Consider the following 72,089-nt stretch of genomic DNA (forward strand, 5'->3'; position numbering starts at 1 on the left):
ATGAAGATGAAGAAGATGCGGATCTCTCAAAATATAATCTTGATGCTAGCGAGGAAGAAGATTCCACCAAGAAGAAATCTACAACTAGGAGCAGCCGTTCCAAGTCTCGATCTTCTCATTCACGATCTTCATCTCGCTCATCCTCCCACTCAAGCTCAAGGTCTAGGTCCAGGTAAACGGGTACAGGTCAAGGGTAACGCCAGACAAAATGTCAGTATCTAACTTTCTTTATTTACATCTCTTTTGTGATTGATTTTTTTACTTTTTATTTTTCACGGTTTGAGTTAAGCTAATAAATCTTACATATCTAGCCTGCACAGGTAGTCTGTGCTTAAACTGAAAAAATTGCAGTTGCTCACTATAAATGTTAGGGTACATGTTAGTGTGATAGACAGTGTAAGTGAACATTTTCTTATTGACCAAGATAATTTTAATTTTATATCTCTAAACAAACAGGGTTTCTCTATCACTCTTGCTGGTTAGGTTTGTGATGGCACCGAATATTTGATACCAGTTTTTTGCTTCATCAGAAGTACTCTTATATTCTCCATTTTCATGGTGTGTCAGTTGCAGGAAATGCTGTATGGACCCTGGCAAATACAACCATTCTTTGGTGACTTACAGCCTTGATAATCCAGTTAACAATGGTTATTTCCCCCCAGTATTCTGTATTCTCTGTATTAGAGATCACCTTATGTAGCCACTGTCCTGTATATAGAATAATACTATTGAGATAAGATGATTCTACATAATTATTGCAGAACATTGAATAAATAAAGATATTTAATTTGTCAGTTTGCTGGTTGAAACTTTGGATAAATGTAGTTTGGTAAATAATTTTTGATGTTATTGACACTCAATATGACTTTTGGGTGCTAGTTAAGCCACAAATACAATTTTAATGTCAAATGTGTTTCCTAGTGGTTATGTTATTTGAGAATAAACTCCTGGCAGGCAATTTTGAGAAAAACCTCTTCATTAATATAGAACAGTGCTACGGGAAAAATTCTTAATTTGGGAATTGTGGAATCCACTGTGACTCCATGTTTGGCTTTTACATACATGGCAGGCTTCTTGAACTGCCCCTTCCTGAAAACAGTTGTTTGAAAAATAATTGTAGAATGTTCACTGGTCTATTAGAATAAATCTTTAACTCTTGCCTTCAGAGCATCCTAGCGTTTATTTTTTGACACAAATATAACATTGGAATTGGCTTCTTTACATTATTTACAATATCTGGTTTTCAATTTTGAGCCAAATATTTCTTACTAACTTTTAATGTTTCAAAGTAAACTTTTGGAATTTTTTGTATATGCAGCTTATACACTGAGGTTAATAACTGATGATATTCTTAACATTTTAAGGTAGCTTTATATTTTATCTTTTATTGAACAGGATCCAAAGAACCCTGAAAGCCCACGGGGGCCTTAGGCTTGTGTTTCTTTAATGACACCCCCTTTTTACTAAGTGGCAAACTGTAGAATGTTTAAAAACCAGCTTGTGACATTGTATGGAAGTTAGGTATTCAAAGCAAAAATCTGTTCAACCAGCTTAGCACATTCTGCTTCTGTTAGCTCAAAGCAGCTTTTTGGATCCTGACCAACCACTTATTAAATGCTGTGAAGGAAATAAAAATTATTTTCACTTCCAATACAAATTACACGAAAGAGTAGATTTCCATTTTATCTTTATATTTTTATTCACAAAAAATTAAAATCCTTCATGTTGTTTCAGGTCAAGAAGCTCTTCCAGCTCAAGGTCAAGATCTCATTCCACTTCCAGAGAACGTTCTAGATCTCGTGGGTCGAAATCAAGGTGAATGAGGTAGCAACCTCTCTGCTTGTCAGAGAGAGACACAGGCGAAAAGATCACCAGAAATTACTGTTTTATTTTGAATATTTTGTTCTCACATATAATCTTTGTTCAATGCAATAACAATAGTAATGAACTTGTTATAAAAATTGTTGTATCATACATCTACTTCATTGATGTAAAAGGCTTTAAAAACGTACCCGTCCTCTTTTCTGATAAATCTCAATCAACAGAGCCCAATTTCTCTCTTTCATAGACAGACCAAAGGGAGAGAGGTCTATGTAGTTCTGAACCTCACAAAACTTGCCCAAAGCAGAGTGGGAAATCCAGTTGGGAATATTGAATATGTGCACCGGTCTCCCTCAGACTGCCCTGATATGCACTAGGGGGAAAGCTAAAGGGTTGTACCCTATGACACAGGAATAGCATTGGCTTATGCTATAATGTAGCAGCCAAATTGTTCACAGGAGCAAATGTTAGTTTTTTTACTGTGAGAGCTGCACCGGTTGGCTATTTACTACAAGACAGGTTTAAGGTTTTTGTGTTAATTCAAAACTTGAGTTCAAAGTACCTTAAAGACCACTTAATTCCTTCTGCTCCACCTTGATCACTGAAATAGTCTGATGGGGCACTTTTGGTGGTTCCCCACGCCCCCGAGGTTCAATTGACCTTTACCAGGAACTGAACCTTGAATGTGATAGGCAGTGTATCCTGTGGAGTTCCCTCCAAATAAAAGTCCATCAGGAGTCATCCCTGCTGTCTTTCCGACCCTTGTAACAGCCTTCTACCAATCCTTAATGATATTTTTGCCGTGGAGTACTGTGCTTTATGTTTTATACTACCTTGTTATATTTTCTGTGAAGCTACGGATTATAAAGTAAATGAAATACAATGCGTGAGAGCCAATGCAGTGTGCAGTCACATGTGCCTACGCAATGCGACTTCTGTATGTGTATAAGATTATTGTGTCCGTACAGTCTTCCTAATGACTATACTTATTTTCAAAGGTCTGTAAAATGCATACAGTATGTAACATGTCTAAACTAATGCCTCAGCCTCTTTCTGTGAATATGTTCATCTCTCACTTTAGACTTAAATTGTTTGCTGTTGCTGAGAAGCAACAATTGCATAAAGCTGAATAATTGCTTCTGCATTGGTCTTGATCATTATATGATCAGTTCTGGTCAGTCTGTGAGTAATTTGCCCACAATCTCATATTGAGAAGCTCTTAAGGGAGAATTCTTATTGGCACAGCAGTAAGTATTTATGTCCTGATATAATTTCATTTCACATTTGCAGCGTGTGTTCTAGATTGGATATATATGTAGTAGATTGTTGCAACCTTGTTATTTATGCTAGGATTAAGTCTGATTTATTTCTTAATAAAGATCCAGCTCCAGATCCGTCAGGGGTTCTTCAACCCCAAGAAAAAGATCTTACTCAAGCTCTCGCTCATCATCTTCTCCTGAGAGAAGCAGAAAGAGAAGCCGATCTAGATCTTCATCTGGTGATCGCAAAAAAAGGCGAACGAAATCACTGTCACCTGAAAGGTTTGGGTTTCTGTAGAATAAGAACGGTTCTTTAAATGTTAACTGTGGAAGGGCTAGAAAATGAACAGTATGTTTGAGTATTGTGTGTTTGAAGATAGCTGTTTTCATTTTTGTAGATTCCATTTATCCCAGCTGATGCAATTTCTTTTAAAAGATAGTCAAACTTTTTCAGTTAAAATTTTACATATATCTACTTCTCACAAATAAATCAGAAAAAAATGTTTTTAAAGTTCTGAAGCACTTAGTTTTTTTCTAGAAGATTACAAATGAAGATATTATTACCTAAAAGTTCTATATTGATGCGAACTGTGGAATGCAGTTATGATACAGAGATGAAGTCCAAATAATTGCATTCCCAGTTCATATATTCCCCATTTTCTTTCTCCCTCCCAATTCCCCCTCCCCAATGAAAATCACTGCAATTCAAACTTAATTGTTTGCATGCTTTCTTCCATCTTTTATCTTGCAGACACCGACGGTCATCATCTGGATCTTCTCATTCTGGATCCCGTACAAGTTCTAAAAAGAAATAATATATTAAAACTCAAACACACACGAAAATTAGTCCACTGCATGAGACATTTTTAAGAAGTTGGTGTCTTACTTGGTCAGAAGTGCTAAATCCTGCTAGTAGAGATGCATGTTTAATGGAAAACTGCAGCTATTTTAATTCATGAAACAAAATGTAATGAAATATTTTAAGCCATAAATTGCCTCCAGAAAGGTGAGTAGCATGACTTTTTTTCTAAGTGCCTGCTCCTTCTTGATTTGACTGGTTTGTTACTTCCCAGTTCTAAGACACTAATTTTGTTGAATAACTTTTTATGTTATGCTGCCATCCTGATTTGTCATTTAGCCTTCATGTTTGCTAGTCACAAAACTACCAAGGGTATGTTCATATGCACTCTGGTTTCTAAACCGGTCCAGGCCACTCCTTCCCCACCACCAACCATTCCTGCAAGGATCACAAAAGCTACTGTAGTATATCTTCAGATGTAAAGCAAGAGATACTTCAGAGAGATAAACAAGTGTTGGCTTTCTAAGTGAAAATAAATCAAACTAGAAAAGAATTATTCTTTCAGTAGACATGTAAGCTACCTTGTGTTGTTCTTGGATAGTCATCCAGAAGCAGAACTTGGTTACAGTGTTTTTTCTTGATGCTGCATCTGTGAGTACTTTCTGGTGGCATGCAACTTCCTAAGTTTTGGGCAGCCACAGCCTGGCTAATCAATAGCTCTGTTTTTGCTGCAGCACAAAATATATGCACAGCATCTAAAGGAATGTTTAATTTTCCTTCCTACTGGAGCTTTTCAGGCATCTCTCTCTGTGCCCCTTCCCCCAAAAGCTGTTCCTGAACTGGACCAGAACTGGTCCAGTTAGTACCAGAACTGGACACTGGTGTGCCATCTCCCCCTCCACCCTCAATCTCATGCATGGAATCTTTGGTTCATGCTAAAAATTAAGCCGCTAGTGTATACTAAAATACAATTAAATACAGACAACGGCCTTTTTGCACACATTCAAAGTACAAATGAGTAGGTGTACATCGCTGCGACCAGGAAGTGGCCAGAAAAGGATGTGGGGCGGGGACATAATGGGCTTACACACACTCCGCTGATGCAAGCAGGGGTCAGGAACTCAGTCCCCATACGAAACAGTTGTGCCCTGTACTAAGATCCAAAACACTCAGATTTTGTGAAACATTTTCCAAATGTGTAGAAATGTAATAACAAAATCAGTTTCTTCTAAGTCAGTAAAATTCAATTTACACTAGAAAACTATATATTTATAACTCTCCCAGAAAACACTGCGACTCTTTTAAAGTATAAATGCTTAGTTAAACAGATCACAAATCATCTCATATCTTTTTGGATGACTGTAAATTTATGGCTTAAAATGCTTCATTAAATTTGTTTTACTAGCAAATATTTGTTAAATACTGACCATTCTTAAAGCTTCGTTTGCTTGGGAGAAATGTGTCTTCAGTGAGATCCCAAGGTAAGTATGTTAAGGAAGCTTAGTGGTTCTAGGAAAGAAGCTGTATATCTTACTTGTATATTGGATCATCTGCATTTTAAAGCAAACTATACAACAACAAATGGAGCAGAACTTGTCTTTATTTTATTTTTATTTTATGAACATCTTAATTTTTTTGGACTGATCAAAGACAAAGTAAAATGGTTTTGCTGTAGAAATATTTTGGATAAATTTTGCAGGAAAAAAATGCCCTGTAATCCTGTAATCTTTTTCTTTTCTCTTTCTTTTTGCTAAGCATAGCTTAGGTTGCACAAGAACAAATAGTCTTTGTAACTGTGCCTCTGACTTCTTGAAAGTCTGTCTAAAAGTGTGAAAATCAGATTTGCTAGATGCTACATGTTAATTTAGTTATTCTTGTGCTTTGTATTCTGAAGTATTGTACCTAACAAGTTCTTAAACTCAACAAATTATAGGTTAGAGATGACTGGGAAAATTATGGGTTTCATTTGGCTTGGATTAAGATATACTGGTTTGTTCTATGATGATATAATTCTGTAGACATATGTAAATAAAGCATGTCAATCAAAGATGAAGTGTGCATACACTTGAATTTTAAGTAACACCTGTCTGAATAATTTCAAAAATATTGAATATTCTGCAAGTTAGTTCCATTTTGCATTCATATGGGTCTTCTGAGTATTAAGTTAGTTGGTTAAGATCAGAGAGAAGTGTTATTTGCACTCCTTGGCTTGGCTCCTGTAGAGGTACTGTGGATTAACTAGCTAACTTTCAGTTTATGTACAGAAAGCAAAGCTCATCCTCCAAAACTGAAAGAGGTCTGTAAGAGATTGCATCATAGTAACTACCAGCAATAGCAGAGTTCTTAACCTATGCTGCATGATGTTATCATTTAGAATTGCTTGCCTTCTAGTCTTAAGACTTAGAAAAAGCATGCTTTCTTAAAACAAAAATAAAAATTACTTAATGGTTTTTGGAAAGTGTAGTTTCTTACATGCTGCCATATCACTATAATTCCCCCCTGTGCTATAAGCAAATTCCCAGCATACCCTTCTCAAGAACTGAAAATAAAACTATCGTATTGTAGAAAAGGTTGGGTGCTAAAATAGTTAATGAGTAATTGAACAGGTCACATTAGCCAGAGACCAGGGCAGTTAAACACACAAGATACAAGAAATAAGTACAACATATTAAGTAAACCTAGTATTAAAAAATCTGATCTAGAACAAATTAATGCAGCATTGAAATCAGTAGCCAGCTTTCATAACTTCACTGTTCTTATTTGGGGATTGTTGCTAGGTATAGGCTCTAAGGCTGTAAAAATGTTTTCCAAAATACATTTCTGATGGATATTCATTTTCAGAGCTGCATCAAGAGTGTTGTAGAAGTGATCTGGAGTTTATGGGGAGAGGGAGGGAAAAATTAAAACTGCACACAAGCTCAGTTGCTCATTCACACATAATTTTTCCTTTGTTTTGCTATATAGCACAAAAGGGCTAAACCAGAAAGCTTTATTCCTAGGTATTTTATTTGAATAAGCAGTATATGCATTTTGTTACTTAGATATCGGGATGAGATTTCTGAGGAATGGGGAAGGGAAAATGTTTCACACAGCAAAGGGAGGAGTTCCAACCCCATAGTATGTATTCCTTTAAAGCTTAGTCCCTATTGCTGAGATACTTACTAGATTGCAGCAAGCTTGATCAGACCAATTTATTCTCACACATACCCCATCCTCATAACATAAACATTCTATGAAATTGTACACTTCAGGGGGGATCTATTATCATGTGGGTGAGAGACTAGTTGTGTCCAGACCTGTTGTGGATGTAGGTGTGTAAATAGATACTGTGGTGTGTGTATGAGAGTGGCTAGGGGTGTGTGTGTGTGTGTAAGAACAGCTTTCACATTTCCGGGGGGGGGGGAGAGGTTTAAAGAACCCATGGTGTATAATCTAAAAAGGGCACAAGTATTGCATAAATATATAGGTAAAAAAGGTAAAGGGGCGCCTGACCGTTAAGTCCATTCGTGAACAACTGGGGTTGCGGTGCTCATCTCACTTTACTGGCCGAGGGAGCCGGCGTTTGTCTGCAGACAGTTTTTCTGGGTCATGTGGCCAGCATGACTAAGCCGCTTCTGGCGAAACCAGAGCAGCACATGGAAACACCATTTACCTTCCCACCGGAGCGGTACCTATTTATCTACTTGCACTTTGACGTGCTTTTGAACTGCTAGGTTGGCAGGAGCTGGGACCGAGCAACGGGAGCTCAACCCGTTGCAGGGATTCGAACTGCTGACCTTCCGATCAGCAAGCCCTAGGCTCAATGGTTTAGACCACAGCGCCACCCCCATCCCTGCATAAATATATACCTTAATATTGCATAAATATACATGCTTCAACACTTTGGATGTCCTAGAACAGGGTTTCCCAAATTTGGGTCTAAAGCCGTTTTTGGACTACAATTCCCATCATCCCTGGCCACTGGGCCTGCTTGCTAGGGATGCTGGGAGTTTTAATCCAACAACACCTGGAGACCCAAGTTTGTTGCTGCTCTCTGTGTTTTCCCCATACAGGGTTCAATAAGGTGGAAGAGGCACCAACAGCAGTCTATGCTAGGGAAATTTACTAACCCTCCCTGTTAGTAAAAGCAGAACAGCAAAAGATGAGGTAGCTCTTTTATTCCTGCTTACAAAGATGAAATTCTGCTGAAGTTGTAATTTTTTTTTATCTGAAAAGGGTGACAAGTAAGTTGGGAGAGTTTAAAAAGCTTGCAAAATCTTGTTTGGTTTAATTGTTCTTTATGAATATGCATTCATATTTATATTTAAACTTAAGAGTAACTTGTCTCTTAAATGCCTAGTTCAGTACTGCGTGCATAAAGTTTATGTACTGACTTTTGGCATTTACTTGCTACTTGCTACGTATAAAATGTTGCAAACACAATTTGATGGACTAATTAGTCAAGAAATAGAATGGAAGATAAACATCTTAAAACAGAAGAGTTTCGAATTTGGCAATAAGACCGGGAAGTGGCTCGCTTGGCAGTTGAAAAAAAGGTCTGAAAATATCATAAATAAAATTACCCAAAATGACATAACAATAGACAATCAGAAGGAGATAAAAAAGACATTTCTCAAATTTTACAAGGATTTATATAAAGCACCGAGACCAGACAAGGGAAAGATCTTATCATATCTAGAAGTCCATAAATTGAATATGATCCCACAAGACCTGGCAGCTCAACTAGAAAGACCGATAAAAGAAGAGGAAATCTTAGATGCTATAAAAAAAGGTAAGGATGGGAAGGCCCCAGGGCCAGATGGCTTCACAATAAAATATAAAAAAACTACAACAGATTTTATCTCCCATGAAAGAAGTGATGAATAATATAATGAAAGAGGGTCAACTACCCAAGACATGGGAAGATGCCTACATTACACTGATCCATAAAGAAGGGACGGATCCAACCAACGTAAAAAATTACAGGCCAATATCACTGTTAAATACAGACTATAAATTATTTGCGAACATATTGGCACAAAGACATAAGGGGATATTGGCAGTACAAATTCATTTAGACCAACAAGGCTTTATACCAGGACGACAACTTAGAGAAAATATGAGAAACATCTTAAACGTAATTGACTATCTAGACATTAAAATTAATAAACAAACAGCCCTAATTTTCATCGACGCCGAGAAGGCCTTTGACAAGGTCTCATGGTGTTTTATGAAAAAGAATTTGGAGTTAATGGGGATGGGGAAGACCTTTATGAATTGTGCAGATGCAATATACAGAGAACAGCAGGCAAAAATCATTATAAACAACGATTTGACAGAATCCTTCCGAATCTCGAAAGGTACGAGACAGGGCTGCCCGCTCTCGCCCCTTTTATTTATACTCACATTAGAAGTTCTACTACAGAAAATAAGAAAAACCGAAAATATAACAGGAATAAGATATGGAACAAGAGAATACAAACTAAAGGCCTTCGCGGACGATATAGTTCTAACGCTACAAGATCCGCAAACTTCATTAAAGGAGGCCTTGAGAATAATAGAGGAATATGGAACATTAGCGGGGTTAAAAGTGAATAAAAACAAGACAAAAATGATGGTGAAAAATCTGAGTATAGCACAAGCAGACCAGTTACAATTAGAAACAGGAATAACTGCATTCGTATTTATATTTAAACTTAAGAGTAACTTGTCTCTTAAATGCCTAGTTCAGTACTGCGTGCATAAAGTTTATGTACTGACTTTTGGCATTTACTTGCTACTCAGAATTATTTTATTGCTATTTGGGAGAGAATGTTGACAGTATGTAGATACCATTGATAAGTATCTATAAATTATTGTGTCTTTTTAAAGCACAATCATAAAATGAAACGGGATGTTTCCAGTAACAGAAAAGCAGCTGAGCAATTGAAATGTATAACTTAATTTCCCTGCGGGGACAGATGCCCTCCAGGGCAGCGTTGGTGTTACTGGAATAAGGAAGATTCCTCAGACAGTTTTTGCAGCTTATCGTTATAGAGCTACAGAATGTTTCCTCTTAGGTAGCTTTTTAACCCTTCTATAAATTTAAGCTGCCAATTGGATTTTATGGATAGTATACTGTATGTTAAAAGTGATACAGTAGGTGGTTTCTGCTGTAATTTTATCTTTTCCTCTCATTTACAGCTATAAAATCTTGTTTTTTAAAAAATCATGGCAGATGTTAAGTCTTACACGGATATGACTTCACTGATAAATATCACTATTACATACCAATTATATCGGTATGTAATAACGGCAGCTTTGGACATTGTAAAAAAGTACCAGTATCTAGAGATTCAGTCGCTCATGACTTCAGCTTGTGAGAACTTCTTTTGTAAGGTCCAGAGCCACTTTAAAAGTAGTTTTAGCCCACTACTTGTCACCAGGCAGGGAATGGAAAAGCAAAATAGTTCCTGAAGTTTGGCTGCAACAAGATTAACCAAGGCTGACTAGAACACAGCCTAAATTAAATCTTGATACTTGTGTTTTATAGCACTCGCCCTATTCTGGAAAGCAAAATCCTTAGAAATTTCCAGTTTTTTTCACTGGAGAGAAGCAGTCATGTTTGTATTTTCTCTTGTATTGATGTGGATGCTAACATTTTTTCCAACCTTTTCTTTGAACTGGTAGGATCTATTTAAAGCATCATTCAGTGAAGCCATGAGAACAGTATTTTACATATACCTCTGAAGCTGGTGTAAAGTTAAGCTGAGATAAAATATTTTAAAAATAATATTACTGGTATTGTTTGCTCATTTAAATTTGATAGCTGTCTTGGGACCCTGGCATTTGAATTGCTTAAAACAGTTTCAGTTTTAACAAGATAATGCAGCTTCTCATGTATGAGTTTACTATCTGTCAAGTGGGTTCAAAAAAGTTAATTAACCACAGTCCTATCCAACAGATCACTGGATGGTGCAGTTGTTTTACTGATAGCATATACTGTGTCAATGGTGTAATGGTGTACATTAAAATTTATGATTTTTCCCCTCAATACAAAGACCAGGGTGTTAGTAAAGGCAAAACAGCAAAAGGTTGAGGTAGCTCTTTTATTCCTGCTCAAAACCATTTGCTCTTTTCAATAAGCAGAATGTTAGCATTTGGGCAATGCTTTTTATTTTACTTGCCATTCGTATCCTGTGTGGCTCAGGTGTTGTGAAGCTTACAAAACTGCTCACACATAAAGAAAATGTAAAACAAAAAAACAGAAACCATAAATCCAGAACAACAGCAAGTCCAATTATACATACTCAAATGCTCAGAAGAATAAAATAAACATTTAAAAAGTATAATATAATATAATCTAGTTATATAATACAGGGTGAGTCCCACACATGTTCCACGGGGCCTCTCTTAAAAGACTCATCCTGTATAAGCCTTCCAGATATTCAACCATGTATCCTTATGAAACTGATGTCTATATGAAATATGTTCAAATATAGCCAGAGCAGTGAGGTCTTCAGACCATTGCGTGGGTATTTATCCATCAGGTCTCAAAGTACCTTAGCAACCATAAGGACTCCACTTTTGTTGTCCTGCCATTAATCCCCATACTACAAAAAGAAAAATTGTTGTACATAAGATTTCACCATTACAAAATGATGCACACAACTTGAGACCAAAAAGAAAATTATCACTGGACAAGCCCACACCATATGCTTTAAGGAGGCATTTTCAACCTTACACCTTTGACATCTTTCTGCATTGGCCTGTGGCTTCCTATACCAAAAATAGTGTTTTTGCTGGATCAAACTTAGTTTCAAATTAAATAAACGCTCTTGTTTATATTCTAAAGCATTTTCCCATTGTTAGGCTTTATTCAAATCCCGTTCCACACCTCCATAAGTTCCTGTACTTTGGCCTTACATGCATACATTAAGCCTTTGTAAACAAGAGTTTGGCTTTCTGTAAGGATCCACCAATACCCTCCAACAATCTGGAAGCTGCTGCAGGACTCAAAGCAGATGGTCCATAAACAGTCGTCAACAAGTGATGTGTTTGACTGTCATTTGGCACTCACCAGTAACTGATGTTCAGATTGTAAAATAGGAAATGACAAAAACATTCCATTTGAGCTTATCAAGTGATGTAACGTACATATCCCACATTCAACCCATTGGTTCTACAAACGCAAGGCTGCCTATCTTCACATTTGAGTTACCAATAAAGTTAATTTAGCATGAGCAGATGGGTCAAACAGTAACTGACTAGAAATAAACGCTGTGTCTCTCTAGTTGCCAAAACTGAAAGCGGTATAGGCCCTTTTTATTATGTGTATGCCTTCAAATATGTCCTCTGCAAAGCGCTAGACGTCTTGTAAGTGAACGCAACTCTGAAATCCCAGATCGCGCTACTCATTCAAGTGACATAGCGGTGTCTGCTGCATATTGGATTTCCTTGGATCACTGCGGTTTTCGCAACCAAAAAACGCAGCACGGTGGGAGCCGGGCGCCTATCCGCTATTTACATGGAACAAACCCCTAAATTCGCACGTGCCGCTATCTTGGGTGACTAGGAAATGGACGGGAGTTCCCGCTAGATGGCATCAGCGCCTCTCTATACTTCTATATGATTTTTGTTCGTTTTTTCCTGGGATTCGCCGCGATTGTCAAGTTCATTTTCCTGTTTTGTAGCTGCGGTTAGGAACCGCGCTTCATGAGCGATTCGACCAACCACTCTCCGATGGACGCAAAATAGCGGCTAGATGTGTAAAGTAGCCGCGGAAGTGCAATTTAAGCTTAAGCGGTCCTGAGCGGTTTCTAAGGGCGAGAAATCCTCGACGGAGCACCAGCGCTTGGCAGCCTAGTAAGTCTCGAAGCGGCAGATACGGGCACCGGGGCTGGCAGAGGGAGGAGGATCCACGGAACTTCCGACGGCGGCTTCCCTCGAGTTCAAAACGAGGTCTGCTGAACGGTTTCGCTGGCAGACGGAAGCCCCCCTTTCCGCGCCGGGCAGGTGCAAGAAAGCGGATGTTGTCCCTCTTTCGGCGCTGCGGGAAGGCCGCCCGCCCACGCCCACCTGCCAGACCCAGATCAATGGAGCCTCTCCGCCGTCGGGGCTCCGCCCCTCGCGCCTGCCTTTAAAAGGCAGCCGCGGCTCGCTCTGCTCCTTTGCCCGTCTGGCTTGCGGCCGTCTAGCGCGCCCTCACCCCCAGCCGGCCAGGCAGCTGCCTTCTTGCGGGCGCCCCACCATGGTGCCACGGCCGCTCCCGCCGCCCTCCCGACCAGTAACAACATGACTTCCTACGGGCCCTACGAGGGGCGCCTCAACTGCACGCCCATGGCGCTGCTGATCGCCGCGGCGGGCAGGGAGAAGGGCAACGCCACGGCCGCCGCCACCAGCCCGGAGGAGTGCGGCTCGGTGTCGGTGGTCTTCGCCCTGACTATGATGACCACGGGCCTGGTGGGCAACGGGCTGGCGCTGCTGCTGGTGTACCGCGCCTACCATAAGAAGCAGAACGCGCGCAAAAAGTCCTTCCTGCTCTGCATCGGCTCCCTGGCCCTGACCGACCTGACCGGGCAGCTCCTCACCAGCCCCATCGTCATCGCCGTCTACCGGGCCGGCCGCGACTGGCTGGCGGTGGACCCGTCCCTGCGCCTGTGCACCTTCTTCGGCCTCAGCATGACCGTCTTCGGGCTGTGCCCGCTCTTCATCGCCAGCGCCATGGCCGTCGAGAGGACCCTGGCCATCCGCGCGCCGCACTGGTACTCGGGCCACATGAAGACGCGCGTCACCAAGGCCGTCCTGCTCAGCGTCTGGGTGGCCGTGCTCGCCTTCGCGTGTTTGCCCGTCGTGGGAGTCGGGCGGTACGCCCTCCAGTGGCCGGGCACGTGGTGCTTCATCAGCGCCCGGGATCAGGGGGGTCCCCACGTGGGCAACGTCATCTTCGCCTCCACCTTCGCTTTCCTGGGCCTCTTCTCGCTCGCCGTCACCGTGGCGTGCAACGTGGCCACCATCGTCGCCCTGGTGTGCCGCTGTCGCTCCAAAAGCTCCGCGTCTCAGTCCAGGAGGCAGTGGGGCAGAATCACCATGGAAACCTTGATCCAGCTGCTGGGGATCATGTGTGTCCTCTTTGCCTGCTGGTCGCCACTCTTGGTAGGTGGGCAGCCTGTCTCTTGTGTTTGTTTGTTTGTTTGTGTGGCGGACTTCACTGTAGAATAGCTGGTTATCCGCCACCCCCTTGGAAAATTAGCTGTACATAAATAACTTTTTTTAAAAAAAAACCTGTGCTCAGAATAAAATATATGTGAATCATTCCTTTTTTGGACAAATGTAAATAAACACGAAACTTTATAGTTTGCATTGCGCATTTGGAGGGCTTGCACAGAATTCAGAATACCTGAACCCCCCTAAAAAGAAGTCATGAGCAAAAATAAAAAGCCTAGCTTTTGCTTTTAGCCCTCTGATGAGGACAGCAAATAACTTCTGCAAAACTTCCCAAGTTTTACCATAATACTAGAAACAGATAGGTAGCCTTGTTAGTCTGACGTAGTCGAAATATATATTAAAAAAATAAAAATTTGTCCAGTAGCACCTTAGAGACCAACTAAGTTTGTTCTTGGTATAAGCTTTGGTGCGCATGCACACTTCTTCAGATCATAATGCTAGAAAGTGAGTGAGCAGGAGAGAGGGAGTTGGCAATGCGAAGGAGCCTATTATTGGATGTTATGCTAAGCACTTTGTGGAGGTATATTATTTGGAAAACTTATATCCTGCCTTCCAGTTTCTTTAGAAGTCTTAAATGTTCTTTGAGGAGTTGTGCACACTCTTGGCTGCGTCAGGCTAGAGTTGAACTATAGTTTTAAGGAAAGATGAAAGGGTTGAGAGAGAGCTTGCTTCCTATGTCCCTCCTGCCCTCTGCTCATTCTTTTGCCGCTCTGGTGCTTCCAGCCCAACAGGTTTTGCAAACATTTGAAGCAGTGTGAAGAGGTTTTTCACCAGAAGTTAAAGTAGGGTGAATGTATACACACCTGAAGCATCTCTGATTCTCTCATATGGGAAAGTAGGAAGCAAAGCTTCTTTAAACCAGCTGTTCATCTAGCTCAGTATTGGTTGGCAGATCTCCAAGATCTCTCCCATCAAGTTGCTACCTGTACCTTTTTAGCTGGAAGTGCCAGGGATTGAACTCTGTGCCTTCTGCATGCAGAACATGTGTTCTGCCACTGAGCTATGGACTGCCTTCAGCACTCTGTAAAAACAGCAGAGATCATCTGTTTTTCCTGCTTAACAGTCTTTAAAAAGAGGACGATGCATAAAAATCACTGGACTTACTCTAGCTATTTTAGAAATGGTTGCAACATTTAAAGCCACACAAGTATAAGAAACGAGAGCTCCAATTGATATTTGAGTACCAGGTTGACTTGTAATCTTTTAAAATAAATTAGAGAATAACTTGGGGAAGCGTGTGGGCACCAGTTGGTGACACAAACCAGTTGCCATGCTTTTCTGCGAAAGAAAGAAAGAAAGAAAGAAAGAAAGAAAGAAAGAAAGAAAGGAAGGAAGGAAGGAAGGAAGGAAAGAAAGAAAAGGCATGTTCTATGTGCCAAAATGCAGCTACAGTATTTTCTTATGTAAGATGGGCAGAGCAATTTAAAAGCTCCACAAGCGTGGAGGGGGGGGAAGGGGGGTTTTTACTGAACCTTTCTCCTGTCGCCATGTCCCACCGAGACACCACAGACCTTCAATTCAGACTGGTCTTTGGACTTGCTACATCATAGCCTTTCGTAAAAATTGCTGCAATTGTCAGCTTTATTGGGCTTTATGGGTGCGTTTTATCTACTCTGTTTTCACGGTTCTGATTGCTCTCTTGCATTTTTCTTTGCATGCTCTTGCCATTAAGCTACATTGAGCACCATTCGGTGGAAAGGCAGGCTATAAACTTGACAAATAATAAGCAAGTCAAAGCTGCTTAATCCTCGGCTCTTCATTCTGTCCCCGGCAGGGGTTATTTTTGGGTTCTCTCAGCCTCACCAGGAGAAAAACAGCTGAGGCAAACGGGTATCTTGCTCATGCATCATTTTAAGTTGTGCTCTCTCTTAGAAATCAGTAGCAAACTTCCTGCTCCTGACATGTGGGTCTGTCATAATCGTATTTAGTTTGACTGTGCTGTAGTTCTATATCAGGCTGATCTAGCAAATGGATGTTTGATCTTTGCAGTCTTTTCCTAGGCCCTATTTATACAGCTCAGCAAACTTCATCACTATTAAGCTAAACATGTTGGCTTGTCGTGTCCCCCCTCCCCGGTTTCACTAGTCCAGTGCAAAGAGAGGACTGAATTCCCTCTGCTTTTGAAACTCAAAAGGAGTTGTTGCCACCCATGACAGGAGAAAAAGAAAAATAACTCTTGCGGGATGTTTAGATGAGCAGGGAGAACGAAATGTCCCTCTTGCGATTCCCTTGCCACTTGCAACTAGCAGCGGGTGTTGCATTTCGTTTCATGCATTTCTTAGGTTTCTGTCCTGCCTTGTCTCTGACATGCAGCTGTGGCTCTTTCTCCCTTTTATCTTTTTAGCTCTAAAAATGCTGCTGTAGCAAAGTAGGTCGGATGTCAAGTGTAAGAAAACAAACAAGTAAATAGAAATAAACGAGGTTAGGTGGAGACCGGGAACCTGTGGCATCTCATGTGTTGTTGGACTTCAACCCCCAGGCAGAATGGTCAGTGGATGGAGATGATGGGAGCTTAGGTCCACAGGTTGGTTCCCCATCCTTGGGTTAAGTGAGAATGCTGGAGCCAAGGTCACCCAGTGAACTGCATGTGTGAGGCCATGTTTGCCTTATTGAAGTCTGGTTTTCTCAATGCTACATTACACTGGTTCCCTTTCCTAGAGTGGTTGGGGCAACTCAGTCAAATGGGTGGGATATGAGTAATAAATTATTATTCTGCACGAAAGCTGATAGAGAGAGCTGGGCATGTGTTTTAGGCTGCAATTAAGAGCAGTGATGAGCTACCCAAAACATGGTTCTTCCATAAGCCTCCAAGACAAGTGGCACTTGCAGCAACCAGCTGCTTGTCAAGGAAGAGAACGGGAGGGAATGGCTAAATCCAGGCCCTTCGTTTCCCTTCCTGATCAGACCAATTGTGAATATCTAGCCAGGCTGCATATGCACAGCCCTGAGAGATGTGGTTATATGCGCCTGCTTCCAGGACGCTAATTGATTGCGGAGATAGTTGGCCTTTGTCCCATTGCTCATCTGAGGTGATAAAGGTTTCCTCAGGATTTACCAAAGAGTTCCTGGGCGGGGAAGATCTTGTGGTTACTGCATTGGGAGGGAAACTTGCTATAAAAAAAAAGGTTAGAATTTTGCTGAGGATAGAGAATAGATTGTACCTTTGGGGACCTGTGAAGTGGGACTGAATGAATCAAGAGCTTGTGGCTGGCCAAACAACATACCATGTTAAATACATCAGTGTTAAATACATCAGTGCATTTAACGGGAAGCAGCATCAGCTAAACAAGGGCTAATAATTGTGTGATGGAGGATTTAACCCTTTCTTCCCCTACTGCAGTCCTAAGGAAAAACCCTCTTCTGAAAGAATCTGTTTGCATTAGAAGCAAACTCCCAACTTGAGAGGGGGAGATTTTCATCAAGACTGCAGCAGATAAGGAGAGGGCTTAGTTTTCCACCCACATTCAGATTCACACCCCTGCCCCCATACCAAACAGATACTATTTACATAGTTTTAAAAGCAGCCTCGTGCAAGTTAAATGGAGAGAGTGAGCATTTAAACTCCCATCTAGAGTGGCCTCCAGAGATTCCTGGGTGAATGAGTACTTTGTAAAGTGAGGTCGGATACAAATGAGGTATAGAAGGTATAAATGTCAACAGTAACCCATTCACAAAGAATGTGTAAATAACCCAGGAAGCCCCGCATGGATGAAATCATTACATTTTGAAATGCATTTAAATTAAGGTTACCAGATTTTTTTCAAAGAATCCAGGGACACTTTTTTTAAAAAAAAAGAGAGAAAGAGAAAGTAATTTTTTTAAAGTAATTTTTTTTAAAAAAATTAAGTAATATCTTCTCTTCTGTGGTCTCCTCTGTTGTGTAGCCTTAATCTGGGCACCAGCCTGCTCTCTTGGAGTGCTAGCCATCGTGGAGTAGGCTCGGGTCGGGCCTGGGCTCAGTCATGTGTCATTGCCCTCCTGGTGCTCTCCTTCCTCTTTCTCTCTCTTCCTTCTCCTTCTCCTCTCCCCCTTCTCCCTGCATCGGCTCCAGGGTTTTCCTGGCCCCAGAGCACCGCTCGGCAGTCGGCCGGATGGCCAGGCGCTCTTGTTCCTGGCTCAATTTGGGTCACGGGGGAGTCAGCGGTTCCCCCAGTTGATACGCTGGGCGTCCCTGGTTCCCTCGTGGCAGTCTCAGCAGCTCGGAGCCAGCCTGGTAGCGCAGTTGGCTCTGGCTGGCTTCAGGAACTGCTCACTGTCTTGGCATCCGCCATTTTGCCTCGCCGGAAGTCCCCATATGATCTATCTAGTGCCGTTGAACCAATCACGCAACATTCATTCCTTACTAATAAATGTACAACACTTAAAATATAAATCTGGGGACATTAAATGAAATCCAGGGACATTCCAGGGACGGATTTTGTCCGGGGACAGATTTGTAAATCCGGAAACTGTCCCCGGGAAACGGGGACATCTGGTAACCATAATTTAAATGGATATAAAAAGACATTTAACAACCAGAATTTCCCTCTCAATCAGGACATGGAGTGAATGTTTCTCCAGCCCTTGGGCCCTAAAATGTTGGTGACCCCTAGGCTACAGTGCTGTGCTTCTTTCTTCTCCAGCTAACACGACCGTATGATGGCCCAGTTTGCCATCTGCTGAATCAAGTGTAACTTCATAGACTGGTAAACAGAAATAGCTAAAGTATTGGCTTCCTTGTCCTTGACTCAATTATAGTTCTAAGTATCAGATGCTGTGGTTTTACTTGGTTAAAAAAACTATGTATTCACAGGGAGGACCAGAAATTGCAATAGATGTTTGTCAGTCTTTTGGAAGAGGAAGCTGTTTAGGGAACACATCTTTATTGTCAGTATTGGGGTGGGGATGATGACAAGCTGTTCTAATATAATTAACATGCTTATTTTAAAATAAAAAATGAGTTTTAGAAAATGAATACTAGTGAATCATGATGAATGATGACAATTAATTTAAAAGAGAGATCTGACCTCCCTTACGTATAATAATAGATCACAATGTCTTGTTACTAAGTATTAATATTTTCAAAATATTATTTCAAATGTTTAGCAAATGTCCAAGCATGCAGTTTATTTTGTTTTGTCAATATTACCTGTCCAGTAGATACAGCATAAGGTTGGAACAAATCTAGTCTAAAAACTGTCTGAAGTCCACAGCTTGGTTGGGAATCATTGCTTTATCTTGTTCTCTATGTGGTCTATAAGATCTGATCATTTGGTTTATTTCACAGAAAAGGAAACAGAGATTTAGTCAAGTTGCTAAGGTGATCTTCTATGGAATAACAAAAAGAAAAGACAGTGATCTCTACATATGAGTAAGAAAAATGAGTTTATATACAATCAGCTCAATGGCCCACCCTGTACAATGAACTCCCTGTGATAGTAGATGAGAACAGATTGTCATCTATAGATTATTTTTTGTATAAACTGTTGTGTACAAAATGCCAAAAAGATGTGGAATGGATAATTTAAAAAATATATCATTCCTCACTATTGTTTTCCTGGACATGAGAATTCCAACATCATTTAGCACCAAGAAAGCATCAGAACAGGCACATCTCTCTCTCTCTCAACATAGGCTCTGGGAACCATAGGAAGCTTATACTGAGTCAAACCATCAGTCTGCCTAACTGAGGATTGTCTACATTGATTAGTGGGGGCTCTCATTGGTAATCTCCTATGTGGGAGATGCCAGGGGTTGAACGTACGACCTTCAGAATGCAAAGTGGATGCTGTACTACTGAGCTATGTCAGTTCTCTTCCAACTCTACAATTCTATGATTTTGAGATGCTGTGTCGGTATGAACATTTGAATGAGAGAATGGAAACCATAGTCTTGAAGCTCTTCAGGGCAATGGAGGGATTTCATGACTTCAAACATGCAGAGGCCATCAGAAGTCCTTGGACTTTAGTGAGAATGTGTCAAATACATCTCGCCATGGCCCTGTCATGCAAGCAAGATGAAATGACCAAAGCCTGGGGAAGAATAGGGGAATGCAGGAATTGGTATCTGAGCTATGCAGCAAGACATTTCGAAGTGTGGGCCCTTGGCTGGGCTGGGGAATGCCATTTTGCCTGTCCTTAGCTAGCAACAGGGAGTTTCCTATGAGGTTCAGGGCTCTAGGCCCACAGCTTTAGATCTTTGAATTTTGCTGTGACTATTTTCTTCCATTCTGGAAATTGCTTTACACACACTTCGGTGAATTCGCAGCTCTGTGGTAGTTATGCAAACAGATGCAATGTGGATAAACACCCTCATTTTGAATTACCCTTTGTCCATTGCTCATGATTGCTGTTCACTGGGCCTTTGTGTTAACAGTTGCTTTCTGCGCTTGTCACAACCACACTCGGCCAACAGCTGGATGAAAGCTCTTCAAGGTGATTATCAACAAGACAACAAAAGAGAGAGAGAGAGAGAAAGCTCTTTTTCAGATAGTGTGACAAAAGAAACCCAGGTGTCTCATGAGTGGAAATTCACATAATAACTTGAACTTAGCACAGTAGCAAATGACACACTCCTGCCTGTTTCTCTAGTGCCTTCAGGCTTTGGAATAGAAACAACCATTTTCTATTTCCTATATTTCTTTTCCTATAAAACCATTTTTTAATGCCCAATCAAACCTGAATCTAATGTGTTCACATATTGAAAAACCGTGATTCCTGAAAGCTTTTGCCAAACCCAACTCGGGGGAATAAACGGGAGTTGTTGCCACAATGGGGTGCAACATGAGATGAAAGGAGGGAGACTAGGGAAATGGAAACCAAAGTACAGTGGTACCTTGGTTTACGAACTTAATCCGTTCCAGGTGTCCGTTCTTAAACCAAAACCGTTCTTAAACCGAGGCGTGCTTTCCCTAATGAGGCCTCCTGCTGGTGCCCTTCCAGGGTTCGGATTCCATTCTTAGACTAAGGTAAAGTTCTCAAACCAAGACACTATTTCCGGTTTGGCGGAGTTTGTAAACCAAATTGTTCTTAAACTGGACTGTTCTTAAACCAAGGTACCACTGTACCATTAATTCTGGTACTGAAATTATTGGGAAAGAGATTATAATCCCTTTTGTTTTGATGGGGTATAAAATTTCCAGAGAGCCTACGAGTCCAGTCTAGAGAAATCTAAGACTAACATAGGCATGGTTTGTGTGACCTGTTGCTTTATGTCTGTGCTAGGATAGGACTGCACTCTGTTTCCAAACACGGGAGTCCACTCGTGACTGTTGCTTTTGCATAGCTGGTTCTCAGATCCATACGAAGCCCAGCTGTGTTACTCCAGTTCCATTGAAGAGTCTTGAGAAAGGCAACATGTTGGGGCTTATGCTTAAGGAAGATATAAAGGAGATTTCCTACCCCTGAATCCTGTGGCGTAGGAAGGGGTGTGTGGTGGGTGTGGGCCGCCCTGGGTGTCATCACTGAGGGGGGTGACAAAATGGCAAAAATATGTGTTTTTGAAAAAATAACTCCCGCGTCCACCGCATGCCCCTTCCTGCGCCACTCAAGTGATTTCCAGAAACCAGAAGCATTGCTGCCTCCAACTTTGCAGGCAGAGCACAGCCTTTATGGCTAGTAGCCTTCGACAGCCCTCTCCTCCATGAATCTGCCTAATCTAGTGGCGTAGCTAGGTGAGGCGGGGGACACTGGGCGTCACACTGTGGGGCCTGCAGCATGCCTGAGCCACGCGTCTCTCCTGAGGGGGAGGTGGTGGGTGGACTGCCTGCAAGCTCCGTGCTGCTTTTTCGAGCAGTGTGGGGCTTGCGTCTGCCCACCACCTCAGCTGCCCTACAGCTGAGGGGGATGCTGTAGAGAAGCTCTACTCTGCCCCCAGCTGCAAGGCGTGCGCACTGCCCCAGGCACCCAAGCGGCTAGCTACACCGCTGCCTAGCTACATCCTAGCCAGATTATGTCCCCCATAGCTTTCTGAAAGCAATAGCCAAGGAAGCCATCCTAGAAGGTAAAGTGGCCCCTCTAAATTGAGCACTGGTAAAATATATGAAAGAGAGAGGTTCCTTTAAACTGGAACGAGCATATACTCATGCTTCACTTGTGGTAGTCACTGCTTGAACCGCATGATCCACATGATGATCAAGCTGCTATAGCTGTCTTTTTGCCACCTTGACACATATCCATATGCAACCCTTCTGGTTATTTCCCTGTGCTTACTCTTCCTATGAGTGAGAGCTGGACCATAAAGAAGGCTGATCGCCGAAGAACTGATGCTTTTGAATTATGGTGCTGGAGGAGACACTTGAGAGTCCCGTGGATTGCAAGAAGATCAAACCTATCCATTTTTAAGGAAATCAGCCCTGAGTGCTCACTGGAAGGACAGATCGTGAAGCTGAGGCTCCAATACTTTGGCCACCTCATGAGAAGAGAAGAATCCTTGGAAAAGACCCTGATGTTGGGAAAGATTGAGGGCACTAGGAGAAGGGGACGACAGAGGACAAGATGGTTGGACAGTGTTCTCGAAGCTACGAACATGAGTTTGACCAAACTGCGGGTGGCAGTGGAATACAAGAGTGCCTGGTGTGCTCTGGTCCATGGGGTCATGAAGAGTCAGACACGACTAAATAACTAAACAACATCTCTTCCCACTCCCTTCCAAATGTCACTGATTGAACCTGAGATTTTTTTGCACCAGTTGTACCAGTTTAATAATGTTCAAAAAAAAACTGTCATGTTTACATTTTAAAGGGGGAGGTACTCTGTCATTGAACAGAAGCTTTCCTCCTCTCAGACTAGGCTGAATTCATGCACCTGACCTGAGCAATGCTTGGTCACAGAATTGCAATAAGCATCTAAAGGGAGGAGAAGGACTTCGAACCTTTCCTGGATTTAGCTTGGGAATACTGTACCAACATGTATGTGGACCTAGAAGATTCATTCGATTAAGCCACCCCAATTATAATAAATTTACTCAACCTCAGTCTCTCTTCCTGCCTCTTGCCCCTGAGCTCAATTTACTAAAAATAAGAGGACATTAATAAGTCTGTTGCTATTCCCAAGTGCATCTAATATCAACATTATCTCTTGCTGTGTTTATTTCCTTTTCCCTCGCTGCATTTTCTGTTAATCTAAGATGTACATTGTTGGCGCATTTAGAAAGGGTCTGTCTCTGACTGATCTGCTGTATGTTAACTATGTTATGCAGAACATAAAACAAGTGGTACTAGTCTGCTCAAAACTCAGAAGCAACATACAGTTATTTTAAAGGTTTTGAGTTTTTATACTACACAGTGTTCAAATGTTTACATTCCTGAGATGTATAAATCATCTTGCCTTTTGGAGATGGAACACAGGAATTCTGATCAATCATTGAAGCTTCTTCAGAATGGAGGTGATGCATTTTTTTAAAAAGAAGGGTTTCAGGAACTGGTGTGTGTGTTTGCTCTAATTAAATGCAGGATAGATAGATAGATAGAGTATGAACATCCTTTCTGGTGGTTTTATTTAGATAGAACAATCTTAATATTGTCTCCTCTATATATAAGCAAGAGATTAGAGATTGAGCAGAGTGGAAAAGTTGTATGCATTTGCGGTAGAAAACCTTATAAGTTGCAGTTACAAATAGGTAGCCATGTTGGTCTGATGTAGTAAAATATATATATATATAAAATCCTTCCAGTAGCACCTTAGAGACTAAGTAAGTCTCTACTGGAAGGAATTTTTTAAATTTTGCTTCTTATAAGTTGCGTTGCCCGCAGAGAGGCAACGGCCAGCGGCAGTGTTGTGTAGTGGGTATTCAGTGATTTCAGCCCGGTGCAGATAAGAAGCTGGAGGCGAGGGTCTGGTACAACATCTCTTTACTTCAAAGAACAGATAAGAGCCAGAACACAGGAATGGGGAAAACGGGGGCTTATATAATAACAGAGGACTAGCAGGGAAAAGGTCCGTATAGTTAAAGCTATGGTTTTCTCAGTAGTGATGTATGGAAGTGAGAGCTGGACCATAAAGAAGGCTGATCGCCGAAGAATTAATGCTTTTGAATTATGGTGCTGGAGGAGACTCTTGAGAGTCCCATGGACTGCAAGAAGATCAAACCTATCAATTCTTAACAAAATCAGCCCTGAGTGCACCCTGGAAGGACAGATCGTGAAGCTGAGGCTCCAATACTTTGGCCACCTCATGAGAAGACAAGAATCCTTGGAAAAGACCCTGATGTTGGGAAAGATTGAGGGCACTAGGAGAAGGGGACGACAGAGGACAAGATGGTTGGACAGTGTTCTCGAAGCTACGAACATGAGTTTGACCAAACTGCGGGAGGCAGTGCAAGACAGGAGTGCCTGGCGTGCTATGGTCCATGGGGTCACGAAGAGTCGGACACGACTAAACGACTAAACAACAACAACAAAAGCAGGGAAAAGATACATTTTGGTGGGAACCAATGACATGGATTCCCTCCCGCGGAAACCAATCCGGCAGAGGATCCAAATCCTGCCCCTGAACCAGCACATTTTCCCGCTGGAACTTGTACATTCAAATAAACTGTAATGCAATGCAATAAGCTCTATATGACAATACATACTTGGCTGTGCTATTACTTTAATACACAACAGGCAGCATTTTTAAATTTCATCTTGAGTCTCAGCCAGGCGCCAAATACCACGACTGTGCTTTTGGAAGTGTTCGCAATCAGGGATTTCCTAGTCGCGAAATGCACCCGGCGCCCTGCTAATTTCGAACGCTGCTTGGAGGCAGCAATGGAAACCACTGTGCTTTTGAGCACAGCTCCTGCTTGCTTGTTTCCCGCAGGCATCTGTTTGGTAGGCTTGCCATACGTCAGGAAAGCTCCTGACATGTCCTGGTTTTCGGGTGTAAAAATGGTGTCGGGCGGGGGGGGGGGGGGCGGAATGCATGGCAACGCAATGGAAAAAGCAGCAGAAATTATTATAATATTTATTTATTTACTTATACCCCGCCCATCCGGGCGGCTTCCAACAGATTAAAAATACATTAAATACATTAAAATATCAGTCATTAAAAAACTTCCCTAAACAGGGCTGCCTTCAGATGTCTTCTAAACGTCAGATAGTTGTTTATTCATTTGACATCTGATGGGAGGGCATTCCACAGGGCGGGAGCCACTACCAAGAAGGCCCTCCAACTCCAAAACCTTTTTAAAAATCACTATTTTTGGGGGGGGGGGAGGTACCCCCACCCAAAGCTCAACAATTTGGGTTTGTTCTCACAAAAAGCTAAACAATTTTGGTGGTAGTTACAGGTAGGTAGCCGTGTGGGTCTGACATAGTTGAAACAAAAAAAAAATTTCCTTCCAGCAGCACCTTAGAGACCAACTAAGTTTGCAGGGCCGGCTCTAGGTAGGGGGCACCGGAGCGATCTCCGCCCCTCAGCGCCAGGGCGTGCGACCTGCTCGAGACTGCCCTGTAAGTTTGTGATTGGTATGAGCTTTCGTATGCTTGCACACTTCTTCAGATGGTGAGGTTGATGGACTTCCATTTCATGCGGCTCAATGTGGTGCCTTCCATAGTGCTAGTTACAGGTAGGTAGCCGTGTTGGTCTGACGTAGTCGAAACAAAATATATATATATTTTTTCATACTTCATCTGAAGAAGTGTGCATGCACACGAAAGCTCATACCAATGACAATCTTAGTTGGTCTCTAAGGTGCTGCTGGAAGGAATTTTTTTATTTTGTTTCAATTTTGGTGGGTTTTTAGCTCAGCAACTTTGCGGGTGTCGGGCATTATGGCAACCCTCCTGTTTGGCCACTGTGAGAACAGGATGCAGGACTAGATGGAGACATTGGCTTGGTCCAGCAGGCACTTCTTATGTTCTTATGATATGCTGGCAGTGTGGCAGTACTGCTTCCTTGCCTGCTACCAGGGTAAATGGTTGCTGTGCCAGCTACATTACATGCAGTTAACTCTGGATCCAGCCCTCTGTTTTCACAACAAAGGTTGTGCAGCCTGTCCAGCATTGTGGCCTGGGAGTGAAATTTGCCTTTTGCTTAACCATGGCGCGTATAGAGCATCCTCTCCTCTTCAAACCTTCCTCCAATGTGTTTGCACTGGGACGGGGGGCAACGGGGTCATGGCAGTGGGCACAACCCTGCTCTCCCCCTCCATGCGGTGTGAATAATGTGCAGCAGAACAGCCAAATAATTTGGGTGATATCAGCTGAGTCTCTAAAGAGCCCTTTTAATAAAAGTACCGTTCAGAATTTTCAGCTCAAATGCGTTCTTTTCTGCAGAATGGCCAAGCCAATTAGTGAACCCAGGCAATATAATTGATTTTCCTTTATATTCGTTAAAATGCTAATTCGGTTTTCATTATTGCCATTGTAAAATATATTGTGTTTGGGGCATACTAAATGAACTGCAGGTGCACATTAGAATACTCCACAAGGGCTTTTGGATTAATTTCTTCCTATTTAATATGGAAAATATTTTGCCAAAGAACCCGGTGGACCTTAAAATGGGTGAAGCTGATCAAGTGCCTTTTAAAAGGCACTAAAATATATGGCAGCTGTGTTTTTATAGGCAGAGCTTAGTGAAGGGAAAATAGAAGAAAGAATGCCAACTAATCCATGGAAAAATAAATACCTCTTTGCCTTTCATCAGGAGGTACCCCATGTTTGTCTGTGTTGTATAAAATAAGAGTTGGATTGCAGAGTTGTTGTAAATGCTGATAACATTTTATGGTTATTACATGAGGGAAATGGACTTACAACAAAGGCACAGAATGGTGGTTTCGTTCCTCCTTCTGTCCCTTATTAATTTGGAAGTGATGGAAAATTTCAGGGGTCGTGTCTAAGGTTAGTCCTGCTCAAAGTAGACCCATTGGAACTGATGGGCCTGGGCAACTTTGGGCCCATTAATTTCACTGGTTCTGCTCCGAGTAAAACTTATTGGATACAATCCCAGATATACAACATAGTTGTTGCCCATTAATTGAGCTTGACTTCAAGGATAGGACTACCAGCTATTCATACCAGCTATTCATGCTGGAGTGTGTGTGTGTGTTTGTTGAAGGGAGTGTGATAGAGGAACGGTGTGAACACTCAGTTCATGACTCATCATACCTTATATCTCAGCTCAATCATTGCAATCATTGCAATCATCTGCAGCTCAGTCCAATGGAATGCTCTTATAATAGAGACTCAGTAGCCACCTTCTGTTTTGACCTGTGAAGACCTGCTGAAAAAAATTCTGTACTTTCAAGCTTATGCAGGCAATTAAGAATACATATTTCACCGGGGGGGGGGGAATCCCATATTTTTAATTTTCCCATTTTTTTATTGTATATGTGTGTGACTGTAACGGCTTTGATTTTTGTTTGTTTAATGAATACTGGTATACAAATATTTTTATAAATGTAGAATGGCTGCCTTGCGTTTGCAGGTTTTGCAGTGCTGAAAAAAACCCGCAGAAACCTCAAACAGAGAGAGCTGAGCTTCCAGCTGAGAGGACAATAAGACAAAAGACATGCATGTTTGCAGTAGAGGAAGCAATGCCTCTATTACAGCTCCTTCAACTCTCTTAAAAAAAAACATGGTCTACCTCAAGTCTTAGAAATTGTGAGGCGAACTCTTATCTTCCTTTGGGAGATGTTATAAGAATTTTAAGGTCTTAGGTATATAATAAATGTTCATAAATGTACAAGGCAAACACGTACATAAATATATAAGCCACGTCTGAAACAGTACAGGAAGACAGTCCTGAAACCATTTTGACCCCCAAGCTGACCAAGTGTTCCTCTGCAAAGGAGGGAAGTGAAAGAAACCTTCCCATTGTCTCACGAATTAAGTAATTACCATCTCAAAGGAATGGCCAGACTACCAGGAAAGGCATTATCAGATAACCTGGCAGACAGGAAAAACAACAACATTCAAATTTTTGTTGTAGATCGCCTTTCTGTGATGTACCGTGTTTCTCATATTATAAGACACGTCTTATATTTATTTTTTCCTCAAAAAAACACACTATGGCTTATTTTCAAGGGATGTCTTATTTTTTTCCTCCTCCTCCTGCCGCGGCCAGCATTGCTGCTGCGCCTATCACTATGTCTTATTTTCGGGGTATGGCTTATATTCCTTGAATGCTTAAAAATCCTGCTATGGCTTATTTTATGGGTATGTCTTAAAATATGAGAAACAGGGTAGGTATGATGTATCTGGGGTGGTGGTCTTGGGCTTCACCCCTTTGTGGTGTAAAGTATGATGTATAATGGAGGGGTGGTCTTGAGCTCCAGGGCAGGGAATTTCAAAATGTCTATATAAGGGCAGGCACACCTTTGTTCTGGATCCTCCTCCTCTCTCCTGCGTGTGAGGAAGCACCCTATTGCAACAGTTCAATAAAGATCAGGCTTACGGTGCTAGCTGCTTTGCTTCTCAATAGTCTCTGGTTGGCCTCTGTTATTTCTCCTACTGATGGAGAACCTACAAAGGGCTCTATAAGGGCAGATTTTGTCTACAACAGTGGACATAACTCAAATTAAATGCACAGGTCACATTTTGGCATCCATAAATGCAGCCTTCTGGAATGAGGATTGGCGTGTAAGAACTAATTCAAGCAGGTACTGCTACGGTCTCATGACTGCCTTTGATCTGATAGGCTGCAGTGGTTTCAGGGAATGCCGTCAAGTTGCCTTGATATGGACTGTTGTTCCACGTCAAAGAACGTCTTTAAATCATTGACTCTGTACCTACTTCACTCATTTCCCCTCTTGTTCCCTTAGATTATGATGCTGAAAGTGACATTCAACCACACCTCTATGGATCATTGCAGAGAATCCTGCAACTCCACCCAAAGCACAGAACTGCAGACAGAGTGCAATTTCTTCTTGACCGCTATCCGCTTGGCCTCACTGAATCAGATCTTGGACCCCTGGGTTTACCTGCTGCTTAGGAAGATCCTCCTGCGAAAGCTTTGCCAGTTAGCAAGTGCCATCTCCTGCCGCTCCCAGGAGGGATGGAAAGGGCGGCACATCATGTTGTCAGACAAAATCAGGCGCACACCATGAAGCAGTTTGCATGCTAACAACTTTCCTCGCACCGCCACCTTACTGTGAATCTGGGCATCCAAGTTCTGTCCGTTTCCCTCTGTAAATGAATTGCAAGGACATAATATATTCCATGGACTAGTATTTTCAGTGTCTGCCAGAAATTGTTAACTTATAATGCTATAACTAAGAAACCTGCCTGTATTTTGAAATCCATAGCTAAGAGAGCAGCTTTTTGTGTACGTCCAAAGACATCGCAGGGATTTTTCCTACTACATGGGAGAAGAACCTACCATTTAAAAATCGGAACTTTGACTGTATATTCAGTGGCAATTAAGTTATTGAAGACTCTGCATTTGTTTGACTCTAAAATTATTGTCAGAAATTTCCTTTGTTTCCAGTCTTCTTTTTTACTTACTGATTTAACCGAAAAGGAAGGATTATCCTTTTTCATGCTGATTCCAGAAGTGAGGGAGAGGGTGGGAGTTGAGGAATCAAAAATGTGTGGGTGTGGGTGTTAATGGTTTGTGTCCTTTCCTTAAAGTTGGGAAAGTAGCAAGAGGCCTGTCAAATGCATGGAGTCACCACACTAATTACTCGTTTTCAATAAATGGTAAAGGTATTTTTCAAATGATAGTTTGTTACCTGCTGTATATTTTCACTTGTTTATGCAAGTTGCCCTTGTTATTTGCTGCTGCAGAGAATCCACGTGTCTACTCTCAGTGAAGTAATTATGTTCTGGAGAAAGCACATTGCCCTAATATTCAAACTACAGCATTTTGCCTCTGAAAAAAATTGTTCCTTCTATATTAAGATTCTTGGCCCTGGAAATGCAGTGCTTTTCTTCAATCTATTAGAAGCAGAAATAAAATAGCGGTTCCAAAAGGCACTTAACTGCATAATATAGAATTGTATTAATTATCCCCTTTTCAGATTATCATAAATACTCTATGTTATACCACTTCTAAGTAATAGTTAAGATTATGATGATGTATTAGATTTATACCTCACACCTTCCTCCAAAAGGAGCCCAGGGTTTACTTCTGCGTAAACATAATAGAAAAATGTCCTGTTCAGGAAAGACCACCTGCAACTTTAATTAGAAGATTCCTCCTTGCAGCCTCTACCTCTAACTGCCTCCTGTTCATCGTATTTCTAGATTCATTTATGAACTTTTGATGAAAGGCCTTGTATCTAGCTAGTCCTTCTCTCAACTACTTTTCTTGTAAAAGAGAAATGAGTGGGCATGGATGATAGTTGTACTACAGTAACATCTGGATGGCAACAGGTTTCCTATCCTTTATCCTATGGGCTAGAGGAAAGTTTGATATCCCTTTCTTGATTCTGAATTTAATATATATGTGTGTGTGTGTGTGTTAATAGTTGTTACATGCTCATGATATTCGCAGCCTGGTGCTGGGTAGACCATAAAAATAGACACAGGAGATGGGTATTGGCTAAGTTCCACAGAACACAGAGGAACTTTATTACAAATAAGCAGGGATAGAGTTGTGCTTTAAGGTCCCTAAGCATCATTATGTGAGCAAAGAAGGAGAAAACCCAATAGTTATGAAGTCCGTGGCAAACTTAACCACCAAAGCTTTTACAGTGAATTCGTAACCTTATTGTTCTGGCAATTATATTGTTAATTTAAGTGAAAGTGCACCAAAGGCACTTTGACATTTTGTGAACTGCCTTTTTTTTTTTTTAACGCGTCTTGTCTTCCAGACTGACGTGCTTCTGAGTTTAGTTTGCAGAGACAATAAAGAACTGTCATTATTCAGGCCATAAAACACACACACACACACACAAGGGAGGGAAAGGATTATAAAGGAATCTTAGAACAATAATATCTTAGCCGTTTTGCATCGTGAACGAAACTTAAACATGGTACGATAATCGCCCCTGCTATAGAGTAAAGCTCCTTCTGTTCAAGGACATGCAGAGATGAGTAATGGAAGAAGGAAAATGTCTTCACCCCTAGAACTGATGGAATGCTATATATTATAGCACTCACAGCTTCATGTCATTTTGTTACCTGAGATGGAATACCTGCTGAAGTCCAGGAGAACAGAACTTAAGGCTGCTCAAGTTATCCTGGCGCCTTGAGCAGAAACCCCATAGGATGTTGTCCCAGACAAAGTCAGATCATTTATGCATCTTGCTCAGTACTGTTGACATTGATTGTCAGTAGCCACTCTGCAGAGCATCAGGCACGAATCCTTCACAGCCATATCTGGAGACACCAAGGATTGAAGCAGGGACATCTTGCATGACCCATCCCAACTTACCCACTCCTTGACAGTAAAATGAATGAATGAATGAATGAATGAATGAATGAATGAATGCATACTGCACTTCCATGACATGCAATATCAGCTACCTGAGGCAACAGCCTACTTTTGCCTAATGGCAGAATTAATTGTGCCCTGTTACTTTATTGTAAGGTCAGCTCTGGTAATAAAACATGCTGCTCTGACTTGAGGGGGGGGGGAACACTGGTAAGCTAGAAGCACTGACAAAATCTTTTTTTCTTTTTTCTTTGCTTTGTATGTAAAATGCCTGTGGAATGGCAAAAACCCTCTTTTAAAAAATTAAAGCCTCACTGTCAAAATATAAACCAAATCAAAGCCATCCTGCATTGCCCTAAGCCTTGTGAACACATGGACCAAGGAAAATGGAATCACACCCACTGGCTGTTCCCACAACATCCACAGTTTATTCCAACCTCTAGACAGTGCCCAGATGTGTTCAAGGTGCATAAAAGGAGAACATGCACAGGCTTGTATCCATATCTGCAGGGAATGAGAACCAGAGGCAATCCCCTCACTGTCCATATACTGATTATACACAAATACCGGGTCAGCAAGATGTTATTGTATGTGTATTTTAGCATAGCACACCAGTCTTGTGAGTATATCAGCAAATTTCTGCACTATAATTCGGCGCAACAAAGTACATCTTCATTAAAGGGTACTGTGACATTAAATACAACTTTCATTGAAGTGTGTGTATGTGATGTTGACTTAAGTCACAGCCTTCAACAACCTTTGCCAACCTGGTGCTCTCCATATGTTTTGGACCTCAGCTCCCATCAGTCCCAGCCAGAATGTGGCCAGGACTGATGGGATTTGTAGTCCAAAACATGGAGAGCACCAGGTTGGCAATGGGCGGACTACAACAACAAGCATTTTGCTGACACTTTCAAAGGTTCAGCTAAATGCAGCAAAATAAAATGAAAAGCAGAATCAACTTGTGATTCACCTCTGCACATTTTTTTTTTTAAAAGCCATATGAATCTGTCCAAAGTAAGTACAACTTCATGAAGCAAAACCAAGTTTTCCAGGTGAAGGAAGTTCTTCACTCTCTCCAAACTGTTGTTTATTTCCTTGACATCTGATGGGAGGGCGTTCCACAGGGTAGGTGCCACCACCAAGAAGGCCCTCTGCCTGGTTCCCTGTAACCTCACTATTCGCAGTGAGGGAATTGCCAGAAGGCTCTCGGAGCTGAACGATGGGGGAGAAGACGCTCCTTCAGGTATACTGGGCAGAGGCCATTTAGGGCTTTAAAGGTCAGCACCAACACTTTGAATTGTGCAGTTGGAAATGTACTGGGAGTCTTATATGGTCTCGGCGGCTGCTCCCAGTCACCAGTCTAGCTGCCACTCAAGAAGATAAGGCTCAACTATTGGACCTTGGGATGAGCCACTTGAAGTGGGAAAATGCCTTGATCTGACCCTGATTAGAACACCAACATTCTGCTGACTTCTGGCAGGGATTGCTCATTATGTTTAAGTATGGTAGATCTGTAATAATAGATGCTTAGTGGCTTTCTCCATAACTAAGGCAATTGCACAGTTGGTTTTTGAATTATCACAGCAGTTACATCATTGTGCCCTATTCTGGATAAAATATTTCAAATGCCATTGTTCCTAATGCCTATGCACATCGGACTCAAACATGAATGGAAGCTGTGATATTTTGGTTGCGTTGACATCATTAAACCCTTGTATGTATACAAATCCTCAGATCACACTGTCAAAGTGTGGCCTTTGTTAACTTCTTGGCATAAATTATTGCATTATGCCTCGACTACACACATACCTGTAGACCTGGGTAGCCAATGAAATCAAATTACTTTCCAACCCCATGGTTTCTTGAACTGAATGGAAGAGTTTAATAGCAGACCTGCTGGAATGAAGTAGGAAAAAAATGCTGCTTAACATTTTAACAAGCTACACTTTTAATGATATTTACATAGTCCCAAAGCCCTCATTGCACACTTATGCCTAGAAAAAAATTATAAGCATACCATAATATATTTTTTCATGACCTCCCTGGTATCCTTGGTATGCATTATTATGTTTCCCTTTTCATTTATGGGAATTAAGGAGCAGGCGCTCCTTTTATGATGCCCTAAAACTGCTGCTAAAAGGGGGGGAAGAGGTGTACAAAATCATCTACTGCTAGCTATGACCTCTAGGAATAAACAGTTGCTTTGCATTATTTAAGTAATAAAGGCATTTGGTCACCAAGCTTTATCAACTTGCTAGTACTTTCTAGGTGTAATGGGTCTAACTATCTATCCATCATATAAATTTCTCTCCCTTACTGTTGTTCTTGTGATATGAAAATGAATGCACCTGTTGTTCCCATCACTGGATACGAGGCAGGCTGAGACAGTCCAGTCTGAAATATGTTTCCTCAGAGAGAAGACTTCCACCCTGTGGAATGCCCTCCCACCAGAGGTCAAAGAGAACAACAATTACCAGACCTTTAGAAGGCATCTTAAGGCAGCCCTGTTTAGGGAAGCTTTTAATGTTTGATGGATTTCTGTATTTTAATATTTTGTTGGAAGCTGCCCAGAGTGGCTGGGGGAACCTGGCCAGATGGGCGGGGTATAAATAATAATTATTATTATTATTATTATTATTATTATTATTATATTAATTATTATTATTATTCCTTTAAAAAGTGCAAATAAGATTGCGTAAGCAAGTTTCATTAAAATATTACATAGTAGTGGGAGATACTCCAGATAAATTGAATAAAAGGAAATAAATTGAAAGAAAGATGGCATTTGCCAATCAAAATGTAATTCATTATTCCCTCTAATAGTGAACTTGTGCCTGTTTGACAGTGAAATGGGACCACCCAAAGCAAGGTTTCCTAGATTGGAAAATTAAAAGAAAAAATGTATTAAATGAATTAATAAAAACTCTGTGTTTCTCCACTCCTAGCTAATAACCCTTTATTAGTTCCCCCACCTGCTTTACATTTTACATTCTTCTCCCATCACTGCATTTCAGAGGTTGATGTTTCATTTCTTCTATAGTCTTAAGGGAAGTTCTGCCTTGCGTGTAGGACTCAGGCAGTATGCCTCCGAAAATCAGTTGCTAGGAATAAGTTGCTGCACTTAGTTTCTGCTAGGGACTTCCCATAGGCTAGCCACTGTGAGAACAGGATGGTTAATTACACTGTGCCTTTGGCTTGATCCTGCAGAACTCCTCTTCTGGTCATATGCTTAGGGTTTTGGAATGTGGAACTGCAAATGATGGCCAAACATTGATTAGAAATCGTATTGAGGTATGATTGTTTGCTTAATTGCCTTAATAAAGGGGCTACCTTTGAAGGTGACACAGAAACTACAATTAATCCAGAATGCGGCACCTAGACTGGTGACTGGGAGTGGCTGCTGAGACCACATAACACCGGTCCTGAAAGACCTACATTGGCTCCCAGTCTGTTTCCGAGCACAATTCAAAGACTACAGGTCAGGTTCCACATATACTGTCTTTGGTCAAGAAATTAAGCATCTAGAAGAAATCGCTTTGGATGGGGAGCACTGAAGTTTAGACTATTCCCAAGAATGGTGGATCCATGACCATCGTTCAGCCTGGACACTGAGGTCCAGCTCCAAGGGCCTCCTGGCAGCTCCCTCCCTGTAAGAAGTGAGGTTACAGGGAACCAGGCAGAGGGCTTTCTCAGCAGTGGTGCCTGCCCTGTGGAACGCCCTCCCATCAGATGTCAAGGCAATAAACAACTATCTTACTTTTAGAAGACATCTGAAGGTCACCCTGTTTAGGGAACTTTTTAATGTTTGATGTTTTATCGTGTTTTTAATGTTCTGTTGGGAGCTGCCCAGAATGGCTGGGGAAACCCAGCCAGATGGGTGCGGTATAAATAACAAATTGCTATAGAGCTGAGAGTTGGTTGGACAAGTAAACATCTTCCAGATGCTACGGGTCTGTTTAGTGAAGACAAACAAGGAAGAAAGATCTCTACTTAGTGCAGTGCCAAATGAAGGAAGGAGGGGCTGGTTTAGTGGTTGGGTTGCCTCCTTTGTCTCTCAAGATGCAGGTTGCAGCCTGTGCTGTCACACCTTCTCAAAAGAAAATGTTCTGAGGTCTGCGGCTTATATCCATTCTGTTCGGAATCCCAAACCCAGTGGAATTCCTATTTGGGACTATTCAACAAACCACAGCCAATCCATCCATTTAGCAGGGAGAAATAAAGCTTTCATAGCATTTATACTAATAAAACTTTTAAATATGCCTAACTTTTTAAAAAATCTCATGGCCCCTATATTTTGTCTGAACACAATATTTTCACTGCTGCCTGATAGCAGTAATTGAGATATATAATAACTAAATGTCATACCATAACGATTGTGTTATTCATATGATAGTTTTAACTCATTGCCTAGAAGGTCTTTGAGTTGTGATGAATAAGATGTTAAGCAAAATTGCTCATTTCCCCCCCCCCCATTATTCTCTTTAAAATGTTACCAAGAATTTATGTATTGTTGCTTTTTTTTTAAGCATAAGCCTGCAATTCTATGCTCATTTACCTGGGTGTAAGCCTCATTGAACTTAGTCAGGCTTACAGGACTGCACAGTGAAATATATTTTTCAGTTTAAATATATAGTCATTCTCCTACGGTAATAATTTAATTCAATTCCTGGGGCTGAAGCTCTTTGCCAATGCCATACAAGGACAGTCAAACTCAAATACTACTTTTCAAACACTGTTCGCCATTTAAATGTGTCTTTCAATCATATTGCTTTCTCCAAGGTAAAACCCACATCCCAACCATTTAATTTGACTTGATGAAAACCATAACAAATATGAAGAACAATGGTTTTGCTCAGTGTTTGGAAAGTTCATTTTTAAAAGGAATTAGTTCCAATCCACCTCCTCCAAATAGGAACTAGTTATGTTCCAGTTCAATCTACAGTTCAATATGCAATTCAACTGGTCCTCAGCATCCCACCCACCCAGACTTCAGAACTTGGCCACAAAGGATGGGGAAGATAATTATCTGGCACACCAGCCAGATCCTTCCTCAAAAGACAAGGTTAGTTAATATGGTCTTGTCTAGATGGTGCTGGACTCCAATCATCCACAGCCAACACGATCAATGGGCAGGGTAAGGGTAAGTTGAAGTCTGACAACACTTTGAAGGTCACAACTCTTCCATTTTGCTGTATGTCTTTCTCCCTGAGGTCTCCCTCAGGGCAGGGCAGGGCAGGAAGTCATGAAACCAATATAGGACTTAGAATATCTCAACACCATTATGCCCTGATCAAGCACTTCTCCTTGAACATGGAAACTCAAACTGAGGAGAGCAAACATTGTTTTTGTTACCACCCATGCACAAGAGGGTGGTATCAATAGGAATAGGGCAGGCACCCCCAAACTCGGCCCTCCAGCTGTTTTGGGAGTACAACTCCCATCATCCCTAGCTAACAGGACCAGTGGTCAGGGGTGATGGGAACTGTAGTCCCAAAACATCTGGAGGGCTGAGTTTGGGGACGCCTGTCATAGGGGAACAAAGAACTTTAGGGCAGAAAAAAATTAAGAAGGGAAGAATGCTACCCACCCCAATGAGAACTAAGCATGCAACACCATGACCGCAGAATGCCGAGGGGAAGCAATGAAAGAGTGCAGGATGGGGATGTAATGGAGTACTCTTGAAGGAGTAGGTAGGTGGCTGGAACCTTAAAGTGGAACTCTGCACACTGCAAGGTTTTGCTGCGGATTCCACTTTTAATCACACTCTTACACAGACCAGCATATTGTTCCTTGCAAAGGTTTCACATGGAGTAGAGGCCAAAAATAAGGTCCGATGCAGGAACAATTACACTCTGCTCTTTTGATCCCATGACAAAGACAAAGAAGAAAGTGGAGCATCTCCCTCTTTGGTCCCTGGACACTTTCAACTGAATGCTGGAGCACAATCTTGCCTGCTTTGTACAAATTGTTCTTTGACTTACCTGTGTCAAGCACAAGGCAGGATAATCAGAGAAGAATCTCAGGGAGAAATTTCAAGAGTTTGTCCGCCTGAGGTCATCCCACCCATTGTTATTGCTGTGATTAGATATCAGTCCCTCAGTTCCCTGCCTTCTATATCATATAAAAGCCACTTGTAAGTGGGGGAAAGGGAAGTCATCTAATCAAGCTACCATTACTTTTCATGCCTTTTTCTGATAAAAATGAAGTATGGGTCAATTGACACCAGAACAATACCACATCACCACATATATATATATATATATATATATATCTTTTTTTCTTTAAGAAATGTGGTACATGTCTACAGAACAAGGTTTTTTCCTGCTGAGCATCCACCCCTTCCAGTTGAACAAAATATAAGTCTGAATTTGCTTTGGAAAGGAAAGGAAAAAATAAGCCCCTGTGCTGCCACTTGTTTTTGAATGGGGGAAAAAATGAATGAGAATTCCAATGAAATTTGTTCATTCATTAGTTGTTCCATTTTAAAATGCTTTGCATTGACAAATGCACTGTGTACAGTTCATCTAAAGGTCCCCAAGCAGGAGATAAAAGAGAGCCATGAAATGTATATTTTGAAAGATCATTAAGGTAAGAAAATTAAAAATATAAGGGGAGCCCCACTTCCCACTCCAGTATCAGTTTTTCACAGGATAGTCCTATACATGTCTGCTCAGGAGTAAAGCCCCATTGTTTTCAATTATGATTGCTGCTAAGTAAGTAGGAATAGGATGGCTTATTTCCCTTCACACATCATGTAAGAGGTTCAGCAACAAATTGCTCTTGTTCTGTCTATTGCTACATTAGCATTCATAAAAAAGAAGAGTGCTCACAATCACTTTCTTCTACCAAACACACACACACACACACACACACACATACTTTTACTAGCCTCTTGATAGATAATAGCACTGAAAACACACTCAGGGGAAAGAGCTTCTGTTCAAAAGAATACAAACACTGAGGTTTAAGCCTTAATTGTATTCTACATTGCTACACCCACTTGTACTTCACAGAAAATTGTACGTCGATTTTACTGCCCAAGTTCATAATGACTTATCATGATAACTTTGAAGGTTCAAGCTGTTCAGCTGAAGATAAATGAGAAACAGAAAAGGTCTTCATTATAACACGTCACAGAGGCCTAGGAAGTCAGAAATAGGACTGAGATCGGAGGCAAGGCTCCATTGTGTAGGTTGAAGACAACAATTAGGTTTGGACTACAATTCCCATAATTCCTGACCACTGGTCCTGTTAGCTAGGGATCATGGGAGTTGTAGGCCAAAACATCTGGAGGGCCGCAGTTTGGGGATGCCTGGTTTAAGACCTGCCCCTGCACCCACCCACAATCAAGTACAGGATCTTTGCAGGCACCAGCCATATAATTCACCTGTCCAATGTACATGCTGTGTAGTGTTGCCATATTTCAAAAAGTAAAAACCAGGACACCCTGAACGTTTTTTAGGAAGACCCCAAAATTCTTGAGCATTTTTTAGGAACCCCCCTAAATTGTTCAGTTTAATATGGAAAACCCCAGAGTTGCTGAGCTTTTCTTAAACAAACCCCAAAGTTGTTGAAAACACACACACACACACACACACACACACAAACCACAATTTTTTGATTGACTAGCCTGAGATCCAGGACAAGATGCCACATTTTGGACGCCATTTGACATCCTGGTAATGTATGACAGCCCTATTAGGTTAGGGCACATGTACCCCATGAAGTGTATACTGAGTCCTTGTGTCTACCAGTACACTGCGGTCTGAAAACAAGAGGGATGGGAAGATACAAAGAGTATTCAAATCCACAATCTTAACCTGAGTTGTGTGGTTTGGAGTGGGACAACTTTAATGACCTCAGTTAAGAAGGTAATTCACCTGCAATGATTTCCCCCGAGAGAACCATAAGAAATGTACTGCAGCTAAGTGTTCTCCCTTTTAGTGATGCCTGGCTCCCACCCACACACTATAATGGCCAAGAACAACTCTCAGAGCCTCCAGGGGAGGAATCCATGGCAATTAAAGTGCTCTGATTCTATGGTGTAGACATGTCCCTGGGGCCCATGTGTATACACTCATAAAGCAAGTAGTATTAATCTGTAATGTTACTGTGATCTATAACTGGCATAATTGAGATAACTATGCATGCAAATAGTTTCCATTCTCTTCTGATATGAAGTGGGGGAGTGGGACTTCCCTTATAGCTTACATTTTGTTCTTACTGTGTCATCGCTACTGTGATCCACAAAGCAGATACCAGCAGGTGGGGAATATCAGCTGAGCATCAGCAGTAGTCATGGAACTCCTTGGGTGCAATGGTTTTTGTTTTTGTTTTCCATTCTCTCCTACGAGCAGAAGAATGATCTGTGGATGCAGTGGGAAAAAAATACTGTGTTTAGATAAGGGGCAGATTCAAACTATACTGTACATTTAAAGCACATGACTTCCCCCAAAGAATCCTGGGAACTATAGTTTGTTATGGGTACTGTGAATTACCGTAGCTCTGTAAGTAAGAAACTACAGCTCCCAGGATTCTTCAGAGGGATTTCATATGCTTCAGATATGCATTGGATGTGCTTTAAACGTACGATGTGGGCAATGGGTCTACTTTTATGCTGTCAGAGAGAAAAGGCTTTATGGTTCAAAACACTTTGGGTTGTTATTCTTGAAGAGGATATCTATGCAGCTCCTCTGAATGCAAATCCTCTTCTTCTTTTACTGCTCCTAGCATGGGATATATCCTGTAAAACTGTTTTCAGAATGTTTTTAACTTTTTTGCATTTGTATTTGTTTATTCGGGATGCATTTGCCACCCTTTGGGAGAAGTACTAAATAAATTAGAGTCCTTGGAGAGCTGAGAAAATCAGATGAAAAGAATTCAAGAGCTCTGGCCAGGTAATGGAATATTTTTTAGAAAGTTTTAAGTTAAGAATAATAAGACAAATTCCAGTAGCAATCCAGTTTTTAGAAATCCAGGACAAGGCCCTGTTTCGGTTTATTCTTCATCAGCTCTACTTTCATAGTTTCAAGGTCAAAGCAATGATTGGGTGTGGATTACTTGACACAAAAAGGTGGATATAGTGTCTTCTCCAGGAAAATATTCATCCTTCAATAAATCTATGGGTTTATGAGACACTGAGTTCTTTAAAGCATTCAATTTAATTATAATGTAAATGGAAGTGCAGGGCTCATAATGCTGACACATTTTCCTGCTGAAGTGACTGTGGAAGTCGACTTTTTAAAAAAATGGTACACTTCATTGCACAGATGGGAACTGAATCACTCTGATCTGAAAGAACAGTAGCCAATGGGCAAATATTGTATGTACAACTCAGGACATGAATTAATTGATTGCTATATATGGCCACAGGGACCACAATCACTGTGGTTGCTCCCCCTTGTCTCTTCCCACAGAAAATGATTCCAAATCAAAATCAGATTTCACATTAAGGTAGCATTAAAAGCCATCATGCAGTTCAACAGAAACTGTTGACAGCAGTCATTTCTGAGACATAGGAATCTTTCTGGAAGGACTAGTTCACCTCAGCCTTGATTCCAGCCCCGCCCTGATTTAATAATCAGAGGTTATTAAATTGTTTCTTTCTGCCTCCCAACTTACTCATGTATATACTTGTTACTTGGGAGTAACCTGGTGCTATGTTCTATTTATTTATTAAAAAATATGGATGAGCCATCCATCTATACTGTATAAAATACCAAGCTAGTCAATGTATACAATAAAACAGAAAGGAACCATTAAAAATATATATATACAAAATAATGATTAAACTGCCCGGCTCATCTTAAGAAAAGTTAAACCACTGAATAGGCCTTTCAGCACAAAGAATCTTCAAGAGACACTTAAAAGTTAGCAATGGGGACCAGTGACACACAATCCCTGAGTTTCTAGCTGAAGCCAGTTGGGGTTTCTGAAACAACTATTGACTGGTTTATTTGTTTTTCTTTTCTTTTGTTTTTCTGAGGTTTGCCCATATTTGTTCAACAGCAATTACATATCACAATCCTGATCTGATCTCACCATGTATTGTATGCGTGAAATAATCTTTGAAAATGGCAATCCAAAAAAGCTGCTCTTGGCAAATTCTCTGAATAAAAACCATCCCATTCCCCATCTCCCTGGTTCCCCTGCCCTTAACAACCAGTCAGTATTGAGTGCCCACTGGCCATACTTGGTCTTCATCAGCTGGACTAAAATTCTTTCTGTTATTGCCAGTGACCAACAATACCTAAAAGCATTGCTCAGCAACTTATAGCTAATAGGTAGCACATTGTCTTTCCATTGCTGGATCATGGCCGAGATGTTCACCACTTCCGTCACCATGAACCACAGCTAGCTTTCAAAGTGATTTTCTTAAATGCCTGCAGGTGGATGTATCACTACTTTATATTCTAGAGATAAAGTGCAATAAATAAGTGCTCCAGGCAATATATTCCCTTGTGGCATTACAGCAGCAAGTAATGTCCTAGATGAAATATAGGAGACAATAAAAAGTGGGGGCAGGGAGACATCAAATGTGAGAATAGCTTCCTGGAAATTATATTGACTGTAGATTATTCTAATAGAGAGGGTGCTTCTAAAAAAAAAACACTGTTCTTCTGCTGACAGCTATGAAAGGAAATAGTTTTGGAAGATGCCAGATGAACAATATAGATGCCCTGCTCCAGATTTCCATGTAGATTTATGTCCCAGCCTTCTGGATGTACAGAATGTAGCCACTGTAGCCATGGGCCATATCATTGCTATGAGGCACAGATACAATTCAATTCTGTGGTACTATTTTGCCGGTGGGATTCAGTTACATATTGGCAAAATCAGGCTGCACAATAAAGTGGATTTGCCACTCTTGAGCTACAAACACAAACAACAGTGAATTATTTCCTGGGGCCACTCAAACCACACAGCAAATTGGGTGAGGGATGCTCATTCTCCTCTGTGTTTTGATTATGGAAACAGGGCATAAGTAAAAAGAAAAAACGAAAAGAAAAAAAACTAGGATTGGGAAGGGGGAGGAAAATAAAAAAACCTTGCCTCTACATTGCACTGCAGTCCCAATAATCAGCCTCCCACCACAACATGTAAGTACCGGTAGCAGCTGGAGGAGGCGAGGACAGAGGGTGGAGAAAGAGCTGTGAGTCGAGGGGGGGGGCTTTCCCCATCCTTTGAACCCCCTGGGAAATAACAAACCTGCCATACCTGGAACTGAGTGCAGCTAAATGAGACAGTTGTGGGCAGCCTGAGACTTTTGTGGGTGAGCTGAAAGTTTATTTGGACCCTGGTTGAGAACCAGGAGGCTGAGAGGTATGGTGTGTCAGAAGGAAAATGAATTGATATTGTTTTGTTTTTTACATATTAGTAACTTTCTATCAATGTAACATTTTTATAGGTAACTGTGTATTTCTTAGTACAGTATGTTGTTTAAGTTGTCTGCTGTTGCTTCGGCTTCATGTACACAGCTTAGAGATGTTTTAAATATTGCTGTGAGTTTCGGGTGAACTGGGTGCCAGATCCCTCTAATCCCTGGATCAGGCAAGTGTTAGAATTTAATCAAGGCTTCTAATTCTTGGAATAGGTTGGCTTCCAGTGAGGTGATAATCCTGGGCGATGAGCAAGTTGTATACATACAGTATGTGTAAATATACAATATATCATAAAGACACCACAGTCCCCACTGTCTCATTCCCAGCAGGGAAACACGAAGCCAGAGTAAGCTGTTGGAACCCCAGAAATCTCACACCGTTCAGAGGTTGGGGTGCCATGCAATAATATATTAAGCAGTATAGAAATTAAATAATCAAAATCAACTCAAGTGGGGGGGGGGAGTCATAGCTGTACACCATGCCTTAAGTGTCATGTATAGTTTGACCCATAATTACTAGAAACCAGAAATTCTAATAGCCTAATTGTTGTGTATGCTAATGGTTTAAGTTACTGATTTTTGGCCTGAATTGAAAACAAACAAACAAACAAATCCTAAAACCTTTCCCTTGCAGTGAAGGCTAGTCTTTGAGAACACAGTCAGTAGAAAGTGCACAAGTTAAAACATGTTACAGACATATATTTTGAGTTGAATCAGACTTGCTGTTGAATATGGGCTATGCTCTTTGATCTTCCTGCTTCACTCATTTTGATTTTCTTAGTTTCCTGTATTAGTGAAACACATATCAAATTGGTGCAGAGCCTGGCAGAATAAAATAAGCTTGGGGCAGAAGTGTCATTATATTAGGAATGTGGAATAGAGCTCTCCTACGCATAGGTTCTTATTTAAAAGTTTGTTTCAAAGCCAATCTGGGGAAGTGTCCTCATGGGACCAATACAGTAGTTCATAAGGAATCAAGAAATTGAGTCTCATATTGCGCTGCTGCAGAAGTACAGCAAGGGAGAAAGTCTCCTGAGAGTGGGGAAGTTTGTGCTTCGGTTCTTTCACTGATACCTGCAAACATTTCTGCTTGACTGAGTGGTGACAGAGAATAGCCTATATTTGTTTAAACTTTACAACAACATTCTCAAGATGCACAAGCTTGTTAGTTTCACGTTTATGAAATCTATTTTCTTTTATTGAGCAATACTAACCCTTCTGCTGCTTCACAGCTAGGATTGCCAATGCTGGGTGGAATATCTATTTATACAGCTGTTCATGAAACCAACATTGCATTGACTGCTTTAAAATGGAGGAAGGTCTGCTTAACAAATCTTTAATATATTTATTATTATCTTTATTTATTTAGAACATATATATGCTGTCTTTCATTGAACTCAAGTGGAGGTGTTTCCAAGCAGTTGAACACCAGCCAGATGTTCAACAGTGATTCATCCCATTTTATACATGGAGAACTAAGGGAACTAACTTGTGCTAGTTCAGTGAATCCATTTCTGAATGAATCGAAACCTAGTATTTTTCAGTCACAAGTCAATTATATCAGCCAATACTAGTTGTGAAAATGCAAAATAAATAAAAGGGAGACTGATCCTAGAAAATAAGAGGCTGCACAGGATCTTCCCAAACATATGTTTTGGGTTTGGTTTGATGGCTAGCAGAACGTGGGTGGTGCTGTGGTCTAAACCACTGTCGGTGGTTCGAATCCTTGTGACAGGGTGAGCTTCCATTGCTCTGTCCAGCGGTGGTGGAACCCGCTCTGGCAGGGCAGCCCATACCGAGTGTGCATGTGCGGCATCCCGTACAGACTGCGCATGTGCAGCATTCCATACGGAGTGGGCATGCGCGGCATCCCATACAGAGTGTGCACGTGTGGCATCCTGTACAGACACCCATATGGACGGTGCGCGAGAGCGGCAGCCAGTGTGGATGCCATGCGAGCGGCGCCCATACGGTCTTTGCACGCCCTCAGCCGCTCTACAGCTGGGGGGAAGCAGGGGCCATCTTGTCACACACACCCCAAAGTGGCGCCCGGGGTGGCCCGCCCCCTCTGCCCCCCCACTTCATACACCCCTGGCTCTGTCCTATCTTCTGCCAACCTAGCAATTCGAAAGCATACAGTGCAAGTTGATAAATAGGTACCTCTGTAGCGGGAAGGTAAACAGCATTTCTGTGCGCTCTGACACTCATCATGGTGTCCCGTTGGGCCAGAAGTGGTTTAGTCATGCTGAGCACATGACCCAGAAAGCTGTCTGTGGACAAACACTGGCTCCCTCGGCTTGAAAGCGAGATGAGCGCCACAACCCCAGAGTCGCCTTTGACTGGACTTTACTGTCCAGGGGTCCTTTACCTTTACCTTTACCTTTACCTGATGTCTAGATTATGCAAGTACTATTTAGTACAGAATCTCATGTAAATTCTGCACCATATCTCATTCAGATTGTAGTTTTACATGATTTAAATACTGGACAACTTTTGTTTCCTCTTCTATGTTTCTTCTCCTTTCCTACTTTCCATAGCTTTCTTTTCTCCTTAAAAATGAAGGAATGAAAGAAAGAGAATGTGATGTCACTAGTGAGACCTTCCTTAACAAATCACTTAAAAGTCATAATCCATCAGATGAAGACCAGTTCTCTATACAGTTTGCATGGTTCAATGGAAAGGTATTCTCTCACTCTTTTTATACTCACTGTTTTATACTTGCTTTTAATAAGCAGTGCAGCACCAAACAAGAAATACACAAAAACTGCATGCAGATGTGTCCCTTATTTCCGAAGACCAGTCAATATTTCTTTTACTTTGCATATCTTTTCATAGCTCGGATTGAATCTTCCTCTGCCCAGCTTTATTTTGCTTTATGTTGAAAATAAATAACATGGGGGAAATGTAGCGCTAAACACTTCTTAAAAGCAGGTATAATGAAATCAAACTCATTCTCTCTTTGCAGTACCACCAACTTTTATCAAACGGCATAAAAGGAATGTCTAGATGGAGGCAGCAGAATATACTTTATGCAAATAGTGGCACACTTTGCCCTGTATATCAGCAGCATGACATTTCAATTACCCCAGTGCTTTAAATCCAGCGTCTTAGATAAGTACTGACAATGGCACCCATATCATTAAGCACATTAGCCTGTGTGATGCATTATGCCATCTGAGTGAGTAAAACGAAAATGCTGAAAAATACGTTTTGGACACAGCACTGCAATGAATCAGAACATTATTATAGGAAAGTGTTACCTTGTGTCACAAACCAGAGGTGGGGGGGGACTCTGTAGCTTTCCAGATGTTGCTGGACTACAACTCTCCTAATTCATGACCTCTGGCCAGGGCTGATGAGTGTTAGAACATATGAGGGCCTCACCCTTAGGTTCCTCACCCCTGACATAAACTTAAAATCACAGAAGCATCATGACTGAAAGGTTCTGCCAGAGCTTTACCACCTGTCTTCTCAGTTTCAAGTCACTGCACAAAATGATATCAATACTAATTACTTAAAGACCAACTAAGTTTTTATTTTGGTATGAGCTTTCGTGTGCATGCACACTTCTTCAGATACAGTGAAATAGAAGTCCCCAGGCACTTATGTAGAGAAGGGGTGGGGATGGGGAGGGGAGGGGGGATCACTCAGAAGGGTGGTGGAAGTGGGTGATTGACTGACTGATAGCTGTTGATGACCGAAAACGACTGCAAATGGTTTTGCATGAAAAAGCAAGGGTTGAGATGGCTGAAGATCGCTTATCATGTATAATGAGATAAGAATCCGATATCTCTGTTCAAACCAGGTCCCTCCATGGTTTTGAGCTTGGTGATAAGTTGTAATTCAGCAACTTCTCTTTCCAGTCTATTTCTGAAATTCTTTTGTAGTAAGACAGCTACTTTGAGATCTTGTATAGAATGTCCTGGGAGATTGAAGTGTTCTCCTACTGGTTTTTCTGTCTTCTGGTTCCTGATGTCAGATTTATGTCCATTTATCCTTTGGCGTAGGGTTTGGCCTGGTTTGAACAGAGATATCGGATTCTTATCTCATTATACATGATAAGCGATCTTCAGCCATCTCAACCCTTGCTTTTTCATGCAAAACCATTTGCAGTCGTTTTCGGTCATCAACAGCTATCAGTCAGTCAATCACCCACTTCCACCACCCTTCTGAGTGATCCCCCCTCCCCTCCCCATCCCCACCCCCTCCCCACCCCTTCTCTACATAAGTGCCTGGGGACTTCTATTTCACTGTATCTGAAGAAGTGTGCATGCACACGAAAGCTCATACCAAAATAAAAACTTAGTTGGTCTTTAAGGTGCTACTGAAGGAATTTTTTTATTTTACTTCGACCCAGACCAACACGGCTACCTACCTGTAACCAATACTAATTACTTTATTTTTAGGCAGCACCAACCAACCTAGCAGTATGACTCCAAAACTGTTCTCTTTAAGGGACAGGTAATTATGTTTAATTTGCCTTATGTGATCAGGAGCTGATTGGTCTGATACTAATTTTACCAGACACAAGTTTCTTGTTTTAGCTGACAGAGAAACTTTAGCTAACAGAGAGCCAAAGGTGTTGTTGTTGTTGTTGCAGCAACATTTTATTCCTAAATATGGCATTTCACTTGAGGATATTTCTTCAGCCAAGTTCATATTATTATTTTTTGTTATTTGTTTCGATTGTGTGATGCCTTTATCAACATAATGCATATTAAGCTTTTGGAAACATCCCTGGAATGTCTACATTCAAAAATTGGGGTGGGTGGGAAACTGATAGTGTAAGAAAGTTGTCTTCAGGCCATTACACAACAAACGTTGCTGAACAAAATAGCTACGCATTTGCCAACAGATACCATATAATGTGTCTGCTGCCAGGCCATTTGGAGACACTGATTTTTCAGAGGTATAACATATTTCATTGCTTGATTAAAGGCAAACATATATTTTGAGCTACAAATGTCTAGCTTATCATTGCAGGATTTCAGCAACCAGAACATGGCTAATGTAGAGCTGGAACTATTAGCAAGACATGTGAATCCATAAAACAGTTAGAGTTTAATGGTTGAAACGCCTCTCCCCCCCCCCCCAATGCAGTTCCAAAGAACGGAATAACAAATCCCATTTCAGCTAATCTTGGTTGAGGTGACACCATCACCCCAATGTTCAAAAACACAATTCTAAATTATTTTTTTAAAATCGTTCTAGAAGTTCAGGTGAAGGCAGCAGTTAGCTGTAGTGACTGTAAAAATGCTGAGCAAACGAAAAGACCAAAATCAACTGCACTAAAGAACAAGGCTGGGGATAAGAAGACCATCTGTATTTTTTGAAGAAAAAAAACAGTCTTTATTATCTGCATAAATCATACTTTAAAATATTCTCTACCATGTTCCGGGTCAAATGGCCCCTTTTTCAAAGTTTGGCTTTAAAAAGAAACCAGCACAGAGCACCATTTTAAATTTTGGCTTACATCAAACTACTCACTTAGGATGAAGGAAACTAGGCAGGAGAAAAGATCATTAATTTTTATTTCTTTGGCAAAACGAAATGAAATGTGGCCAGGCCACCTTCAATGCATACTTGAGAAGTCTGAAGCCAGAATATATATATTTTATATCCTATTTCAGGATCAAATACAAATTTATCAGACAGGGAAATGTGCATCGCTGGCCACAGTGCTGTGGGCCGGTGATTACTGAGGGATGGGGTGGGGGAATTAACAGTGTGAAGACAATAAGAAAGACATTACACCAGCTTGGGATCAATTGTTCACAACTGTGAGATTAAAGATGTAGATAGTATTTGGCACAGGCATTGGGTATGTATCCTGAATCAGCCAACCTGATTGCTGGCATCAGTGTTGGTCCACGTGAAAGGATATATTTTGACAACTTTTGAGTATGGATATAGAATATTTACCATAATTTCTCAATTCTTCCTGTTAGAATTTACTGTTGCAATGGCTGTATCCAAAATGTGGTAGTCAGTGCAAAGGAAGGAAGGAAGGAAGGAAGGAAGGAAGGAAGGAAGGAAGGAAGGAAGGAAGGAAGGAAGGAAGGGCTAAAATTGGATAAGGCTGAATTTCTGAAGCCAATATGATATAGGTATAAAACAAAAGAAAAGTAGAGGTGGTTGCCAGATAGCATAATTTCCCAAAGAAACAAAATGGAGACATGCTTTTAACATAAATTTTATGAAAGAAAGAAATAGATATTCAACATGGACGGCAAAAAATGGTCTTAAATTGAACCAATGAAGGTTTGAATGAATTAGCAGTGAAGAAAGCAGATGCTTATGAGTATTCATTCTTCCAACATTTTCTTCCAAGTATCTTGATCCCAATTCACTTTTAGAAAATCTGAAGCTAATGCTAATGCTATTGCCAGCCAGAACTTAAGTTGCTTTGAGTCTTCATCCCTGGGCTTCCATCTACTTGGCTCCAACACAAAACAGTCTGTAGATGAAATTCTTTGGCAGCATGGAGTAGCATTTGCATTTGCTGCCTGTAAGCAAAAGAAAGAAGGCAACCTCCATAAAACAAAAAGCGAAGGTAAGCCCTTTCATAAATTGCAAAGTGCACTCCACGGGACTTTTAGCTGAGTGTATGAGACGTGATGCTGTCTGAAGCCAAGAGGTTTGAAATAGAGATAGAACTGACTCTATGGATGATCACTGGTGATGCTGCAAGTTTATTTATTTATTAGTTTAATGAGTTGAATTGCTCTTTCACCAAAGCAAATTTATGGACCCGTCATGTTTCCCAGGCACATATAAGGAGTGTTTAAAGATATACGTACCACACATTACCTCTTGCTCTGGGAAACCACTCGGAACTTGGGGCCTATGAGATCACCTTTACCCCACATGTGCCCATTTGACTGCTTTGATCAGCAGAATTGGCGCTACTACAGGTGCCTCAATCGTTTAGTGTGGCAGCACCTGCACTTTGGAAATCCCTGCCTATTGAGAACAAGCAGGTGCCTTCACTGTGCTATTTTAGGTGCCTGTTAAAAACATTCCTGTTTGCACAAGCATACCCAGATGCTTAGAAAGTTGAGGTCATTTTAATCTGTTTTAGTATTTTAACTTTTGTATGTTTTAAAACAGGGTTGTGAATTTTTCTTGATTTTCCTTTATCTTTTGTAAACGGCTTTGAGGGTTTCTACAATCCGGTCATGTGTAAATATTACGAAATGAATGAATGAATAGTATTTTTAAAATCTGTATACTGCCTTTCTGCATCATTGTAGTCAATGCAGCTTTCAGCCCGTGCAAAAACAAAATACGCATGCATTGTCATTTTACAGCAATTCAAATTATAACAAAAATAATCAACAAAATTCAAAAATCCATTTCACATATAATATGTGATAACATCTACAAACTATCAGCAAATGACAGCTACGATGAATCATTAATTTAGAAACAACCAAGACAACATTAGAAAAAAAACAGAAGACATAAAATGCCACAGATTATAAAATAATGATTTGTTGAGCAGCTGTAGCACTCCTTTCCCACCCTGTGGGATGTGTTTATTCACAGCAGGGTGGATATTTTCCCTGTTGAGTTGCAACTTGCAAATACATGAGTGCAACAACAGTTTGTGTATTTGAATAGATGGAAACTACAGCATGAGATATAATGAGAGCACAGGCAATGGTTTAGCATGAAATATTGGCATGTATCGAATGTAGTGCTAAGTAATCATCCCATCAGGCAAGGATTTCATTTCCAATGAAAATCCTTGTTATTACCTATTTTTACATTGCTGTTTACAGTATTTGTATATATTTTAAAATTTTATATAGATGTTTTATGATAGCCTTTTTTGTGATGCCTAATAAAGGTTTGGCAAAGAAGAAGGATTTCTGCTTCTGCAATGGGACTTCCCCACCTCCTCCTGCCATGTGCACCCCACACTCTCCCCCAATCTGCCCTGGGAAACACGGGGGGAAAGCGAGAAAGCCCCACCGTGCAAGATTCAATCCTTGTGCTGACGTGATAGCTACTTAGCACTGCACTGGGTACAAACCAGTGTCTACAGAATGTCCTATTACTGTAGAATGAAAGCATGGACTCTTATGGATGAAAAAGACAGTGAATTCAAGAAAAGCATTTCCATTTCTGGTGACTTTTCGCATAAATTGTTGTTCACCTGGATTGCGAATCTGGTCAGAAGTCCCAGCAAATGTGGTCCAGGAAAACCTTTGCCAAAGAAACAGAGCTTTTGAGAAGTCACATCCCATTTATAGCAAGTTACATGTGTTATTGGTCTGCTTCTCTTTTGATTTGCCAGTCCTGTGAGACAGGCGATAACCGCATCAACGTAAAAACCTACAGCATACAACATTGATTTACTGCCCCCACTTGAAGCTGTTAGGCTATAATTGCCTGCGCTATCTGAGCACACACACCTCCCCACCTGTAGGGAGCCTGGTTGGTTTTTTTTATATAAGAAGAGATGGAGCCAAATGCTCAGAATTTCCTTTAGGGCAGCAGTGAAAATAAGACATTTAACTTCCACAGCATTCTACACATGAGAAAATGACTGCTGTTTTCACGCCCCATATAACACCTGCGTAAGCCCTGGGATCTGATAAGCTGTTAGAGAGGTTTCCCCCTATATTAGCAGCAGTGGTGCATGCCAGAGGTAGGCAGCAATGCTCAGCCAAAAGTGATAAGCAGCAGCCCAAAAGAGGGCTGTATGCTTCACGGCAGATGCCATTGGAAACGGTCCAGGCAGGAGCCACGGAAGAAAAGTCACAGTAACAGCCCTATTACAGCCTGCCGCCATCATTGTCTGCTCATCACTTCCTCATGGAATGGAGCATTAGGCAGCTCCTTCATTCATAATATTCTAAATCAGGGGTAGGCAACCTAAGGCCCGGGGGCCGGATGCGGCCCAATCGCCTTCTAAATGCGGCCCATGGACGGTCTGTTAATCAGCGTGTTTTTACATGAGTAGAATGTGTCCTTTTATTTAAAATGCATCTCTGGGTGATTTGTGGGGCATTATTATTATTTTTTCAAAATGTAGTCCAGCCGGACTGGCCCCCTGCTAAAAAAGTTTGCTGACCCCTGTTCTAAATGGTACTTCTCATGGCCACATCAGCCCCGCCCCTGCCAATCTGCTGCATGCTTATTGCTCCACTGTTGGCACTAAGCAATGCTAGAGTATTGGGGCTGATGGAGTTGTAGATTGACCACAGTTGTCCATGCATTAGTAACCTCGCAGTTGGATTACTGCAATGTGATTTTTCTGGGCCTACCCTTAAAGTTGACCCAGAGGCTGCAGCTTGTATGAGCACACCCAGGATATAACACATTGTTTGCGGGATGTGCACTGGCTGCCAGCTGGCTACCAGGCCGATACTGGTACTAAAATGTACCGTATGTCCCTATACAGCTTGGAACCAGGTTAGTTAAGAGACTGCATGATACACACAGTAGTTCACTGTGGCCTGCAAAATCTCAGAAGCTTGCTCTGCAGTTAACTCAGAGCAGGGGCTTTTAGTGTGGTTGCCCCTGTTCTGTTGGAATAACATTCCTGTCAATATATGACAGGCTCTGCTCTTTTCTGGAAATAATTGAAGACATTTTTCTTCCAACAAGTTTTCCCAGTTGCATAAACAAGTCTTTCATCACACGAGTCCACTTGTTAAGGTTCTAGCCTTGTGAAAGATGATTAGATAGAGAGATAGATAGCTATAGATGAGTTTTTAACTGTTTAATTATTCTGTGTGTAAATTGCCTTGAAATTGTGGTTTAGAAAGTCATTAATAAAGTGTAATAATAATTATAATCTGGAGAGACACAAATTGGCAACCTTTGCTTTAGAGTAAGAATCACTATTATGCAAAGAACATTGCCCAAAAAATATTGCTATGACTGATATTTTTGAACAAGCTTTTATTTACCTTGCATTCTAGCAGAAACATAAAGATGTTCAGTCCCACAGCTGCAGGTGTCACAGTATGAAGAACAAACAAGTTGAAGAAATAAACAACATTTCATTTCATAATAACTCATCCTAGAAAGGTATTTTGGCACAGACTCAGTCCCTGGAGCTAATAGAAAGAAGGTTTTTAGAGTCTGAGGGTTAGGGTCAGTCCTCGGAAGATAGCCATCATTCACAAAGTTTGACAAGTTGGGCTGGATGATAATCACACACTGATGCTGAGAAGAGATTTTCCATTTAGGATGCCAGCCATATGTTTGTAGAAATGAGATTTTCAGAAAACAATTTCCAACAGCATATTATTTGTTATCTCACAATGAAATCATTACCATAATGTAACAAGCACACATTTTATTTGTGTGATATGTGTAGAAATATTAATGAAAGTATAGAGCCCAATCTGCTTTTTAAAGTATTTAAAAGTTCTGCTTATACAACCCCTTTTATTCCTCCTATTTTCCTTTTTGGTACCACCTGAAACAGGTCAACTCACCTGGCAATATAGCAGGCCTGGTCCTGGCCAGAAAGATTTTATTTATTTATTGTGTTTATAGCTCTCCTTTCTTCCAAAGAGCTCAAGGTGGAATACATGGCTGTCCCCTTTGCCATATTATCCTCAAAAAAGCCTTTTGAGATAGGTTAGATTGAGAGTTGGTGACTGGCCCAAAGCCACCCAACCAGTTTCATGGCCAAGTGGGCATTTGAACCCTGTTCTCCCAGGTCCTAGTCCAGGCATCCCCAAACTGCGGCCCTCCAGATGTTTTGGCCTACAACTCCCATGATCCCTAGCTAACAGGGCCAGTGGTCGGGGAAGAAGGGAATTGTAGTCCAAAACATCTGGAGGGCCGAAGTTTGGGGGTGCCTGTCCTAGTCCAACATTCTAACCACACAATACTGAGCTTTCAGAAGCTCCAGAGCAATACCCCAGGGTTCTGCTCCATCCCCCCATGTTATTTTACATTTACGTGAAACCACTGGGAGAGGTTGTCCAGCATTTTGTGGTTCGGTGTCACCAATATGCCAATGACACTCTATGTCTCCTTTCTACATAAATCCAAGGGAGCTGTCTTGGTTCTAACCTGGTGTCTGTCATCAGTAAGGGACTAGATGAGAATGAACAAAGTGAAGCTTAATCCAGACAACACAGAGGTGCTGTTGGTCAGTCAGAATGCAGAACAGGGAATAGGGGTTCAGTCTGTGATAGATGGGGTAACACTCCCCCTGAAGACACAGGTTCATAGTTTGGGTGTGCTCCTGGACCCAGCCCTGAGCAGGGATGCCCAGGTCTCTGTGATGACTCAGGGTGCATTTGCACAATTAAAGCTAATGTGCCAGCTGCACCCATTCCTTGAGATGTCTGATTTGGCCACAGTTACATCCTGTCTGGATTACTATAGTACACTCTACACGCTGCTGCCTTTGAAAAGCACTCAGAAACTTCCAAGTGGCTCAAAGAGCTGCAGCTATAGTGAGTTTGCTACAAGAGCGTCACTGGCTACTGGTCAGTTTCCGGGCACAATTCAAAGTAGTGGTTATGACTTAGAAAGCCCTGTATAGTTTAGTTCCAGGCTCTCTGAAAGAAAGGTTCCCTTCTAAGAACCTGTTCAGGCTCTGAGATATTTGAGGGAGGCTCTTCCACCGTCACAGATATGCTTGGTAGGGATGTGGGAAAGTGCCTTCTTGGTAGCTGTTCTAAGACTTTGGAACTCCCTTCCTAGAGAAATTAGACTGGCTCCCTCCTTGCTGTCCTTCCACAGGCAAGGGAAGACTATCTTGTTCCAACAGACTTTTTGGGAACTGACTGGGGCTGGGGCTGTGATGCTTTTATTGTAATGATCTGTATTTTTTAGTAGAACACATACAGAATCACAGAATCATAAGGGCTGGAAGGGACCACAAGGGTCATCTAGTACAATCCTCTGAAATGCAGGAATCTTTTTGCCCAACATGGGGCTCGAAACCCATGTATATATAACATTAATGTATATATATACCATACTTTTCCATGTATAAGACTTGATTTCCCCCCCTTTAAAGTCATGCTAAAATGTGGGGATCACCTTATACATGGGTAGTGCAGAGGGTGGATGTTTGATTGATTGCTGCTGTGGCTGCCAGCAGCTATTTTGCGTGTTATTTGTTGCTGGGTCAATGGGTAGTGTTGATTTGCCAATGCTGCGGCAATTGGGGGGGGGGCATTTTCAGCTTCTGCTTCTGTCAGTGACAGATGAGAGGCGGATTTTGTCACGCGGGTGGGTGAGCGATTTTCAGCATTCCCCCCTTTAAAAAGCTCAAAAACCCTCGGCATAACCCCCCCACACACACCGAAAAGCTCAACAACTCTGGGCAATCCTCCTCAAAAAAAAAAAGCTCAACAACTTTGTGCCATCTCCCCCCATTTTCTTAAATTTGAGTCCCCAAAAATAGGGGGCATCTTATACATGGCATCTTATACATGGGGGTGTCTTATACAAGGAAAAGTACCATATATACCATTCATGCTTAATTTGCTTTTTTTTCATTATTGCTTCCCCAATTGCTTCATTATTGTTTAGCCTTAAGCCACCTTCCGACCTCGTGAGAGAAAAAGGTGTGAAATAATTAAACATAATATTTCATTATGTACCCTACACCACATTAGCTTAAGGCAAGCACAACTGGTAAATGACTGCAGATGGAGAGAACTATTTTGAGCATGACTAATATCTGAGGGAGGTTACTGGCAAAAGAGATCGTCAATGGCTCAGCATGGTGCAAAGGAGCTCTGTTTCTATAACATTTCAAAGCACAGCAGTACATGTTGTGCAAAAGTCGAGTTAACTTATCAGAGATTGAATATAATTTAATAACATCTGTCTGGCCACATCTTAATATGCCAATTGACTCTAGGCAGCCTCATCATTGCCAGGGGGGGCATATGAAGAAGGACATTAGCACTTCCCTCATTCATAGAAACAGAAAGGATTGATTTATCACCCAATCATCAAAATCATAAAATCAGAAAACAACCTACTAGATGAGAAACCATATCTATCAATGTGATTTATTTATCTGAAGTGTATTAGCATCTGAATGGAAAACAAGCAAATCCTGTGGCCAGAGTCTACCGGTTTTATAGTTACAGCACAATAACGTTTATATGTCATTAGATCATAATTACATGGCTAGTCAAAAGTTGACTCTTAGACCTTGAATTACAGAGGAAGTGTCCCAGTGCCCTCTGGAGGCAAGAGTTACTCAGAAATGTTTTCCTTTCCAGAATTGTTTATTTTGTCATCATTTCTGAATTATTCAGAACCCTTCTGCTTTATACGAAAAGTCTTTTTTGAATAGTTGTACTAATCTGACCAAAAGCCTTCTACCACAATTTCGGTGCTTTGGGAAATGGCCCTTTTCAAAGTCATTTGCACCAAGAAACTTCTTGCATGTATACGACGGCTGTGTATACACATTCCTGGGTTGAAGCACAACCAAGTCCTTCTTTTTAGCAATTTGGATTGAGGCTGGTTTGAGGACAAATGCACCAAAACACAAGAAACAGTGGTAAAGATGCAGGCTAGATAACATATTGTGGCTAAGGTGGTGTGTACACCATTTCCTAAACCAGCAGTGGGAGGGCATTGAATGCAGAGTAAACAAGAGTGTGTACAGCTAGGGATGGAGCAGGACTCAATTTCCAATTCATTTATACATGGGATTTGGTGGTTCTGGCACAATCAAGCTTTGCTCACAATGGAACACCTCTTGGACCAAGCAGCTGCTTACCTTTAATATACTCATACATTGTCAGGTTAAAAAAAAAAGCTGCTGCAGCACATTTATCATTTTGTTTGCCCTTTTTTGCACACACCCAGCTCTGCAATAACCTTTTTGAACATCTGCAGTCAGAAATCTATACAGTATTCCAAGCGTGCTTGCACCATAAAAGGTATAGGTAAAGGGACCCCTGACGACTCTGGGGTTGTGGCGCTCATCTCGCTTTACTGGCCGAGGGAGCCGGCGTACAGCTTCCGGGTCATATGGCCAGCATGACAAAGCCACTTCTGGCGAACCAGAGCAGCGCACGGAAATGCTGTTTACCTTCCCGCCGGAGCAGTACCTACTTATCTACTTGCACTTTGATGTGCTTTCGAACTGCTAGGTTGGCAGGAGCAGGGACCGAGCAATGGGAGCTCACCCCGTCACGGGGATTCGAACCGCTGACCTTCTGATCGGCAAGCCCTAGGCTCTGTGGTTTAACCGACAGCGCCACCCGTGTCCCTGTTCGTACCATAGATTTGTGCAAATCCTTTCGTAACGATCCCTAAAATGGAAAAAAGTGTCCAATAGGAATGAACATACAAAGAGCCCTGCTGAATCCAATCAAGATTCTTTCTAGTCCAGTGTCTTGTTTCCCAGAGGCATGGTATAAAGGCAACAACCATTTCATTTAGCTCAGGCATGGCCAAACTCGACCCTCCAGATGTTTTGGGACCACAATTCCCATCATCCCTGACCACTGGTCCCGTTAGCAAAGGATGATGGGAGTTGTAGTCCCAAAACATCTGGAGCGCTTTGAAGACACTCGAACTCAGGGCACAAGGGAGAAACGTGCTAAGAGGAAGGCACGCTTGGCAAATCCACACCGTGATCAACGCCCACCCGGAAACCAATGTCCCCATTGTGGAAGGATGTGTGGATCCAGAATTGGCCTCCACAGTCACTTACGGACTCATTGTTAAAACCGTGCTTATGGAAGACAATCTCACTCAGCTACAAGTGATCACCAAAGAAGAAGACTGTTCAGATGGAAACAGGACTAACTTCTCTGCAAAGGCAGACCCTCCAAGTGCGGTCTATTTTCCAGGGACATTCCAAATTTACAGAAGCCATCCCAGTTTTTGATTTGAACCCAGAAGGTTCCACTTTTCCTTAGGACATCCCTATTTTCATCAGAGAAATGTTGGTGGGTATGGGGTTATGTGACCCACAGAGCCAAGGAGATAAGTAACTAAACAATCTTTAGAAGACATTTGAAGGCAGGCTTATATAGTTTTATTATGTTTTTATATGTGTTGGAAGCAACCCAGAGAATTATCATCATCATCACCATAATCACCATCATTATTATGGAATAGAACATCCCTATTTTCATCGGAGAAATGTTGGAGGGTATGCAAAGGTTTCTGTCTGAGCAACTCTTTGTAACTTTATCCATATGTTAATTAACTAAGCTCGTTATGAAATGTAACAAAGTGACAGAAGAAATTTGTTTGGCTTGCAGATAGCTTTTCTCTTTCCTCTCAGTTACAATGAAGGCTTTTTCTGATTCTCTTCCTGCTAGATATGAATAGAGGAGCATCACCATTACTGTCTCCATCTCATCACACGGGAGGCTGTAAACACGCCAACAACGAAGCAACATGTTGACACACTCATTTGCGCCTCTAGTGGCATTTGACCCTCTGTCTAGCTGCTGCTCACTTCAGATGCTTTGGCATCTGCTCACACACATCAAAACACCACTGTACAGAGAATCCTAGCATAAGGGAAGGATTCTCCACTTGGACAATTACTATGTTAGCTCCATCTGGCCTGCGCATATTGTACACCAAGGCTGTCTGTTTTACAAGCAAATATGGAAACAATTATCGACAAGATGTTCAAGGTCTTATGGGGAGTGTGGTACTGGAGGAGGAAGGGAGAGAACCAATCTGTGGAGTGTGTGTGTGTGTGTGTGTGTGTGTGTGTGTGTGTGTGTGACCTTGGCAATTTGGCAATATGCAAGAACCAGAAATAATTCTCCGTTCAGTAGTTCCTTGTTTGTAAAGCAAACATCTTTTCCTCCCATTTTTCTTCTTGATTACTGTTAATTATTAATTTGGGTATATTATGACTCGCGGCTATGACCCAGGCCATAGCCATTAGCACCTTGATTCTATCTAGCAGCAGTAGCCAACACAGCTGAAGCAGTAACATGCACACAGCTGCAGAAGGAGTCACAAAGCTCCTGGGCATATTTGCAAACAAGAGGAATTAATAGCCTATCACCTGCACCAGAATGCTTCTTTCAAACCTAAATTCAGTGTGGGAAGGGGTCCCTGCAAGCTCCATAGAAGGCCTCTGTGGGTGCATACACACCCACTGGAACTACTTTGGCAATCCCAGCACGACGGCATGTAATATTTGTTGGGAAAGTTTCAGTTTCAACTACGTTCCTTGTCTTTGCTGCTGACGAGAACTGATAAATTTACTAAATGGTCCATGACCAAGTGTCTCACCGCCTTTGTTAAGAAACTGCTTGGCATATTATTTCCATTTTCACCCAGTTAAGATGGTGCCTTCCTGGCACTGCCAGGATTCAGGCAGAAGGTCCTATGTGGCATATCAAAAGGGCATGTAACTAAATTGCTTGGTGGCATATTCTGACTTAGGAGAGGAAAGGACAAGAGGGAGGGAGGTTGAATGGTTGAGCTTCAAGCAACAGCAAAGAGATTTGGAAGGGAACGTTTCAGTAACTGCTAAGTGGCCGGGGGCGGACGGGGGCAGACAACAACCCTACTCTGGCCTGGCTTGTCTGTTTAACAGGTTTCATATGAATAAATAAGCTGGTAAATCTTTTCAGGCTATGGAGCAAACATTTAGGTAAAGGTAAAGGGACCCCTGACCATTAGGTCCAGTCGTGACCGACTCTGGGGTTGCGCGCTCATCTCGCATTATTGGCCGAGGGAGCCGGCGTATAGCTTTCAGGTCATGACAAAGCTGCTTCTGGCAAACCAGAGCAGCACATGGATAGCGGTTCCTATTTATCTACTTGCATTTTGACGTGCTTTCAAACTGCTAGGTTGGCAAACATTTATCACCTGCTAATTGCGGCAGATCAAAGTTCTGTTAAAATGACAGCTGGCAACCTAGCTGCTGCCAATGTAATTATACTGCGGAAAGAGATTAAGGAACTCTTGCCCTTGTTGCGGCTACAGTTCAAGATTCCCTCTTGTTCCTTCTTCAGCAGCCTCCTGACTAGGCTAGAATGCTGTGGACTGGAGGAGATTTCACTCTCCAAGACAATGCAGAATCTCCAAGGGGTTGATGGGCTCCTGCTCCTTTATCAGGCAGATAGTAAACATAAAGATTTCCATTACCACAGAGATGACTAACCTGTGGTCCTCCATGTTGCTGGACTCCAACTCCCATCAGCCCCAGCCAGCGTGGTCAGAGCTGATGGGAGTTGTAGTCCAGCAGCACCTGAAGGCTTTGTTGTTTAGCCGTTTAGTCGTGTCCGACTCTTCGTGACCCCATGGACCAGAGCACTCCAGGCACTCCTGTTTTCCACTGCCTCCCGCGGATTAATGTCCCTCTATGCTGAAAAACACATTTCCTGTTGAACTGTGCTGTGATGCTGTTAAAAACTTTTTTTCCTGCACAAGACAGATCAAGAAGGTTTCATAATAGTCTTCCCTATTAAGGAAAAAAAAGACTTGAATTTTTAGCAGCACCAGAGGCTAAAACGGAATAGAAACACAATCAGAATTTTAATTAAGGCTGAAATCTTAAAAGCATTTACTAGGATGGTAAATCTTATTGAAATTCATGATACCTACACTCAGTAAATATCTTTAGGAACAATATGTTATATGCCAGATAGTTTGCCTGCTCAGAATGTGATTCTTTCCTTCAATACAGTCTTCCAATATATGGGTTTTATGGTCCAGCTAAATCAACAGCAGATTGAAAAACAGCTCCAGTTCAATTTCTCCATTACTGTTATCAAGGCCGTCTCAAGGATATCTGGTGCCGTGGTTCAAAAATCTCTCTGGCGCCCCCCCCCCAATTCAAAGATCCCTCCGGCGCACGCACACACACACACACCGTTTCACCTTTTTATAGCGGAGAAGAGGCGGAGGCTCCGGGGCTTGCTCTAAGCAGCCAACCGCCTCCTGGCAGCCCTCACGCGCTGCAAGGGTTTGGCGAAGTGCATGCACATTGTGGTGGGCCTTGGCGCTTCAGCAGCTCCCATTGCCATACTTTGAGGGACCCTCCGGGCAGGCAGCACTCCGATGGGACGGAGGCTCCGTGTGCCGCTCGATATGGCGGAGGCGGGCGAGGGCAGCAAGCTGATGCGGGGAGGTGCTGCGTCCGGCCTCCACCACGTGGCTGCTGCGGGCACAGCGCGGCTTTTGCGGGCGCAGCAGCGTGGCGGCCCGGCGGCCTGGCGCATTGCGCCACCCAGCCTTGCCTTAGGGCTGGCCCTGACTATTATTGAATAGAAACCTACCCAAGGAGACTGGGTCCATTGTGCACATGGTGATCTGTTTCTGGTCCCTTCAAAGGGCAGATCCACACCATACATTCAAATCACATTCAATGCACATTTTAAAACACATGGCTTCCCCCAAAGATGCTGGGAATTGGACTTCCATGAGAGGAAATCAAATTATTCACAACACAACAAAATACGAGCCTACTACAACACAACAAAATAAGAGCCTACTGATACAAAACAAAAACAAAAAACCATTCGTCAGTCTACAACAGAGTATTTGTGTTCTTCCATTAATTCTCCGCATATCTCCACAGTACAAGTAAATATATTGATATATAAAGGGAACAGCGCAATATTTTAGGTGCTGGTTTCCCTTCTGCATAAAAGTCAATTCCATAGAGAAGAAATGTGGCTGCTACATTAACCACCAAAATCCCATTCATTGTATGCTAATCTGATCAAAGACCTGAGCTCCTCTCAACAGTCTCTCCACTGCATTTTGCGTCAACTGGAGCTTTTGGAGACTTCTGAGGGCAGCCAGAATAAGATTGCATCGCAATGCAATAGTCCAATCTAGATGTGACCAAACAGGAAACTGTAGCAAAATGCTACTGAGGAATACCAGAATGGAACAACTTTCCCCCACTGGCTTCTTCAAACACCTTCATCAGGTGAATGTCCAGTATACAGTTGAAAGGGGCAACACATTTATTTGCTTCTTAATGGCATATCTGAATCACTCTCACCACCATCCACATTACAGAATGGTCCCCAGCCAGCGTGTCTGCTGTTCTTGCAGAGTTGTCTTGGAGGTGAAATGCAGGAAACAGAAAAGGCCCTTCTGCATCATATCAGCTGCGGTAATCAGAGTGCCAAGGTATGTGGAATGGATCCAGTGCGGTAATTCTTGAAAGGGAAAAAAAACCCCACAGATGTTGGATATGAAAAATATTCTTTAAAATATTCAAAAGATCAGTGATTAAAAACAGTTTTTCCTCATGAGTTGTTTTTTAAAAAATTTCTGGGATTTAAAAAGTTGCCGGGAAGTTATTGTAATCTGGTGGGGGGGGGCAGTGTTTGACTTTCTAGATTCTTGGAATAGGAAGTCAATGTTCTTTTGGCTAGAGTTTTCAAAGGACTCCTTCCTGAATTCTTTGTAACATTTCCAGAACAGAATCTGGTGACTGACCCAAAAGGCACAGTATATTTTCTAATTCTGTGCCTGCAGCATGGATGCAGCAGTTGTGTGGCTTATCAGTCAACATAAAAGCAGATCTCTGCCTTGCCGAAATAAATAGATTACATCCTGAATGATTCATGACTTGATTTCCATAACAGCTAATGAGATATTTTTCTCCACGTCAAATCTCACACTTGTTCCCGTGAGACTTTTGCTAGCAGAAATTTGTTTACGGATGTCAAGCAATGTGTGTGCCATCAGCAAATATTCTGCTTTAATAAATAATCCTTCTTTTCTCGTTTCGTGCTCTTTTGAACATCACTGTCAGCACAATACTGTAAATCGACTTGTCAAATGTCAATAAGAAGGTTACGCATGTGACACAATTCACATGGCATTTTCACATGGCCTTTAGTTCAGTACTATAGTAAAATGCATGGCTTGCCTAAAGGAGGCCTTGAGTTCAGTCCTTGGCAAGCTTAGGCATCAGAGCTACTGCTGGCCTGGGCAGACCATTGTACGGAGTTGGATGGTCTGGCATTATTCAGATTTGATATTGTACCACATTTGGGGATACCGTCAAATAAGTGCATTGCTAAATTGGGCTGTGACATCTGATTCAAATAAAAAGAGCCCTCCTCCTAGTTTTCTTCTTCTGCTAAAGATAAAGACATCCCCAAATACATTTAAATTTAGATAATCTTATATTACAGGTGCATAGACCCAACTACGAAACAGTTTCTAACAGTTTCAATTAGTAACTACACTTTTCAGACAGTCATATGTTTCAATCCATTGCATAAGATAATATTTCAGAGGGCATGAATTTTCTAAGCAGCCAAAACACACCTTGTGATTATTATGCAAGTTATTATTGAACCACCACCCAAAAAAAACTTCTATACTGAATAATGTGCCATTGGGGCTACAGAAAAAGACCCCACAACTGGCAAATTGGGCACAGTAGCACAGAGCATCGTTGACAGAGTTATTTTGGAGAAGGCAAGGTATGTCTCTACTGAACTTGCTGAAATCAAGAGCAATACACAACGCAAACCTCAGAAAGTTTAGATTGTATGTAGAATGATATCAAAGGCCATGGTGGCAGCACACAGAAATACCCGAACTCTGTACTTCCATTCTGAAACAAGACCTTTTCTTCCATCTATGAACATCTGCAGGACACTCTTTAACTATTGGTTGAAGTTGAATCATTTGGGTGTGCCTAATGCATTAACAAAAGTTCATAGCATTAGCTACCCCAGAGATCCTGCATTCCCTAACAGATATTTTGGGGGGGACCAGCACAGAGTGGATGCAGCCTCTCTGCCTCTTTCTAGCTTTCAGGTCCAAAACTGGCTATCTCCACCCCCTCCCCTCCTTCAAACACAAAAACTTTAAACTCCATCCAACAGCATGAATTAAGGGCTACAGACACATCAAATGAGTAATGCGTGCATGCACGCACGCACCAAAATTCCTGGGAACTGGGACCATCTTGTCTGTGAGTCCTGGAAAACCTGTTCCCTGCCTTGAACATCTTTTTCCAACTGGCCTGGGAGGGCAGAGCCCTGACTGACTCCAGCTACAAAAGCTGAGGCTGCTTGGGGTATTGTTTTGTGGGTTTTGTTGCCAGTGTTGATATTATTATTTTATCTTTGTTTTTAGATATTATTCTTATTTGTGCGGACATTGTTCAATTTGGCTATGAACATTTTGAAGTGTTTAATTTATTTATTTTTATGACTACTTATGTTATGTTTGTAATTCTGTAGGGCTATTCATATTCTAAGCCACCTTGAGCATGGTTTTAACCATGGAAAGGCAGCATACAAATAAGACGATGGTGATGGGAACTGCAGTTTGTTAAGGGAGATAGGAATTGTAGGGGTAAAATACTGTTCACAGGATCTTTGGGAGGGGAAAATGCTCTTTAAATGTATTTTAAATGCATGGTGTGTGCACAGGTTGGGATTGCAATTTATCTTGAACACAAGGTAGGGTTTCGCTATAGGTGAAATATATAGGTGACCATTCAGTTTTGCTAATTCATTAGAATCTAATATAGGCATGTATACCTATATTAGGTATACATATGTATACATATGCATGTATGTATATGTATACATGCATGTATACATGCATGTATACATATGAAGACAAAATACAACTAAATTCCTTCTCAAATTGATGTTGTCATTGAATTGCTATTTCAGATTTTTGCATGGTATTATAGCCATCTCTGACCTAAAGGTGTTTAACAAGGTACTTGCACACAAATATTTATTTAGCTTTCCTTATCAAGTACATTACCAGAGTAATCTAACTGGTTGTCCTTACAGTTACCTCGACCTCCAGCCAACCTTCACAGCTACTTGACATTTCAGAAAGAAACCAACTTTAGACATTCATAAAGGTTTTGAGAGTGCTATTTTTCTAGGACAAGAGGTGCTGGAACTCACCAAGAACCCCTCCCTTGTTCTCTTATAATGGCAATGGCACCCACCTGAGAGATGCCAGATGTGAGTTCTGGTGAGTTCCAGCTGGGGGGAAAAGCCCTGGATTTTGATTATTTGTTGTTTTGTTGTTGTTTAGTCGTTTAGTCGTGTCCGACTCTTTGTGACCCCATGGACCAGAGCACACCAAGCACTCCTGTCTTCCACTGCCTCAGCAGTGTCTACATAGATTTATGAGCGCTGTTCCTCAGTATGCATTTATTCTTATGATAGATGGGACCATGGAAATATTTCCACTACCCATGACTTTGCTGAAGAAGTAATTAGAAAACAGTGAACTATATCCAGAAAAACTGTACATCATACTACTTCAGCATCGTTGGAACACTATATTACTTACCTTTCTACTTGATTTCCCACGACTGACTTTTTGCTTATATTTCTTGATTCAGTACCAGCAGAGACTTCCAAATACTTTCAAAGACTTTATTGAATCCTGCTTTATTATTTATGTTTTGAGGAGTATCTTCTATGAGTTGTTTATATTATATTATATATATTCATTTTTTGCCCTGTTGATATTATAAAGAGCTCTTTAAGAGTTGATACTGTGTTCACGCATATGGTCACGTGTTGCTCTGTTTTTTATTTTCCACTGCCTCCCGCAGTTTGGTCAGATTCATGTTGGTAGCTTCAAGAACACTGTCCAGCCATCTCGTCCTCTGTCGTCCCTTTCTCCTTGTGCCCTCCATCTTTCCCAACATCAGGGTCTTTTCCAGGGAGTTTTCTCTTCTCATGATGTGGCCAAAGTATTGGAGCCTCAGCTTCAGGATCTGTCCTTGCAGTGAGCACTCAGGGCTGATTTCCTTCAGAATGGATACTCTCAGAATGGATACTTCAGAATGGGACTCTCAAGAGTCTCCTCCAGCACCATAATTCAAAAGCATCAATTCTTCGGTGATCAGCCTTCTTTATGGTCCAGCTCTCATTTCCATACATCACTACTGGGAAAACCAGTATTGTCACTTGTACAACTTGTATACAGTGATATTACATGAGCACCCCCACTCAGCTCTCTTAGTCTTAATTCCCCTCGTTTACTGACGCACACACACCAAACCCGAAAGTCAGTTGCCCTGTTGTTATCTTTTCATTCAGCAGCCTAACAGCCCACTTTTTTGCATTCACTGGGTAATGAGATCATATCACATGAAGCAAGGAATTGCCAACAAAGAAGGAATCAACTCAAGGAATGGAGTAGGAAGGGGAAAGTTTTCCTCACATGCTGCAAGTGATTATGTTTTGTATTTATATTTATTTAAGATTAGATTTTTTCATACTTAAAAATATGGCAGTTAAAAAAAATCACAAGGTTTCTTTCGTTAATATTTTGGGCAAGCTATACCCTTGAGTTGTTCACTCTCTGTACTGCAATTATATCTAAGTTATTTCAGAGGTTTAATCTGGAGGCAATCCTATATACCTTTACCGAAAGCTTGAGCAGACTTCTCCAATATAGCTTCTGGCAGACTAACAGCAGTAAGCAATTGACCTCAGGAAGCAGGAAGGCTTTAGAGGAGGCAAGTGTGTGCCATCTTCTTGGCTGGATCCTAATGATTAAATCACTAACCAGAAAGAAGACCACAGGGGAAGATGAAGAATGTGCTTGTCCCAAGAAGCTAGAGAATTTAATTAGCATTTTTATGGTGGCAGTGGAATTATAAGGGAAAGGAACTAAAGTATATTTATAGGGCATTTGGAGGAGGCTTGGTAAGCCACATCCTTAACAGTTTAGAGGGATTAGAACAGCCATCTTTCATATTTGGTGCCACAGTGGTGGAACATAGGACCCAATGACCTTCACAAAATAAGCAGCAAAATAAACGAGCAAACAAACATGTTGGCAGTGTAAAACCTTTCATTGGTTTCATTCAGAACAGTTTGTCTTCTGTAAGATAAAAGGTACATTTTGGTCTTCCTCGGCTGAAATTACATTAGGACTAATTGTATGCTTGAAGCAGCACAGAAACATATTGCACATTTAATTACCAGGGACATTAACACCACTGAAAATGACATGAAACGGAATCCTCATAATTCAAGCTGGTTTCCAAAGCCAGAGTAGCAAATCTGCTGGGCTCCTATCAGTTTTGTGGCACCTCTGAAGCCAAGGGACTGTAAGCTTGTTGGGACTCACAATGAAGAAAGTCTCTGATAAGGGACCCATCTTGTGGCTCAGAGCTTCTATTTACTTCTCAGAATGGCTCATTTATTTAATTGCTTATTGTAAGAATTTATAGGCCACTTCCAATGCCCACTAAACGTACCTAGACATTACCATTGGCTAAATCAGACCTCGCCCATGTTGTTATCAGTCTTCACATTACAGAGTTGAGTAGTTTTACCATTTATTTGTTACCTGGAAGTCGGGATAGCATATCAATGAACCATCTATGCACTTTCTAGTGCTTCCAGGCAACGTCCAAAAGGCATCTTATAATGAGTCCAGAAAGACCATGCAAACCCACTGCGAATGGTTACAGCTTTAGATAATAATCATACTGGTCCATGGGGGTCACGAAGAGTCGGACATGACTAAACGACTAAACAACAACAAAAAACATGTGATCTCTGTACCTCATAGGTAATCTATAAATCTGGCCTGCCTATGTGTCTGGAGGTCTTTACCACTTTGCCTTCATGATTTAAGGAGATATTGCAAGTAAACTGGTCCCAACCTGGCCTAGTGGGCAGAATGATGAGCTTGGGCTGAGATGGCTTTGCTCAGCTATGAAGCCTTATTCAAATCTCTGTCTATCAATCTAACTTCCCTGTGGTAAGATTTTTTGAGCAAATAAAATGAGACAAATCCCTTACAACTGGAGAGGGACCAGAGGTCAGGCATAGAGCTCATGCAGAAGGCCCCAGGCTGAATCCCTGGAATTGCCACTTTATAAAGAAACATTAAAACGACCATTACTGGTCAGAATAAACAATACTAGGATAGTTGGACAAGTAGCCTAATCTGGCACAAAGCAGCTTCCAGTGTCCTGTCTCTTGATCAATCCAGAGGAAATAAACTTATTTTACATTATTATTATTATTATTATTATTATTATTGTTGTTGTTGTTGTTGTTGGTTTATGTACAATACTGCTTTTCACAAAATGTATCAAAGTGGTGTACAACAATGTCAACCAATTAAACTGCACAAGAAATATATACGTCATACAGTAAACCATCACACAGTAAATAAAAAATGAGCTGGTTGCTCAAGAGTCCAGCAATGTTAGGGTAAACAAAGATGACTTTGACTACTGGCAACAACAAAAAAATGTCCTAGGATAGGTTGTTCCATAATGTAAGTTCCCATAGGGAACTTCCTCTTCTTGCTTGATGCCAAATGAATGAACTGTAGGTGTGCGGTTCTCCATGATGGTGTTTTTCAGCATGGTTTGACGGTGAATCCATAGCTGGCCTGCTTCTTAGTTCTTTTTGCTTGTATCAGTAGCTCCTGCTGTTGTAGAGGAGGTCTGTCTTTGTGGAGAATTAATCCCTTTTTTTCCTCTGCCACCATCTTCTGCTCTTAACACTTTTCCATTTCCAATATGGACATACCGGTAAATCATTTTTAGCTAGGTGGCATGCCCTACTGGAAGCATTTCCACTAAAATGCCCCGTATGCTCCCAGATGCTTGCCTGGGCTTCCACTGACTTGAAGGGTCTAATCCACCTCAAAACATATGGTTACATTTGAGTTTCACTGTGTAATAGTAAAGTCTGGCAATCAGGGGGGAAACTAGGCAAGGAAAAGACGAAAGAGGATGGGCTCTTTGCTGTTTTATCTCCTGAAGGTTGTGTGGTGCTTTGGAACATAACTACAGATTTCATTTCACTGCCATGTCATAAACTCCACTGACATCAAAGTGACAAATCTCTCCAAGACAGAGGAGGGTGGGAGATGGAAGCTCTGTAAAATGGATGTTATAGTTGTTTGCTCAGTGTCTATACTTCTTGTGGATTGCTGTTGCACTAGAAAAAAAACAACAACCTCGCACTTTCCATACAGGCGAGGTACACAAAATGGACAAAGCAAAGCCTGCTATGCAGTGGAGAATGTGACTGAAGTATGGTATAAAAATATTTACAATAAATACATTTTTTCAGCTCAGGGGAACATTGGACCACATACTTGGCCACGTCTACCCTGTGCCCATTTTCTATCAGAGAGAAAGAACATTGCTGACGTTCTTTTCCTCCCAGGCACCTCAAAGAGCCCATACACCCTATGTATTCTTAGCATATTTGCCATCAAAAGCCAAACAGTTTATGAGAAAGTTCAAACCCTCAGAAAATGGAACTGGAGGGTACAAACACAGAAGCACTCTCAATTAATTAAAATGTTAAAAAAAAGAAAAAGGAAAGATGCCATTCCAAACCATCCTGCAGAAAGCAACTGCTATATGAAAGCTTCTCCCAATGATGACTCGCTGCTTACAGAGATAAATGTGTGTCTGCTTGAAGACATTCTCAAGATGTTAGAGGGAACAGCCCTGCCAAGAGGCCCACATCACACAGAACTGTGCATGTGCAGATTATGATTAACTGAAGCTTTTGCGTAGTCCTGTGTCACAGCATTAACAACAGAGTTTCATCTCCAAAATGCAGCCTTTCGGAGCTGTTTTTCTCTGGCAGTTGCTTTGGCTGAATCATTCACTGGGTGGATTGCAGGGAGTCTGCTGCAGCTCCTTGCTTTTAGTTATGCCATCGTTTTTCAGTTATATGGTATGGCAAAATGACATTAATCTGGACCTGTATATTCCCTTCCCTTCTTTCTCATGCCCCATGCCATCCCAGAGAGGAACAAGAAAGCCCGGAGCAATGAAGAGCTTGCTTTCTCTGTCTAAGGATTGGAGAGAGATCAGTTGCCACCCACCGGGGTCATTTGAGCATCCTGACTATCGTTGGCCCACAGGGAGGTCAGAGCTACAGGAATTGCAATTCTTCTCAACTTCTTTTGTACTTAACAGCCCATATAGATAACTAAGTGTTGAGCAGGGAGACACCAAGCATCATTAAAGGGGGGTGGAGAGAGAAGCTCTGTCCATATTATTATTCCCTGGACAAAAAAATGAAACACGACTTCCTTGTTTTGTCCTCACCTTTTGTTCCTTTTCGATTCGGAGCAACAAGTTCAAAGGAAAATCTAAAAAGGACATGTGTTGTCAAATGGCTCCTGGGATGCGTTAAATCGTTCCATCTAAGTAGGGCCATGGCAAAAAACAAAACAAAACAAAAAACATTTCATATTCCAGGAATTGCCTACCAAGAGAATGATGAGCAGTGGTGTCATGTTGCCAATGCTAATGAGACTTTTATGTTTGGTTGTTAATTGGTCAATGTTATTTAAGAGCCTGACAGTTAAAAAAAAAGTCTACGCCAGCACTAACTGATGCGCTTATACTATACCATTTGAATTTTATATTGATTTTTCGAGCAAAGTAAAAAGAAGTGGCTTCCGATTGTTCTATGATACATTTCATCATGTAGAGTAGCCATAGAGCCACTGTCATGTAACATCACATTTGAATTTATACCACTGATATCACCAGAATGGCAAAACAAGGATAAAATATACTGGAAATCCTTGCCAGCCCTTGTTGTCTTATGGAATTACAATACCTACATATGGATTATTTTTGAACTTCATGAACAAATGCATATGGAATGGACTTCAGTATCTGACCCACTGGGTCTTCTGATCCTTCAGTTATATTGCATGTCTCATCTTTGTTGATATGTTAATATGATACAGTAAATAACAGACTTTATTTGTGGTATAACGCAGCCGGTTACGTTGATTGTGTTTGAGTAGCCATGTTTGGCATTTTTGCCAGTGCCATAAGAATCATAAAAGGAAACCCCCAAAGCTGTTGCTTATCTCAAGAGTTAAGAAACCCCAATTTGTTAAGAAAATTGGGGTGGGCCCAAGAGTCAAATAAAAGGACCATGTTTCCCAAATACATATAGTAAGCTTGAAGCCTTAAGAAAACAAATGGGAATGGATTTTGAAAGTTCGAGTCCCATTATTATATTTCTGTTTCCATCGTCTCCTTTGGTATAAGTTTCCCATATTCATTGTCAAATCTTGGACGCTAAGTACAGAATAGATAGTTGTTGATGGGAAGAGAGATGGGAAAGATTCCAAGATCTGACAGATAAGCAGCGGGGGAACTATTACAAACAAAATAAAGTACCACCGGTATCATTATCAATGTTCAATCCATATCATAAAAAGGACTGCCACAAGATCCTTTCCTCCAGAGACTTGCAAAGACACTGGAGTAGTCGACAAAGTAAACATTTCAGGATGGACAATGTAATTAAAATTAATACATTGTTTGTACTCTTTTGCCAAAGTGTGCACTGCTCAGACTTTGTCTGACAGCTTTGCTACAATACTCTTAAAAGTTCTCTTAACAGCACCATAAAAATGTGTTGGGCAAGGTATTGTGCATTATAGATGATGGAACTGTAAACCAGGCAGCTCTGCTCCACAGCAAAACAAGTGCTCCATTTTATTTCCCAATCTCAGTGAATAATATCTGATTCACGAAGTGTAAAAGGGCCTTATTAATCTCAGCTCCTGAAAAGTTTGTGTTTGCTTCATATAGGGATGCTTCCCCGCCACCACACACAGAATTAGAGAACTGGAAGGGTCTTCCAGATTAGTTCAGTGATGTATTCTAGAAATATTAATCCCACCTCCGGCTGCACTTTTCTGCAGAAGGATACAGAAACACTGAACTGACATAATGAAAGAGAAAAGGCTGTTGGCAGTCAGTAACTCTCTTTCTCAATGGAGTGACTATGAAAGCACCAGGTTAATCATATCCCTTTGCATCCAGCACTTTACGGAAAGAACTATGACTTACCAGCAGAGCAGATGCTTTGCACAGAGAAGGTCCCAAGTCCAATTCTCTAATAAAAGTGTCAAGGATCAGGTGATGGAGAAGAGCTTTGACAGCCTGAGGACCCTGTAAAGATGCTGCCAATCATAGTAGACAAACAAAATAGTCTGATTTTGTATAATGTAGTACCCCATGTTCCTTGCATTGTGACATCCCTTCTGTCCCCTCTTGCTACCTCAAGGAGGGTAATGGGAAAGGGTTGGCATCATCGCCTAACATCCATGGGCAGATTGGGTCCTCCCTAACAAGAGGGCATGTGTTGCGGTGCCACCTGGCAACCAGACCCTGTGTTGTGGGTGGGAACGTTAGGATGGCCACAACACCCTATTGGAGGTCCCTCGGTCATGGGGGCAATCAAAGCAATGGGATGCCAGCAAAATTGATTGAGGGACCTCTATTTAAGCCCATGCACGTGTCCCTGAGCTTCCTCTTTTGGGTTCGTGCATCGGAACACCCACCCACCTCTCCCTATATTTAGGGCTTGCACGCTTGACCTTGCTATGCCGTCGTGTGTCGTCTGTCGTTGGGACAGGGGCACAGCAGGAATTTCCCC

At 41.5% G+C, this 72,089-nt stretch overlaps 2 protein-coding genes across 2 annotated transcripts in view; both read left to right on the plus strand.

Annotated features, from left to right (window-relative positions):
* ZRANB2 (zinc finger RANBP2-type containing 2) overlaps positions 1-5,608 on the plus strand; it is a 15,008-nt gene extending 9,400 nt beyond the window's left edge. The window contains exons 7-10 of the mRNA XM_035122398.2: positions 1-172; positions 1,735-1,815; positions 3,201-3,362; positions 3,832-5,608. The exon at positions 1-172 is cut by the window's left edge and continues 1 nt beyond it. Of these exons, the coding sequence (XP_034978289.1) occupies positions 1-172; positions 1,735-1,815; positions 3,201-3,362; positions 3,832-3,895 (479 nt within the window). The 3' untranslated portion in view covers positions 3,896-5,608. The remainder of the gene's footprint in view (positions 173-1,734; positions 1,816-3,200; positions 3,363-3,831) is intronic.
* Positions 5,609-12,998: 7,390 nt separating this feature from the next.
* PTGER3 (prostaglandin E receptor 3) lies at positions 12,999-29,681 on the plus strand. Its single transcript, XM_035122397.2, has 2 exons — positions 12,999-13,992; positions 28,786-29,681. Exons 1-2 carry the CDS (start codon positions 13,132-13,134, stop codon positions 29,068-29,070), a joined length of 1,146 nt encoding a protein of 381 aa, XP_034978288.1. The 5' UTR covers positions 12,999-13,131; the 3' UTR covers positions 29,071-29,681.
* Positions 29,682-72,089: the final 42,408 nt, after the last annotated feature.

The sequence above is a fragment of the Zootoca vivipara genome, chromosome 7 (genome assembly GCF_963506605.1).
Source record: "Zootoca vivipara chromosome 7, rZooViv1.1, whole genome shotgun sequence".
Taxonomy (NCBI): domain Eukaryota; kingdom Metazoa; phylum Chordata; class Lepidosauria; order Squamata; family Lacertidae; genus Zootoca; species Zootoca vivipara.

Bases quoted from the DNA above. Each gene is read 5' to 3' on its own strand.
- PTGER3 (XM_035122397.2), top strand. From the start codon at position 13,132: ATGACTTCCTACGGGCCCTACGAGGGGCGCCTCAACTGCACGCCCATG. The intron at 13,993-28,785 runs GTAGGTGGGCAG...TTGTTCCCTTAG, and splicing joins CCTGCTGGTCGCCACTCTTG to ATTATGATGCTGAAAGTGAC.